We start from the raw sequence: 72089 nt of genomic DNA on the forward strand, positions 1-72089 counted from the left end.
ACTCAGAAAGAAAATGAGGACAATTTGCAAGACAATTATGTGTCACATTCAATAAAGAAGACATGGTGCCCACAATTAAGTACATCAAAAGTTAACTTTTCAAAAAATGGGTTGACAAAGGTGACAGGGACAAGACGAGAAAAAAGTTACTGACCTCGAGAGTCCATTCAAAGACAACAAGAACAAGATGGCAAGTCACTGTCGACAAATTCAAGAAACAAGCAAATGAACTTCGGATAATCCCTTTGATGGAGGATTTCAATAGAATTTCCGATTCAACAAAGGATGAAAGCCAGAGATGCAGTCATTCAACACTTTTTGGGAATCAGTACAAAAAAACAACTCAACATTTTCACGGTTCATCCAGAGAGGCCAGAGTGGTTCAAGAGGTTATTCAACCGGTGAAAGACGAAGGCAAATGACATGTTTTTGGATCAATGCCTCGAACATTTCCTACATTTTTGCATTTTGCATTTTGCATCTACATTTTATTTTTAAGCATTTTCATGAACATGAAATTTCTTCATGGAGGATTCGATGAAGTGGTTTTAACCACATGACACCACATGGAAGCAAGATTATAACATCAAAAAAAATTGAAATCAGTACAGTGGGAGCCCGATCAATTGGTTATATGACTAAGCTTGTCATGATGATCTGAGAAAAGAGTCCACATATCCTGAGGGCTACGATGTTGAAGCTGTTTGCAGTTGCCACATAGGATGCTCCAAATATTCCTATGAGAACTATAAGGCGTTGAAGCGCAAGATCTAAAACCTGATAGATTCAGGGGCATGGACAGCTGAAGAAGGGGGAATTGCATATACCATTTGCACCTAGAGGATTGTTTTGTTTGAACACGTCTGTGATCTTTTGCTTAATCTTTTAAACGATTGAATTTATGCTACTTTCTAAGGTGGAGCAATTGAACAAATTTTAATCTTTAGTTCTTCGAATATTAAATGAATTAAGGATTCTTTTAATTCTTCAAGAATTATAGATTTTTGACATATGGCAAGATTAGACCTTTCTTATTATGTCTCAAACCCCAAAATAAAATACCTTGGTTATTACCAAAAATATCAAAATTTTGACATTACCTCCCTTTGAAATTTTTGAACATTGCCTTTTATCTTTTTGATACACCCATACCATTCTTTGAGTCAAATAAAGTCACACCATTGTCTTTTTAGACTCAAAATTGACATTTTTACACCATTAAAACCCAAGGCATTGAGTTGTTCATTTGAACATGAGTATTTTTCTAACTTGAGGCATTTCGCAGATAGCCTGAACATTGAGACATATGGGGAGCAAAAAAAATCATTCGAAATAGTTCTATCACGCATTAACTACATTGTTTTCATGTGAATAAAATTAATCCTGAAAATCTATCCCCCTGGGATACCTCTTCTATGAAGACTTCCATGTATGAAATGATGAACGTCTTTCTTTCTTTATCCCTTCACAACAGGAGAAAAAATATATCCCTTGTGTCCTCTTTTGAGCCTACAATATTTTTTCTTCTGATTCAACCCTAACCAAGGATCACCCTCTACACTGGGGGGGCAATGTGGAAGAAATCTGCTCACATGAGTGAAGACATCAATCCAAAGGTGTACTAAATGTCAAGTGCGAAGATCCAATCAAGAACAAAAAAGAAAAGAAGTAAAAAAAAAACAAAAGAAAAAAAGAAATAACAAAAAGAAAAAAGAAAAAGGTACAAGAAACACATACAAAGATCCCCTAAAGACAAATGGCAAATCAAGCTTCAAATTATGAGATTGATCAAGCACAATCATTTACGAATCACTGAATCACTTCACTCGAAGATTATAGAAAATCAAGAGAAACACATATGAGCAGATTCAAATTGAGCAAGACAAGATTGAAGGCATCATAATGAATTGATCCTTGGTTCAATACCCTAAAACACTTGTTTGGGCCTATTTATCCTTTTCTTTCATAACCATGAACCCTGGCCTACGTTACGTGCCTTAAAAGTCCCTTCTAATCATACATTGATTTCTGAAAAGAAAAGAATATCTTCAGATTTCATCCCGCCCATCAGGATTAATCTTTGTTTGCAAAAAAAAAAACAGTGTAATTAATGTATGATAGAGAAAAATAACAAAGGGGGTTCAAGACGTAAATTAAGAATGACGTCTTGAAACCAAAGGAGGATTCAAGTTAAAAACCTGAAAAGGTGGCTCGAATACGAAAATTGGGCAGCTGAGGCGATCGCACAATCCGAGCATGACCATGAAAGTTGGAAGTCGGAGAACACTTCCAATAGAGGAGCATACAAGGTACCCCATCAAACCTTTGAGCATCAAATAAACAAAAAAATGCCAAACCTTTGACCAAACACAATAACCTGAGACTTTTAATCCTTTGATATCCAATGAACTCTAGTTTTATGATTCGTCTCAATTGTAAAACCATGAAAGGGGCAATATTTTTAAAACTTCTGATTAAACATTTTTCGAAACTCTTTTAATTGATATTTTCAGAACTTTGAAAATAAAAGAGAAATATTTTTTCAAACAAGACAATCTCTCTAGAGTGAATCTTGATAAATGACATGTGGAACAATATGGGCACTTTTAATGTTGGGGCATTTTTGGAGATTCAAAATTGAATATTAGGGCATCTCCGGGGATTCAAAATCCTGATGCGAATGATCAGATCTTCCGAAGGCTTTTCCTCCGCATGTAGGAACCAGCAGGCAAAAAATGAGATTCTGTCCAAGGAAAAAAACAAGAACTCATTCATTATGCATACATTTTAGAGCATCATATTTATCATTTTTTCACATACATAAGTTTTGCAGCTTTAGAGTCAAGTTTCAACTTTAAGGCGAAAGATACTTGATTCAAAAGAGTTTGTAAAAATCGATGGTGGTTGCTTAACTCAGCAGCAATAAGTCACACTTCAACCAACTTGACAGATTGAAAGATCGACATTCATCTTCAGATTCAACATTTCCAATATAAATTTTGTCTCGCTTGAGACAACCTCATTTAATACAGATGATTATCTCACTTGAGATTGCTTTTCTTAAAATAGACTTTGTCTCACTCGAAAGAAGGCATTTCATTTCACTCAAGATTGTTTTTAAAAAGAAGATTTTATCTCGCTTGAGATAGTTTCCCTTAAAACAAAATATTGTCTCCCTTGAGACAGTTTCTCTTGAAACATAAACATTGAAAACATTTCCCTTGAAACGAATTTTGTCTCTCTTGAGATAGTTTCCCTTGTAACAAAATTTTGTCTCCCTTGAGACAGTTTCTCTTGAAACATAAACATTGAAAACATTTCCCTTGAAATAAATTTTGTCTCTCTTGAGACAGTTTCTCTTGAAACAAATTTTGTCTCTCTTGAGACAGTTTCCCTTGAAACAAAATATTTGAATATGTTTTATTTGAAACAAATTTTGTCTCCCTTAAGACAATTTCTTTTGGAACTAAGTTTTGTCTCTCTTGAGACAGTTTCTCTTGAAACAAATTTCGTCTCTCTTGAGACAGTTTCCCTTGAAACAAAATCTTTGAATTTATTTCCCCTAAAACAAATTTTGTCTCCCTTTAGACAGTTTCTCTTGAAACACAAAATCTTTAAATTTATTTCCCTTAAAACAAAATTTTGTTTCCCTTGAGACCATTTTCATGAAACAACAGATATCTTTGAGATCGTTTCTCTTGAAATGAATTTTATCTCTTTCGAGACAACTTCTCTTGAAGCATCATCTGAACCGTTATACTCAGCTCAGACACATACTTGAGATGGTCGAGAAGCATTTATCAAATCAAAAATAGAATGTGCACATCAGATTTGAATATTTGAAGAATTCAAGATCAGGAATCAGAACTTGAAGATTCAAGAATCAAGATTCCAGATAGGCAACTAGAGATCGAAATTTCTCTTCAGAGCCCCAAGATAATATATGTTTATAACATCACATATATGCATAACTTTTTCAGGTTTTAGTTAGAGTCAATTTCAATTTCATGATGAAGGATATTGAACTCAAAGCGACACGACTGGCTCGAGAGTAGATTTCAACTTCACGACGAAGGATATCTAACTCGAAGCCAAACTTCACAATAAATGGGGGAATCCACAGTTTCAACTTCACGGCGAAGGGAATCGTGTCCACTCGTAACATACAATACTTGGATTTCAACTTCACGACGAAGGATATTCAAGTCAAAGCTCAACTTCACGACGAAGGGGCCATCCACGATTTCAATTCCACGACGAAAGATATCGTGCCACTCGAGACAACACAAGTTCAACTTCACAACGAAAGGACGGCTGGTTGTCAACAAACAATTTCCCAGTTTCAGAACCAATTTCAACTTCACAGCGAAGGATATTGGATTCGAGACAACACAAGTTCAACTTCACAATGAAGGGACGGTTGGTTGTCAACAAACAACTTCCCAATTTCAGAGCCAATTTCAACTTCACAGCGAAGGATATTGGACTCAAGACAGCACAAGCTCAACTTCACAGCGAAGGGGCGGCTGACTGTCAACAAACAACTTCTTAATTTTAGGGTCAATTTCAATTTCACAATGAAGGATATTAGACTCGAGATAGCACAAGCTCAACTTCACAGTGAAGGGGCGGCTGACTGTCAACAAACAATTTCCATAGCTAATTTCAACTTCACGATAGAGGATATTGGACTTGGAACAATACTACCTACTTGGATTTCAACTTCACGATGAAGGATATCCAATTACCAGGCTCAACTTCACGACGAAGGTGCCATTCACAGTTTCAACTTCACGACGAAGAGAATCGTGCACACAAGCAACATCCATCTCTAGATTGGATTTCAACTTCATGACGAAGGATATCCAACTCAAATAAGGGTTATCGGTCAACAAAGACCTTCGAGTTCGACTACGCTCGGCTCCAGGGAACATCATTTACAACATAGCTCAAGGCAAGAAGGGCTATCTGTCAATAAAATTATCGAGTTAGATTCTGTTCAGCTCGATAACACCTCAATCACACTATTGTCCGGTTGTAATCGAGGTTTTCAAGCCGAGAAGAAGATCTGGGTTAGACGTGTCTTAGTAGCAAGAAGCCTTTTTTCCATCAGCATAACTTAAGTCGAGAAAAGCTATCTGTCAGCGAAGACTTTTCGAGTTCATTTTCATTCAGCTCGAGAGTATATCAAGCACAATGTGGAGTCAAGGGATTACTTTCCAGTCGAATTTTTAGCCAAGGTCTTTAAACCGAGAAGAAGACCAAAGTGGACTACAACGAGAAGCCACATTCTGATTCAAATCATTTCAAGATGGACTCGACTTCGCGACGGAGGAGCCATTCGTAACTCAATTCGACAGGGAGATATTCTTCAACTCCACTGAATGAAAATTTGTGTCTTTTTATCTTTGTCCTATTTTTTGTTCCATGAAAAAGGACAAAGAGGGGCACCTGTAGACACCCATTTTCTTAAAAGATAGAACTAGCAAGAGTTCATCTCCTAAGAGAACTCTTCCACCACCATATCTTTTAAAGCAACAACCACAACAACAAACGTGCAACAACCAAGCAAGGAGTCTAGTTGCATTAGAATTCTATTGTTAATAGGATTCTAAAAATAGTTAGTTTTTTTTTCACTATAAATACATGTAATCCTCCCCATTTGTAACATGAGATTTACATACAAGATACAGAGGAAAGCACAAAAAAATAAAAAGGTAAATCTATTGTAAATGATTCGAAAAGGAAATAAAAGGTATAATCTTTTTTTACATTGATTCGTTTATTTCTCGCATGTGCATGTTATTTTTCTTGAGATTTGGTTTGAATAACCCAAAGCGTGGGTTACGCCGATGACCAAAAAGGGGTAGGGTTTTGAAATTTCGAACCTAGATCTACTCTCAAGGCATGTTCATTTTTTAAGTATTTAATATTTCCCCTAAGTCAATCTTAATCTTTAATTTACCTTGAAATTTACCCTTTAATTTTACTTTTATATTAATTTCGTTCCATATATATATATTTTTAATTATACTTTTTTATTTATTTACTATATTCCTTTTTTATTTATATTATATTTATTATATATATCATATATCATTATATATATAGATGTATTAATTTTTCTCCATTTACTATGTATATATATTTTTCTTAATATTATATTTTACACGTTTTTATATATATATTTTTCTTAATATTCTATTTTTGTTTTTATTTATTTATATATATTATATTTTTACTTTATTTTTTTTCTTAATATCATATATATCTTTATTTTTTATTTGTTTCACTTAGTATTATATATTTATTATTTTTATTTGTTTTAGTAAATACTACTTTATATGTACACGTTATTTTTATTCCTTTTTAATTTCTTTTACCTTTTTTATTTTTTTACTCCATTAATTTTTCCCTTTATATGTGTGTTTTTTTAACATTTTATTCATTTTGTTTATTTTTATTATTTTTTACGTGTTTTATTATTTTCCATTTTTATTGTTTTATTTATTATTCTCACGTTTGCACACTTGCTATCCTAATTTGATTTTATACTCCGCTACGAATCTAACGTTTTTATCTTTTAAGGGTATTCAAATCAATCAATTGTAAGTAATTTAAATCGGATCTGTTAAAGTTTAATTTAAATTTCAAATTTTTGCAACTAAGACAACCAGCAAATTAATTGGTACCGAAAGGGTGGTTCAAGGGTGCTAATCCTTCCTTGACCGTAACCGACTCTCGAACCCGACACATTTATGGTAAAAATGCAGATCAGGTAAGATGGTGTCTGACCCACCTAAATTCGTTTTAAAATGGTCGGTGGCGACTCCAATCCACATTTTCAAGTCGAATCCCAATTCCGGGGCCTAACCGAAAGACGGTTACGACACATGTAATTAATGAGGTTCGGTAGAAGATGGAGGCGATGAATTATCATGTGTGTTTCGACATCATCAATCTCTTCTCTGGTGAATGGCTCATCTTCCGAGAGCTTTAACACTAAGAGAGGCTTGAGACAGGGGTGCCCTTTATCTCCCTTTCTTTTTAATCTAGTAGGGGAGGCCCTAAGAAACATGTTCACAAAAGCAATTGCCAGTGGTGCGTTTAGTGGTGTTTCATTGGGCTTTTCAGACATTCGGATATCACACTTACAGTTTTCGGATGACCTAATATTTTTTTCGGATGACATCCTCAACTCATTAAAAGACATAAAGAGAATCTTAAGATTATTTGAAGTTGTATCAGGTCTAAAACTCAACATGACAAAATCCAAGTTGTATGGGTTCTGCATGGATAAGGGTACATTGGGAGAGTGGGTTGATCAAGTGAAGTGTGATTGGGATCATTTTCTGACTACTTATTTGGGGCTACCGCTAGAACAAAATAGGAACTCTTCGGAGATGTGGAAGCCTATGGTGGAGAAAGTTCGGTCGAGGCTTAAGGGATGAAAAGGGAAATTAGTCTCATTCAGAGGGCGTATCACCCTTATAAAATCTGTTTTATCTAACATGCCAATGTACTTTTTATCTCTTTTTTAGCTTCGGACATTAGTGGCCTCAGACTTGAATAAATAAATTGCAAATTTTTCGTGGGGTTCAAGTTCTGGGAGATCGATTCACTAGGTGAGATGGGAGTCAATTTGCAGCCCAAGATCATGCGGTGGTCTTGGTTTCTTTGACATGAAAGTAAGAAATCGATCCTTATTAAACAAGTGGATTTGGAGGTATGGAACTGAAACGAGCTGCCTATGGAGAAAATTTATTGATGACAAATACAGATACGACATTTTCCCCTTATTCTGGGGCTTAGACAATATAATAGAAAATCGTGGGTGTGGAAAAACATCACTTTACCTCTAAATTCAGTGGATGATAGTTACTCGAAAGATTTAAGGTGTGTTGTGGGAGATGGAAAGAAAATGGAGTTCTGGGAGGACTATTGGACAGACGTTCCATCTATGAAATTAGTTTTCCCTTGCATATTTGTTGTCACTATTAAAAAATCAGTAAAAGTATGTGAATTCGGCAGGAAAATAAATTGTTTATGGCACTGGGATATATCGACTAGGAGAACACTTTTTGACGGGGAACTAAACATTTGAGATGCGTTTTTAGAAACCTTCAATAATGCAATAAAGGGAGTGTGTGAGGTTGATCTATTGACATGAAACGATTCACCTCATGGTTTTTATAAGCCAAAAATCTACTGTGAAAACGTTGCATGTGAAAGAAAAATTAAAGATGTATGGAAGTTGGTATGGGTAAATTTGGTTTCACCCAAGATGGAGGCATTTGTTTCGAAAGCAGTTCTAAATAGAGTGCCAACATTACTAAATGTATCCAAGAGATGTGTCTCAAATTTAGAATCATGCCTTTGTGTGTTATGCCATGAACAACACGAATCCACATACCATTTGTTATACCAATGCAATTTTTCTTGGAGACTATGGCAGAAGTGTTGCTCAATATGGAAGGTAAAATTTATCTGCCCTGGAAATGTAAAGGGTTTTCTAGTGTCTTGGGACGAACAACCAATCAAACGACCATTTAAGCATGCTTGGAAGTTAGTTTTTCTTTGGGATTGTGTGGAGTATTTGGATTTTTAGGAATGGGGTTCTATTCAACAAGAAACCAGGCTGTGAGAACCATATATTTGAGATGTCGTGCTTAAGAATTGGTCACTAGAGTAATAGCAAATGGTCCAAATTGTTTCCATATGTGAATGGATTTTCAAGAGTTTTTTCAACTTTGAACTAAATTGGATTTAAAAGATTTTGTGGTAGCAATGAGTCTGGTGCATCATTCATATGTATTGTGCTTATGGCAAGGTGCATGTACTCACTGTTTGTGTTGATTGTAGGAAATTAAACTTGTACAACTAATGTGATTGTTGAGGATTCTATTGTGTGATGTACTGTTATAAGTCTAGTGTTTTGTGGATCGGGGTAAATCCATTTCGGAGTTTTCGTTGATGTTGCAAGGGAGTGATGTTGGCTTTATCTTAGCTCTCGTTTTGCCATGGTCTTCGATGCTTGTATTTCCTTGTGCTTGAATCTGGTGCAGCGTTCATTGGCCTTTGATGCTGATTGTTGTTGATTTTTGCCTTTGATGGTTGTTTCCTCCTTAGTGCTATCACTTTGGAGCTACTTTCTGCCGATGCCATGTTGGCTGCATTGTTTTGTGGGTGAAATCAAGGTTCAGATTTTGGTTTGCTGCATGCTGTGCCGGTGAGTGAGTGTGAATGGTTTTCGGTTCATTGTCATGGTTTGTTTTTGGGGTTTCGCCTCAAGTACAGTTTAATGAGGCTGGCCTATCTGATTGTATCTATGTAAACTATATGTGAATGGTGCAAACTTTTGACAACTCTTGGTGAACTCTTTTTTTTAACGTCAAGCTTTAGGGATGTTTTGTATTGTTGTTCATTTACATATAATGGAATACAAAAACTTTTTTTCAAAAAAAACGTGGTTTATCTTAATTTGTATTTATGTTATTGCATTCACATCGTGGAATTATTCCACATCCAAAATTACTGATATAAAATAGAAATTATGTAGTATGTGATTTAGATATTTGAAGATATAAGAAAAAAATTAAACGAGTATAATATTTATAACACTTAAGAAAATTTTAAACTTTATCTATTATTCAATCAATATTAGTTAACTATTTGAGAAACAAATGGGCACATTGTTAAATCAACTGATCAGATCCTAGATGCAATTTTCATGACACACCTATTATAGACTTGAGAACCTCCAGTAAAAATGTGACTAGTATAATATTTAGACTGTGAAGAATAAATTCAGATTAAGTTGTGACAGTTTCTTCCCAAACCATGAATAAGCTCAACGCAACACTACTTAGAAATATCGTAATCCAATAAGATCACATTCATAACACTTTCTTCCAAACCATATTAATCTTTTTGATGCATTATTCTATGATTTTATATAAACCTGATCAAAAAGTTTAAAGATAGATGTATAATTAAAATTAAATGATCTTGAAATCGAGTTCTGATTTTTCTCTTTGTTCTTTTTGCAATCGAGTTCCCGAAACTATAAATCATGTTTTGTGTCACTGCGAATGTGTCTGGAAGGTATGGCAACGCTGGTGTTCTGTGTGGAATATTAAATTTGTGTTTCCTTGCAAGGTCAAGGACTTGCTGCAGGTTTGGGTTACCCAGAAAATTAAATGGAAATTTCGTCATCTTTGGAAGCTCGGGATTTTCGGTCTGATCTGAAATATTTGGTTGTGTAGAAATAAAATCAGGTTTCAAGGAAGTTCTTTCACGACTGATCAGATGCTCTATTTAGTCATGGTTCAGATAGGTGTTTGGGCTAAGTCGATCTGGCCATCGTTGATTCAGAGCGTTCAAGATTTTGTATGTTGCCCTCAATCCCTAGTGATCGGAAGTTGTTGAGTCTGCTGAGATTAATTGTTCAGTTCGTAGTTGTCAATTCTCTTCTTTTATTATTTAATTTCTGTTATTTGGTGGTTCGTAGGAGTGCAGATCCTGTCTATCTGCTCCTTGCTCCAGCTTCCGGTTTCCAGTCGTTGTGGGAGTGGTTTCTCAATCTGAGTTTGGCTCTTGTTTGGGACAGAGTTGCGTTGCTGTTCGGGTATTGGTTTTCCTGTATGTTTTCCCTGTTAGTAGCTTATCGTGGTTTCTCATGATTTCTGATGCAACTGTTGGCGAGAGTTTCCCCATTGGTGGCTGCTATTCTTCTGCATGTTGCTTTGTATCCTGTAATCTTTGATTGGTTACTGTGTTAGCGTTACTGATCAAAGGTTAATTAGAAGAACGTAGCTGGGTGTGTTCTATGCATGGATGTGTATTGGTCATTTCTTGTAGTCCAATCTGGGGGCTGTGTGTAGCTAATTATTTGAATTTACTTTCGGACTGTATTAGTAGCGTGGTTTTCGGCTTGTGATTTGTTATAATAGGGCTCTTGTTTGTACCTTCTTTCCACCCCTAGGTTCACTATTTTTTCTCCACTTAGGTTTAGAGGGGATTTTTTAACGAGGTCTTAGGAGTGGTGTACTTTGAATCTTAATACAAAGTAACCATTTTTCAAAAAAGAAAAAGATTAAACGTGTGTAATATTTGTAATATTGAAGAGAATATTAAATTTTGGTTAATTTCATTTGAGAAATAAATGGGCACAATATTAAGTCAAATAATCATATCTTTGATGCAATTTTCGTGACACACCTATTCCATACTTGAGGACCTCTAATAGAAATGTGGGTAGCATAATATCTAAATTGTGAAGAATAAAATCAGATTAAGCCGTCGTGACAGTTTCTTCCCAATTCATGAATAAGTTCAACGCAACATTGCTTAGAAATATCATGATCAAATAAGATCTGATTCACAAAATTTTTCCCACATACGAAACTCATATTTTTGGTGCATTCTTCTATGGTCTTATAGAAATTTGATTCTGGATTTCGAGGGATTGTAAACTCTAATCCCGGTGTAATTACAATAGAAGTTATGGTCATCAGTGGGAGAAAAGCAATTAGAATGAATAACTTGTTGAGTTTAGCCATAGTGCCCTGGGGTTTGTTTGACAATTTGATACCAAAAGATATCGATTGACATAAAATTTTGATGTCCAAATTTGAGAATTCTTTATACTAGATTGTTTAATTTAATGATCCAACCAAACGTCTTTACATGTTCTTAATTGTTTTTATGGGTTTAGTAACTTCACAATTTATGACTATTCATTGACATTTGTTTTTTTTTTTTCTAAAGCTTTGGAGAAGCATCGATAATGAATTTGGAAGAACGAAAATGATTACCATGCGTGGAAAAAGATATACACTGCTCAGGAGGTTGAGGTATTTATTTAAGATGCTTGGTTTATGCAAAAGTTTATCTAATTTTGTTCATCTTATTCCAAAATGATATTTAATAATAATATTTTTAATTAAATATTAATATATAATATTATTTTTAATTTAAATTATAAATAAATTACAAAGCCAGATCAAACTTGATTAATTTACAAGGGTACCACAATAAAGGAAGTATTATTCAATATATAAATAAATAAAAGGTTGATACCAAAATAAAGGAAACAATAAGAAATATACATGAACAGATATGTTAATTCTGAAATTAAAATAAAAAGGACAATTTACAAGACATGCAAGAATAAATAAATAAGAAATATTTAATGTATAAATAAATGTATCATAAATATAAAGAAAAAATAACTTAAAATAAAAAAAAATTAGAATGTTAACCTAAAGAATGGAACAAAAATAAGTTAGAGTGAATTTATAAAAAATCCAAAAATAGATCAAATATAATTAATAATGAAAAATAAAAAAAATCAAATAAAGGAAAGTGGCGACAGTTAAAAAATGGAAAATTAAATAATATATATATTAAGAATAAACAAGAATCACAAATAGAAACTAAAGATAAATGGTAAATTAAATTAAAAATTAAAAAAATATGAAAGAAAAAAAAATATAAGGAATACATTCATAATTATCTCATTCCCATATGAATACGCACAGATCTTATAAGAATTAAGATCGGATCCTCGGGTCATTTAATCAAATACAAAATTTTAAGTAAAAAAATATTGATTCCTTTTATTTCTTTCAAATTTTGGATAAATAAAAGAAGATAAAAAAATAAAAACTTTTCATTCAAAATCCATCATCAAGTTTCATTGAGAAACTTTAATAAAGGCTTGATCTATAAAGATTAATTGAAAGTTTTTTCTTTATTCATTGGTTCTCTAATTCGATGGGATTTTCAACAAAAATAAGACTGAAATTAACCAAAACAAACATAAGGAAAAAATATTAAAAAAAATAAAATTTACCTAGAAATAAATGTTATCTTTTTTGCTATTGTTTCTTGAATTACAATACTTTTTGGTGGCTCTCTCTCTGTCTATTTTATCTCTTTTTTCCCTCTCCCTTTTTACATAATATGAGTGCATATTTATAGGACTCCAAAAAATCATAAAAACATAGTATCTTTTTATTAATGCTAGATACAAAAATTAAAGAAAATAAATCATATATTACCCTAAATAAATAAAGAAAATTCTAAAGTTTAATTTAATTACAAATAATCAATAAAATAATTGAAAATTCGTAATAAATTAAAATTTCCATATTAACCCGTATTCAATTTTCTGCACGCGTTGTGTTCGCTAAAATAAACATATCTTGAGTTCTCGATGTCCTATTGAGGCATTTTAAAATGCGTTAGAAACCTAACTAAAAGATGATCATGTTCAAAGAAGAATATTCACTTGGAAATGCCTAGATATTGTCTAATATTTTTTGGAAGTCGACTAATGCCTCATGCTTCAAAATCAGCTTAAATAAAAAATATTTGAGCCTTTAGAAAAAAGGTAGGTCTGACCAAAATTGGGTATTACAACTACCCCTCTTTGCTCATTTGTGTGTAACAGGAATAGAACAAAGAAAAAGATGACTAAGTTTGTCCAGTTGAGATGACTTATCTACTTTGTCATAATTTATCTACACTTGGTTGATTTTCTTCCTCGTATCTTCATGAAGGTCAAATTTGAAAAACTTGGTTGATCTACTTTCTCATCTCTTAGTGAAGGTCAAATCTTAAAAAAATTTGGTTGATCTGCTTTCTCATCTCTTAGTGAAGGTCAAATCTTAAAAAAAACTTGGATGATCTACTTTCACATCTCTTTGTGAAGGTCAAATCTAAAAAACTTATTTGATTTACTTCTTCATCTCTTCGTGAAGGTCAAATATGAAACATAACTTAGTTGATTTACTTCCTCATCATTTCATGAAGGTTGAATCTAAAAAAATTGGTTGATTTGCTTCCTCTTCTCTTCGTGAAGAACAAATCTAAAAAAGTTGGTTGATCTACTTTCTCATCTCTTCGTGAATGTCAAATCTTAAAAAAAATTTGGTTGATTTGTTTCCTCATCTCTTTTTAAATGTCAAATATAAAAAACTTGTTTGATTTACTTCCTCATCTCTTTGTGAAGGTCAAATATGAAAAAGTTGATTGATTTTCCTTCTCATCTTTTCACGAAGGTCAAATTTAAAAAAAAATGGTTGATATGTTTCATCATCTCTTTGTGAAGATCAAATCTATAAATTTCGTTGATTTACTTCCTCGTCTCTTTTTGAAAGCCAAATCTAATTTTTTGTTTTGATGATTTCCTTCGTCATCTCTTCGTGAGGATTAAATCTAGAAACCTTGATGATCTACTCCACCATCTCTTTGTGGAGATCAAGTGTGAGAACTTAGACGATTTTCTCCACCATGTCATTGTGGAGATCAGATTCGAAAACCTTGATAACCTGACTTCACCAAGTCTTCGTGGAGATCAAATTAGGATCAAATCTGGAAAACTGATGATTTGCTCCATCATCTTTTCATAGAGATTAAATTTGGAAATATGGTGATTATTTCCACTATGTTTTTCTTGAATGATGAATCTAGAAAGGTTGATGACTTGCTCAATCGTCTCTTCGTGGAGATCAAAACTGGAAAGATGGTGATTCAATCCATTGTATTTTTGTGAAAGATGAATTTGAGAAAGTTGTTGACTTGCTTCACTATCTCTCCACGAAGATAAAAAATGATGATTCACTTCATTGTCTCTTCATGAAGGATGAATTTGACTATTTTTGAACCCCTTTACTTTAGAAGTCTTGAAATATTCATTTGTTTATGCATGCTATCTGTCGACACCATTTTTTGTCCAGTCAGGGAAATACCGATATCGACTCGGGGGTTTTCTCTTTTGAAAAGAATTTCAAAATATGAGGAGTCGCCACCAATCATTTAAGGTGCGATTGGGACACCGTAAAAACTGGCTGATTTTAATAATTTTTTTTATCAAAATACTGAGTTTTAAGGTCTACAAAAATCTAGAAATCGAGTTCGGGAGTTAGTTACGTGTGGGGAAGGATTATCACCCCCACAAACGCCCAAAAATTGGTACCTAGTTGATTACCCTATGATTGAAATTGAAAATTTTGAGTTCGATATTTATTTAATTTGAAATTATTATAGATGCAAAGCTGAAAATGATATGCGTTTATTGAGACCGATAACATTTGCTCCCAAGCGTAAAATGCGGGAGATCAACTATTTTGCTAATAACCGAATATTACCTCGTTTTTAGAAAATCATGATGCGGTTTTCAAAAGGATGTTGACTTATTTTGGGAATCACTAGTAGTCACCCCCTAAGCATGATTGCGGGAGATATACTATGAATTCCCTAATAAGTGAACATTGCCTTAGGGTTAAAAATAAAATGTGATCAAACAAATTTTATTTATCATAATTAAACTAAAAGTAAATTAAGACTTTTTTTTAGCTTTAAGTGTCAAATTATGAAAGTTAAAGGACCTAAAAGCTCAAACCTAGAAGTGTAGGTTCTAATATTAACGCTATTTGATTTTTAAACCGATTATTGAATAACCGAGGTGGTATTGAGCATTTACATGATGGTCGAATCGGATTATTCCCTAAATTAGGGGGACTATATTAAAATCTATCTAAAAGTGGAGGATCTATTTAACCTATTTAATTATGCCAAAATTAAAATATTAATCGAAGTTCGAGGGACTAAGAAGGTCAAAGAACTAAAATACCTGGCTCTAAGAGACTAAAAGTTTAAGGACCTAAATTGATAATTTTTAAAGTTAGGGGGCTAATTTAAAACCTAATTATTATCTAAATTATTAAAATTAAAGCTTTTTAGAAAATATTAATTATTAATAAATTTTAAGAGTCGAGCAATCAATTTGAGTAATCGGGCATCTTATACGAAAACTCGACTCGAATTGCTCTCTAATTAAACTAGAGTATCACCCTAATTTCTAGATCCGATTCGAATGGTAATCTAATTTAAAACTAAATCTAAAAAAAATAAACTATGAAACAAAATAAATAATAATAAACTTAATTAAACTTATTAAAACAACAAATAATAAAAAATAGTAATAAAAATAAAATAAACATGCATAAGGACCAGATTGCATAAATTTGAAATTACTAAACTAAAAGAGAATAAATTATACATGCATTGGGGGCTAAATTAAAATAAATCAAAATTCAAATGCTAAATCGAAATAAAATAAAAAACAGATTAGGCACTAAAATACAAAAACACGCTTAAACTATAGGACCTAAAGGCTAAACCGACTGGTTAGTTGTATAAATAAGCTGCTCTCTAGCTGAGAGAGTTCAGCCTTTTCAATGATAATATACAGTTTTGGAATATTTCTAAATTCTCTTCTCTTCCTTATTATTTTGTGATAGTCATTATTTTATCTTAACATGGTATCATTCTCCAAGTCTTGGGTGCTTTTGTTCGCTGCTTTGTGTATGGAGGTTCGATGCTTCTCAACCGCTGTGATTGCCGATCGTGTCTTTAGTTGAAGAAGGTTGTAGATCTGGAGGTGTTGTAGATCTGTGGTTGAGGTGTTTCTTCTTCTTTTTCTTGTTGTGGCTGTTTCGTCTTGCTTGTTTGTTTGACTATGACTTCCTCGTTGGTTAGTTCGAATGTTCAACATATTCCTAAGCATGATATTGTGAAACTATCTGAGAGCACTTATATTTTGTGGAAAAATCAAGTAATGTTGATTATTGATGGATATGGTTTACTGAAATATATCTCTACTGATAATGTTGCTCCTAGTGAGTTTGTTTCAAATGAATCAGGGCAAGAGGAGGAGAATCCTACTTTTGTGTTTTATAGGCAACAAGATAAATTATTGGCATCTTGACTTTTAACCACTGTGAGGACATAAGTTCTTCTTCACCTCACTGGTCTCACGTCTATGCTCACCATTTGGAGTTCTATTTCACGTCTTTTTGGAGTTCGTTCTAGTGCAAAGGTCTCTGCTCTTAGGCATAACCTTCATTCTCAAAGGAAGGCTGGTTTAACTGTAAGCAAATACTTGGCAAAGGTTAAATCTATTTGTGATATGTTGAATGCTACAGGGAGTTTAGTAACTGAGCAGGAGCATGTTAGTGTTATTTTGGTTGTATTGTCTATGGAATTTGAGTCCATAATTGCTATTGCTTCTCGTGATGCACTATCGTTGGATGTTTTAACTGAAATGCTTTTTGATTGTGAAGCTCACCAGAAACCTTTTCTTTGTGAAGATGGTTCGGTTAGCATGGCAGTTCATTCTGGTGATAATGATCGTCGGGAGTTGAGTGAAAAAAACTATTGTTGGAGGTGTCTCGTCTCAATAACAGTCAACTCGGTCAAAAGTCAACAAGGTGATAATTTTCGAGGTAGAGGTCGTAGGCGTTATAATAGTTCCAATCGACCTCAGTGTCAACTGTGCGGAAAATTTGGCCATGTTGTTCAAAGTGCTATCACAGGTTTGATAAAGAGTACACTGGAGTGGCTGATTCTACTCCTCGAACTGACGAAGAATGGAAACGACTTGGTAATTCCTCTGGTGACAAGTAGCAGTCTGCAGCTAATGTACAAGCGTATACTCACTCGATGAGTCCTGGGTTTGCTCAATCTCCTGTATTTTTATACCATCCTGATGTTAACCCTGTTTTTCCTGGTGTACAGTCATTCAGCTCAGTGTCGTACTATTAGGGGTATCACTTTTCCACTCCTAAGGCGTCGTATCTGATGTCCGTCCTTCCAGTTGGTGCACCTTCTGTTGATTCATCTTTTGGTTCCGGTGTTAGGTAAAATCCTTTTGTTTATCCTTCTTCGGCAGCTTTTGTTTCTATGTTGCCTTCTGTAACTGCTTCACCCAAAGCTTCTGATGCTCTCTGGTATTTAGATACGGGAGCTGCACATCATGTTACCAATGACTTGTTTGTGTTTAATTTGGTGTTGTTTACACAGGTAACAATACCCTTCTTATGGGTAATGATGGAGTTAAGATCTCACATGTAGAGCAGTCTTGCCTTCCTAGTAGTTTAAAGCCTTTGTTGTTACAAAATATGCTTCATGCGCCCAATATAAAGAACTTGTTGTCAGTATCTCAATTCACTCGCGACAATAATGTTTTTGTAGAATTTCACCCGTTTGAATGTTTTGTGAAGGATATACAGACTCAAGAGATTCTGTTGAGAGGGAGGCTCACTGATGACGGGTTATATCAATTACTGTCGTACAATGAGGAGTCATCGAGTTGTCAGTTGAATAATGTGTCAAAGTCTTTAGGTGTGCTGGATTTGTGGCACAAACGTCTTGGTCATTCGTCTATTGCTGTTGTGAGAGCTGTAATGAAGTGGTGTAATGTTGGTTCTAGTGAAAATAAGTTGTCTCATGTTTGTACATGTTTGCAAAGCAAAGCTCATAAGTTGTTTTGTAAATCCTTAACTGAATACAAGGAACCATTTCATTTGATTGACTCTGATGTTTGGGGTCCAACACCAATTACTTCTCATGATGGTTCTTCGTATTATGTGCCTTTCATAGATGTTTATAATCGACATACTTGGATTTATCTTCTTAAGAGGAAATCTGAAGTTACGAAGTACTTTCTTAACTTTTATAAGATGGCTGAAGTCCAGTTTGGTTTCAAGATTAAAATTCTTCATACTGATGGAGGTGGTGAGTATCAAGCACTTAAAGGGTGGTTTCTTGCAAATGGTGTTCAACAAAGAATTTCCTGTCCGAGTACATCTGAGCAGAATGTAAAAGCGGAGAGGAAACATAGACATGTTGTTAAAATGGGGTTAGCGTTATAAGCCGAAATTTCGTTGTCGTTGAAATTTTGGAGCCATGCATTTGTTTCGACAGTGTATTTGATAAATCGTTTGCCGACTGAAATGTTAAGTGGCAATTCACCATTTGAAGTTCTTTATCAGCATGTTCCCGATTATTCTATGCTCAAGGTTTTCTGTTGTGCTTGTTTTTCTTTTTTGAGGCCTTTTAATCAGCACAAGTTGGATTTCAGATCAAAACGATGTGTTTTTCTCGGGTATAGTCCTTTACACAAAGGATATAAGTGTTTGGATGATAATGTAAGGATTTTTGTTTCAAGACATTATTTTTGAATATGAGACTTTTCCATATTCTGTTTGCAAAACTGAAGGCAAAGCTCATGATGATAGTCTTATCTCGTATAGTATGTTACCAGTAGTGAAGTTTTTTCCTTGATGATAGTCCTTGATTTGCGTGTTCCTAGTTCAACACGAGAGCTGGCTGCTGTGGATGATAATACATATTAATCAGCTAGTTTAACGGTACCTGCTACAACACGTGAAGTGAAGATTGCTGCTAGTGCGCGTGAGCTGCTGGTTCCAACTATTTTGGCGGTGCTTCCAACACGTGATTTGTCAGCTGCAGCTGATGCTAGTGATTTGGTGATTCTATCTATTTTGGATAGTAATTGTGATATGTTGACCGAGTCAAATTCTGGTGTTGCCACTCAGGCAGAGTCACGGGCTGTTATAGAGCAGTCTAATGTTCACCCCATGGTGACACGAAGCAAATTTGGTATTTGGAAGCCAAAAGTATTTCAAGTGGCTTCCTCGGATAAAGAACCGAGAACCATCAGAGAGGCTATGAAGAGTCCTCAATGGAGATCTATTACACAATCTGAATATGATATGTTGATGAAGAATAACACCTGGACGCTTGCTCCTCTTCCAAACAATAGAAATGCTGTAAATTGTAAGTCTTTTTAAAATAAACGAAACGCTGATGGTTCCATAGCAAGGTACAAGGCAAGACTTGTAGCCAAGGGATTTTTGCAACAACCAAGGGTTAATTATCATGAAGTCTTCAGTTATATTGTCAAGCCAGCAACAGTGCGTGTTATTCTTTCGCTTGCACTATCAAAGGGTGGATGTTGAGAAAGTTGATATAAACAACGCCTTTTTGAATGGTGTCTTAACTGAGGAGGTGTATATGACACAACCACCGGGTTATGAGCAAGGTGATGGCAGCTTAGTTTGTAAGCTAAACAAAGCGATTTATGGTTTGAAGCCGGGTCCCCGATCTTGGTTTGAGAGGCTTAAAGAATATCGGAGTGTCGTATGTGTTGCTGCTGATATAGTCTGGTTTGAATCTCTTCTTCGTGAGTTGCATGTTACTCATTATGGAAAACCTATTCTATGGTGTGATAATTTTAGTGCTATGGCGGTTTGTGCCAATCCGGTTCTTCACTCCAAGTTCAAGCATGTTGAGCTTGATTTATTTTTTGTTCAGGAGATGGTTATTGCCGACAAGATTTCGATTCAGGAGGTTTTTGCTTTTGAGCATGTTGCTAATATAATGACTAACTGTTGTCCTCTTCCATGTTTCTCAACAGGCTCGTTTATGAGATTTTAATGGTCCGAGGTGAATATAAAAATTAAGCCTCCAATAATAAGTATCGAAAAAATTAAATTTTAAGAGTAAGAAAAAATAAATAATTTTTTTTGTAAATTATTTTTTAGTACGTTTAATAAATTATCTAATAAATACATAGCTATCTCAGACATTTTTGGGACATTGAGCAAAACTAAAAGATAGACTCTTATAAAATGAAAATATATTCTAATACTTTGAATAATCAATTTAACATTACGTTAATAAATCGTATAAAAATGATTAAATTAGAGGCTTAAATTATAAAAGTAAAAAGTATATTTGAAAAAAATTAAGAACCCCAATTATAAATGTAAAAAATGATATTAAAAAAATAGGGGCATCAATTTTAAAGGTAAAAAGTGAGATTGAAAAAATTAGAGGCAAAAATTATATGAGTAAAAATGTGATTGAGAAAATTAGGGACCTCAATTATAAAGGTAAACAGTGAGATTGAAAAAAAAAATGAGCTTCATTATAAAGGTACAAGGTGGAATTGATAAACTTAGGATCATCAATTATAAATGTAAAAAAATGGGATTGAAAAAAAATTAAGGGCCTCTATTATAAAGATAAAAAGTATGATTACAAAAATTAAGAACCTCAATTATAAGGATACAAAAACAAAAAATAAAGAAAATTAAATGGTTAAATTATAAAATAAACAATATTATAAAAAAATTAGGAGCCCCATACAAAATGAGGGGCATGAACAGTTGCTCAAGGTTCACCCCTAATTGCAAAATAATAATAATAATAAGAAGAAGAAGAAGAAGAAATATAATTTTAATGAAAAGCAAAAAATAATTTAAAAAAATATCATATCAATATCGTTTTTGATTTTTTAATTATGGATAACCAACAAAATTAAAATGTATCGTTAAGTATAATTTAAAAAAATAATAATTATAAAACCAAAACAAAAATAAAAAAATAGATGGATGACTAAACAAATAATTTATTATTTTTTAATTATATATAAATTTTATAATTTTAAGGCCCGACAAGAGGGGGCCCTGGGCAAGTGCCCCTCTTGCCCGTGCTCAAATACGAGCCTATTTCTCAAACATAGGCAACGGTTGCTTGTTACTCAGGTTCACCATTTGAGTGCTAGTCCTTTCGAGTCGGGTGATGAGTACAAGGTATTATTTGTTTAAATATAACTCTTAAATATTTAACATTGAATGCTCACTCATGATATTCATAATGCTCAAATTCGAAACCTCAAGAAATAACAACAATTTATTTACCGCTAAATTCGTTTGATTAATGCAAACAAAACCCATACTTAGATTCACATCCAATGCAAACAATATATACAAATCCAAACCATCCCCTAAATAAAAAATAAACACCAATTGACCTTTCAAAATAATGCACAATAGGCATAGAGTATTATGAAGACAAAATATATATCGTTTACCAATGCTCCTTTAGTCTCAAAAGCTCTTATGTACCGAACTTCAAAATATTTAGTTTTTCGATGATAAACCCAATTTGTTATAACACAATATAAACACCATTTGACCTTTCAATGTATCTCGTTTACCAATTGATTATAATTCCATGATAAATCCAAACTTCAAAATATTTATCTTTTTGAATTTTTCTTTCTAAAAATATTTTTAAAAAATAGTTTCTTTTAAATCGATCCAGCTACCTAAAATTACCGAATCGAATTTTAGGATGTTACACAATTAAATGTTAGTCGTATGTGTGACTTGTTAATATGCATGTTCAGGGAAATTGTTCAAATATTCGGATTGGTCAAATATGCTAAAACTATTGGTAATGTTGATGATTTGGCTGAAGTCACAAACATGTATGAAAAATGACCTTAATTTGCCTAAATAGCCTAAATTGACTTTGGAATTCAATAATAAGTGACACTAATAACATAGTTGGACTCTTCACTAATTAAGAATGATTAAGTACTAAACAATTGTTGTGGAACATGTTTTTAATGTTGTAAACATGTTCATGTATGCTCATTAATTTTAGAGACAAATTAGGAGTTGGATTGTTATTTGTTAACTCAATTATACATGTTCTAAATGACTTTTGAGATTTTCCACACACAAAGAGAATCGAGTCCTTTGGGGAAAGATTTATCCTTTTCAGAAGGATTGGACCAATTCAATGGACATTGGAATGAAAAGGACTTTGCTTCGATGTATCAATCTCTTTATTGAAAGGATCAATCCTTCGAATTTTGATTGAAAAATGTTTAAAAATATATTTTAAAGCCTAAAAGTTTTATTTTTGACCTATGGTATTTACACTATGGATATTTTAACAAATTATTCCCTAAATTTTACAAATAAAATTGAGAGTGAATCATAACTTTGTTTAAGTTGGGCATTTTACAGTAGTCTTGTAATAAGTTTAACTTCATTATGAAACCTGAAATTTAGTATTTTAACTAGGGTAATTTGATTTAAATAATTATTTGCAAATAGGGATCGAATTTTTGAATGATTCTTGTATAAAGTATGTTTAGGGAGATGACATGTTTAGATTTAATAATTAAGCATGTTTCGTTGAAATGCATGAAATGACAATCCCCCCCCCCCCCATTTTATGTTTACTTGCCTGGTTTAGACTTAAAAGCATAACTTGGGTTTTCTTGTCCACTATTATGAATGTTTGCTTTTATACTTCCATTGTTGCATGAAACATAGTTAACAGTCAACAAACAAATAAGAAATATAAACACATGATTTAGGTTTGCTCTGTTCTAGGTCATTTTAATGACTAATGTAGCATCTGGTATTTTGGTCATATCGTCACGACCTATTATCGGTTTTACGTATAATTCACTCGCACGTTACCACTATTAACTATTCACTTGTTCTAGATGGAAAAGTAAATGGGAAATATCAGAAAGCATCAAAACGATATGGTTAACATTTGAGGTGTTTCTTGTCTATGTATGTTAATCAACAACGTGCGCGAAGAACTGCATATATTATGCAAGACGTACTGATCCTGGAAAAATGCTGAAAATTGAGACAAGTTTCATCAATGAATCTTTCAATGTATATTTAGAAGAGTTACTATTCATTACGAAAGCACCTAGTTTCTGTCCCAAACAATTGGTTCCGTATGATTATTGGTCTCTGAATTTGATGTGCAAACTTGTCAAGGCTGGCCCAAGAGTGAAGGTCTGTAGAATGCATGGCTTTGCGCGATCTCGATGCGGTCTCACAGATCATTCGAGGTTTCATCCCTCAATGCCTGAAGCATAGCTTGAGTTGATTTCTCTCTAAAGATTCAAATGATGTATATGAAAAGTTTAGCATCAGACGGGCTTATTGATCATCGAAACTATATCGAGGAATGCTTAGATCTAATGATCGTTTTTGTGCAGGCAAAGGGTCATGATTGTAGTGTCTTGAGTAAAGGACACAGCTCAACAGGAGCAACATGTATGCTTCCTTCCGGATGCAACACACTTATGCTTGACTGACTCAGAAGTTCATAAAGTGCTTCTACTGCAGATACACCCTGGAACACATAATTTGTTGGTAAAATAGACTGCTGCAAAACGAGGCGTTAGCACTGACTGGAAAATATTAAATAAAATAATAAATCAGAATGATAACCGTGTCATGGTAATCCACTGCCTTAGAAGCAAATTCGCCCCGATGTGTGTAATCGCTACAATGAACGAACAGCCCCCTGAGGTTAACACGGCTCTCCAAGAATTCGTACACCCGAAAACTGGAGTGAACTTGGTGGTATTGCTCTTCTCTCAACTCAAACAACACTCAAAAGAGAGAGTGTTTCAAAGCAAATGATTGCTTGGGATGTATTAAAGTGAATGAAATTGTCCTCTATTTATAGGCTAAATAGTGATGTCAAAATAGTCACTTCCAAATCACAATTTAATTCTATTAAACATAGAATTAAAATCCTTTAAAAGACTGTTACAAATTGAGCATTACCAACATTTCCCCACTAATGCGAAAGAATTCTTTCGTAAAGATGAGAGCAATGAAGTTAAAACATGAGAAGAGCAATAGCGAGATTAGTTGCTTAAGCACTAGTGAACGTATCTGGAACTAGTACATAGTGATGATGAGCAATCCTTCTCTTAGATAAGTGAAACTAGTCTGGAACTTTCTAAGATTGGGGTAAACTCATAACACACAACTAACCCCTTCATCCACCAAAGTTCTCGATGTGTCTACAAAGAATATATACAAAAGCGTATATATGTTTAACCCTCTTTCCTCAGGATTCTAATAAGTGTACTAGAAAAACAGCCCAACGTTTTTTATAGAAGGTGGCTAATCATTCTCACTTACGTAGATTATTTCATCAAGTTTATATCAACATAAGCCACTCAAACTGAGCTATGAAATAATTAAGAGCTTTTATAATAGCTCAACCTCACAAAGGGTATGGCGACTTTCTTCAAGTTCATTATTAATGAACCATCCAAACTCTGGATAAGAAGTCATTAAGAATAAATATTCAGCCTCATAATTCGGTGAATTCAATATGTCCTTCTCACTAGGAACTCCCATTCAATATGTCATTCTCATTAGGAACTCCCAAACTCTTGGGTTTGAATTCATTAAGAGTTTAATAAAACTCATCCTCTCAAGCGGTAAGTTCATCTAGTCCTTCGCGATTAGAACTACCCACTCAACTCTGGGTTATGAACTTATTAAGAATAGATATTCAGCCAAATTCGGTAAATTCATCAAGTCTTTCTCACTAAGACCACCCAAAGCCTGGGCTATGAATTTATTAAGAGCAATTAATCTCATCATGGGCATGCACATTATTTATCATAGGGATAGGCAGTAGGAATGTGCACTATGAGTCTTTCCATGGTTTCGTTTGACCACATGGAACTTAGATAACTAAGTTGGGTATCCACCATGAATTCCTCAACCAATGGGCTTTAGACACATCCCCCTCGACAAATCTAGGACCAAGGATCTGCTAGGTTCCTTTCCGACTTCACATACTCTAAAGAGAGCACTCCATTCTTTATTAATTGTCTAACTGATTCATGCCTTATGCGAATGTGTCTTGCCTTACCATTGTACACATATCACAGCTTGCGAATCACACAACAAAGAAATCAGAGGAGTCGGTTTTTACCACAACAGAATATCTGCTAACAAGCTTCTGAGCCACTCGGCTTCTTGCCCAGCTAGGTTAAGAGTTATAAACTATAACTCCATGGTAGAACAAGCAATACAAGTATGCTTTGATGATTTCCACGAGATTACTGCTCCACCTAAAGTAAAAACATACCCACTCGTAGAGCTTACCTCATCATTATCAGAAATCCAGTTGACATCACAATATCCTTCCAGTACCGCATGATAGCCAACAAACTCAAGTTTCCAATACAAAGTACCCTTAAGATACTTTAGTAAGCGTCTAAGAGCAATCCAGTGTTCACCACTCGGATTATGAGTATATCTACTTAGTCTAATCACAACATAAGCAATATCATGCCGAGTATAGTTCATTAAGAACATTAAGCTTCCGATTAATTTAGTATATTCTGTTTGGGAAACGCTACTTCCTTTGTTCTTAAAGATAATATGCTAGTTTCACAAGGGTTCGAACAGGGACGACATCAAAACTGTCAAATTTCTTTAACACTTTCTCAAGATAGTGTGCTTAACATAAAGAAAATCCCTTTCCAGTAATTTTGACTCCTAAGATTACATCAACTTCTCCCAGATCTGTCATCTCAAATTTAGTGGACAAGAAATTGTTTGTTTTGTTAATGGACTCAATGTTAGAACTGAAAATCAACATGTCATCAACATACAAAACTTATGATGACGTAATCAGTACCAAACATCCTCGAATACACACAAGCATCTGGACTATTCACAACAAAACTAAAACTAAGTATAGTTTTTTGAAATTTCTTGTACCATTGTTCCCATATAGATCTCCTCATCTAGATCTCCATTCAAAAATGCAGTCTTAACATCCATTTGATGTACTTGCAACTTATGAATAGAGGCTAGTGCAAATAATGCACGGATTGTTGAGATGTTCATAACGGGAGAGTAAGAATCAAAGTAGTCTAAAACAAACTTTTGAGTGAATCCTTTGACAACTAGCCTTGCCTTTTACCACTGGATCAAACCATCTGGTCTCATTTTCTTCCGGAAGATTCATTTTCTACAGATTGTTTTAAATCCTCTCGGCAAGTCAACTAATCCCAAGTATGATTAGACATTATCGATTCTAGTTCATCATTAAGAGCGCGATTTTCTAGAAACTAGCATCGATAGATCTTATAGCTTTTTTAGGATCCTCATATAATATTTAAGCTATATGACCAGAAAGAAAGTCTAAATCATTTATCTCATAAATAAAGGAAGTAATAAAATTTGGTCCAAATAGCCTTTTACTTCTTCTAGGCTCGAAATCAATTTCTTGAGAAGACCTAGCAGAAATACTAGAAGAAGTAGATATAATATTTTCTATTTGAGTTTATGCATTTAATCTACATTTTAAGACATCCCCCACATTTCTAACATTTTAGGATATCCATAAGTGTCTTGTAAAACGTGTAAACAAATACTCAATCATACTAGAGTAAATTTGTTATGAGTTTTAGCCATAAAACTATATTTTAACAAACTCAAGTTTTGTTTACACATAATTATATTCTCAAAGTTTTGAGAAGTTACAAATCATTAAGATTAAAATGCATAAATCAATATGAAATTCTTTATGACTTTTCCTCATTCAAAATGAATTTCGATTTTTTCCTAACATCAGGAAAAATGATCTCAAGTTTAAAACAAGAGATTTTAGCACAACTGAAATAGATAATCTCTTTTCTTTCCTCTACTTAGGAAAACCACTTAAAGAGATTTAATAGCTACAACACACTTTTAGTAGCAATAGATTCTATCATATACTCATTCATGATATTCAACATATTAGCCTTAAAGATATCATCATATATTTTATTTACTATGACTAAATTTGGTATTCCACTAAACCAAATTAATCTCTACTATTTTAACTTATGCACTAAGTTTTAAGAGTTTTTATCTTGTCATAGTATTGGAATAGTGAGCATAGTAATGAACAATGCACCAGGTAGGTTTCTATGAAAGAGAGGTGGTGCACTAGGCACGCTTAAGTACCAAGTCTTCATAGAACCAATCCTAGACATGCACTTTCATACTCATCACACTACTTTCCAATAAATCTTTTGTGAATTTTCTCTTTCTTTAAATAAGATCTCTTTAAATAATTATGCTTGATACTTTTACTCACAATAGTATCTTATTAAGCATATAAATTTTGGGCTCAAACTACTGCCTTAGCCTTAGTAGTACTACCTTAGTCTTTAATAGCGATTTTATCTCATTTTATAGTATCCACTGAGTTTTAAAGACTATCTTAAAGGCTCATGCAATCTAATTCATGTATTTAAAAGGCATGAATTAACAGGCAACAAGTCTAAACAATCTGACCACACAGGTAGAATCACAATTCCAAATAGACTTGTTCATTCTCACCATGCATGCAACTTCATTCTTTGCATCATCATCTTCATGATTCTCCAAAATTACAACCATCTTGTTGTCTTTATAAATTTCTCAAAAGAAATTATTAGTATGATAAAATTTATTTTCAACTTAATATTCAGAAACTGAATAATCTTACCCCACATGAAAATAAATAGTTAATCTTTTCCACATATTAACCAATCATACATGCATTATCTCACAAAAATGTTAATCAACATTATAATCATGTCACTTCTTGATTATAGCATATAAGTTTCAAAATTGAACATTTACTAAACACCAACATTTATATAGCTATTAACAAACATATATATAGTTATTTAATAAACTATTCAACCTCCTATTGAAACTTAAAAACCATTTAAATATAATGATTATAATTAACATTCATGCTTAAGATTTAAAAAAAAAACATGACACTACAACACTAAAGGTGTAAACATGAGTTTCATGTAAAAATTAATGCAAAGCTTTATTGCATTTAAATTGATTAACCTTAATGCACATTAAAGGTTTCTTTCACCATGCATATAACAAATGGGCATTTCAATAACAATTCAAAATTTATTATAAAAATAATAATAAATTAACCAATTTCAACATTCTCGTGAACCAAGACCCAAACGAGAACGAGTGAAACCACCATCGGCTAATACTTCAATCTGTATATTACTTTGTAAATAAACACCATTAAAGCTATAATTTGCACAAATAATGGCCAATTAAAATTATTCAACGTTTCAATTCAAATTTATTTACAAAGTAATATAAATCCAATATTTAAAGCTATAATAAATGCATAGAATTGTTTCAACCCAAATGTATTAGTAAATAAAGATGTTACTCACCTTTAACTCATGTAACAACACCTTTCTACATGCTCCTTTTAATATAACAACATAATGAGTTACAAAAATCACATTAGTTAAACCGTTATAGCATATTAATAAATATATAAATTCTCATTATGCTAACGGTAGTTATAACTCATATCATTATAGCATCTAAAGCATCTTAGCATTGAAAGCATCTTTTTTCCCAAATACCTATTTTACTATATTCTAAACTATAGCAATAAAACATAGATATATATTCAAAAATGTTTTAAACGTTTAAACAACCATGAATTCTAAAAATCATTTCTCCTTGATTATGATGTTACAAAAATTAATCAAACATCTTTAAAGGATTTTCATTTAAGAAAAATTTAAAGTCATTTATAACTTTAATCTCCAACACATTCAAAGGTAAAACGTTTGACATTTAAACGCTAATTATTACCTCTCTTTTTTATTACAAACCTTTCTAATCAAATGTAATAATATAAATTAAAACAATTTAATATACCATCCAATGGCTTTATCACATAGCTTTATCACAAATGCCTTTTTATTCACCTTTAAAACCAATGTTAAATTTTTTTAATAGATAACGTTCACCTGATTTTAGACCTCATGCATAAAGGCATTTAACAAAACATTAAAAACAGTTGTTAAAATGATGTGTCTAACGTGCAGAATTTGATTTAAACTAAAATATTCTGCTTTTAAACATTTCTAACGTATGATCATCTTATAAACAGGAACCGTTCCGAAAAATGTTTTAGATTAACACACTTATTCAAAAGTGTGTTTTAATATTACCTCAATATTAGTAACAGGAACAATTTGAGTTTCTTACCGATAATTTTCAGTGATCATAGAATCCATCTTTCTTCACAACACAAACAATAGTAATTATTGTCGTATTTAGCAGCAGTAAGAATTTACTTCTAAATTGTTTGTAAAATAGACTGCTGCAAAACGAGACGTTAGCACTGACTGGAAAATATTAAATAAAATAATCAATCAGAATGATAACCGTGTCGTAGTAATCCACTGCCTTAGAAGCAAATTCGCCCCGATGTGTGTAATCGCTACAATGAACGAACAACCCCCTGAGGTTAACACGGCTCTCCAAGAATTCGTACACCCGAAAACTGGAGTGAACTTGGTGGTATTGCTCTTCTCTCAACTCAAACAACACTCAAAAGAGAGAGTGTTTCAAAGCAAATGATTACTTGGGATGTATCAAAGTGAATGAAATTGTCCTCTATTTATAGGCTAAATAGTGAGGGCAAAATAGTCACTTCCAAATCACAATTTAATTATATTAAACATAGAATTAAAATCCTTTAAAAGACTGTTACAAATTGAGCATTACCAACATAATTCACATCTAACATTGCTTAAATTTGCTGTCCAATTATCAAATCAAATGGATACTTGAAAATATAAGACATCTGATACTAAAACAATGTAGCAAGTTTATGCAAATTTCTACCAAGTTTACCTGAATCATTCCTTTTCCGGTAATGCTATCGCCCATATCCCGGCTTAATTCTCATTTGGCTAACATTTGGCCATACCATGCATTACGACCTTTTAACAAAGTTACGTAAGTGTCAGCCAGCAAAGGGCCTACCAGTTTCTTCGGTTCTTCGGCCAACAAATGAGTAATAAAAATCATTTCAGATGTACAATGTACAAAATATACTGCCGCTACCATTCCTAACAAAATCGAACTCAAAGTCATTTCATTGCTCATATCATTTGAAGTTTGCATGATCAGATTAGGACCTTGCGGAATTACTCTGGGTTTTCGGATTGTTCATCTTTACAGATCAAGCAATAAGGCACTCACCAGCTCCAATGGCATAGCCATTCTTCAAGCCACCCATAACTTCATGAGTTACAAGGTCACTGTTGTCCCACACAATGAAATTGGGCTGCCTTAGAAATTTAGCTAGGGGTTTCCGCCACTTTTCGGCTCCACATATTCGAGCATTAGTATATTCCTTGTTGTAGATCTCGGACGCAATATTCGGTCCACCAAGATAGAGTATGTTCTCCATAGGCACTCCAGCTGAAAGTCAAATAAGAAAAAATCATTTTGAGATTTCGTTTCTTGCAAGCAAAGAAATGACGACGTAAGGGGAAGTGATGTTACTTGCTCGATTAATCATTTGTGTTGGAGTAACGATACGGGGAACAGGGTTCAGTGCAGCCTCTATGCCCTTCGACAAAGAGATGATGATGGGCACGGTGATTCTTTCCTTCCAATAATTGAGGATCTCTTCGAACACCTCACGTGTTTCGGTCGATGGCAAGCCATTTACCACTATATCTGCATCCCAAACGGCTTCCTGCAGATTGGTCACGACCTTCAAAGGGCAAAGTGGTGTATCGATCATGTTCAAGCAAAATCCATCTTTCAGAATCTCGTCAGTGAAAAGCGTTCGATCGCCTGGTCTTGCCTCAACATACTTCAAATAGGCACAATGCCGGATCAACCTCCTCAACACATCTTCCCTTGAATTGATCACTTCAAATAGATGTTCTGCTGTGGCTCTAGCAACGGCCTTTCCTGGCCTTCTCCATATCCTGATTTGGACCTTTTCACGGAACTGACCATAGGTATCTTGCAACAGAGCTGCAAAAACACTTCCCCAAGCACCTGCTCCCACACCGACGATCCTCAACAGATTGCCATCAGTCTTGCCAACAAGGCACCAAAGCTCGTCTAGTTTCTCTTCCAAACCATTACAATTGTATAGCGATCCATTCGAGCATAAACTCCGGTGCAACGTGTCAGTAGTCCCTACCATCTTCCTTAAAGATAACAAAGAAAGCTTGATGATCAAAAGTTAAAAGGAAAAGGGAAATCAGAAGGGAAAAAAACCCAAAATTTCTCAAATTCCAGAGATCTTGAAATTTACCAAGTGCCCCAATGTTTTATATGGCATTTCATCAAAAAGAAGAAATTTTTATTGGTGGATTATTTCACCAAAACTAACTTTGATCACTCTCCATCTAGATTTTCAAGCCAACATATTCTAGAGAATTGTCTTGTACAGAACAGGACAAAGAAAATGCAGACAAGGTAAAGAATTTGGAGTTAATTGAAGCCTGCTAAGAAAAATGATCTTCGAGTGTCAACTTGGAGAATTATATTACTTGGGACTCTTTTTAGTTCGATGATATATACAGATAATGATATTAATTATATTAGAGTTTGACTCGAATTCAAAATGTAATAAATTAATTAATATATAAATATTGGGAAAGTAGGAAACCCAGTTTGATTAAAAGTAGAAAACTTTATTAAAACATATTTCTACTTTATTTAGTTTTCCTTTGTAATTAACTATATATCTATATAAATAAATACTTAAGGGTCAGGGTTAGATATCAAGTTTTTTCTTTCACCAAAATCTTCTTGTATTTTCTTCCTTGATATTAGTAAAATTCTTCTCATCTGTCTGTGGTTTTTCTCTTTTAGGTTTTCCACGTTAATCCTGGTGTTCTTTGTTTTTCCTTTTCGATCGTGTTTATTTGTTTGTCAATAATCATCATTCTGATATTATAACAAACTGGTATCAGAGCTTCGGGTTCAAGATTATGTCAACAATGAATGATATTCCGTTGTTGGATCGAAACATTAGGTTCTCGCTATGGCAGGTAAAGATTCGAGATGTTCTTGCACAGTTAGATCTCGATGATGCAATAGAAGGAATTGATGAGAAGCCAGAAACACAATGGACGACTGAGGAAAAGCATAACGATCGTAAAGCTCTTTCTTATATTCATTTACACTTATCAAATCAAATTTTGTAGGATGTGTTGAAAGAAAAAAAGTGCATCTTTATGGACAAAATTGAAGTAACTTTGCATGCAAAAATCATTGATCAACAAGTTGTACCTAAAGCATCGTCTTTATTCACTTATGTTGGCAGAAAGTTTGTCTCTTGAAGAGCACCTGATCGCATTCAAGGAAAATGTCTATGATCTAGAGACTTTAGAAGTGAAGTATGATCAAGAAGGCTTAGGACTGATCCTACTATGTTCCCTTCCTTCTCCCTACTCACCTTTCAGAGACACAATATTGTACAGTCTCGAAACTTTCACTCTTGAAGAGATGTACAATGGCTTGCACTCGTTCGACAAGATGAAACATATTGCATCTAGTTTCGAGCCCCAAACAAAGGGTCTTGTGGTGCATGGGCCGACTAAATCTGACTGTGGAAGAAAAGACGAGCATTCTTCTAGCAGTAAAGGAAGGGGCTGATCAAAATCTTCCAACCGGGGTAAAACTTGTCACTTTTGTAAAAAGAAATATCATATTAAAACAGAGTGTTACAAGTTGCACAATAAGATAAAGAGAGAGGCTGAATAATAGTCCGCAAAGAAATATAGTGTTGCGTATGTTGCAGAAGATGTTGAATGCGAACTCCTAGTGGTTTCTGATGATAATGCGAAGGCGAGCGAGGAGTGGATCCTTGATTCTGGGTGTACCTATCACATGTGTTCTAACCATGATTGGTTTGTAACCTATGAAACTGTGTCAGCAGATATTATATTGATGGGTAATAATGCATCTTGTAAGATTACAGGAATTGGCAGTGTCAAAGTCAAGATGCATGATGTAATTGTTAGAACCCTAAGTGATATTCGTCACATTCCAGATTTGAAGCGTAACCTGATCTCGCTAAGTACTCTTGACACAAAAAGGTATAAGTACTCTACTGAATGTGGATTTTTGAATTTTAGCCAGGGTTCACTTATTGTGATGAAGGCAGAGAAAAAGAATGGAATGTTGTACGTTCTCCAAGGGTTAATGATTATTGGTGATGTTGCTATTGCATCACTACACTATCAGATGAAGATATAACTAAGCTTTCGCATATGCGCCTAGGGTACATGAGCGAACTTGGCATGTCAGAGTTGAGTAGAAGAGGTCTCATTGATGGTCAAGGAATTTACAAGCTCAGATTTTGCGAACACTGAGTATTTGGCAAACAGAGGAGAGTGCGTGTAACACCCCCAACCCGTACCCGGATACGAGTCTGAGGTGTTACATTGACTTCTCAAAACATTTACTTTTATAGAATACCCAAGATTCAGTTTGATATTTCTAATAAAACCATTTACTTTCGATAATATAAAACATATGGTTTTACAAAACTGATCAGAGCGTATCTAATACAAATCTTTTAACTACATGCCAACTAGATTCTATATAACAAAATACATGTTATTCATTTAGGTTCTAATATGATCTTCGGTAAGGAGAAACTAACATGTCTTGCTCCTCTTAGCTTCTCTTCCTTCTTTCCTAAACCTACGTGTGAAACACTCACACGCTAAGTCATAGACTTAGTGAGACATATAAATACATATGTAAATTATCAAATGCATGTACATGTCATGTAATACAATGTCATACTTGTATACATACTTTTTCATGTAACAATTACATACACACATGCATGTCATCATTTATATTTTCTCATACTCTTATATGATTATCCTTTCTATCTCTTATCTCTTGTTCATATAATCTCTTATTTTCATATTCTATATCTTATAACATGTTCTTATATCATCATATGAGTCATTGATATTCATTCATATATATACATTAACATATATTAATGTACATCACATGACAAATGCCATAACCCATAACACACATTCTTTCCTGTAACATATACACACATTCACATATATCATCATATAAAACATGTAATACATTTCTCATTACAACTCACATTTTATTATTATCTTTTTGGTTAGCCCATGCACACTATTGAGAACTTAAGGTATGTGAGTACATAGAGGTTGTGCACTATACTGTCACCACAACTCGTATAATTCCACTAGGGGCGCATAGAATTTGTCCCGAATGACCATTTAGATGTCCCGAAGGACCACTATGTCCCAAAGAACTGCGGAGACCCTCGACTCTTGGCATGTCAACTATACCTATAGCTCTCATAACACATGACATGGGCATTATCTTTTACCTCATTACACATTCACATATTCATATCACATAGTTCTTTCACATAGCTCTTTATCACATTTCATATGATCACATAGTCACGTAGTTTACTTTCACGTAGTATTTTCCTTGAAATTCACATTATTCATCCTTTTCATACATGGTCACATCACATAGTTCTTTATCCCATTTCATATAGTTCACATATACCTTTTTTTTATATGCATATAACATATTATTTCTTATCTTTTAACTTATATTACATATGCATGTAATCTTATGACTTATTATCAATGTCTCATAGATCACTATCATACAACACATATCTCATAACATGTAATGCAAAAAGGCATATTCACCTAGATCACAAACATAGAGAAACAATTACATCTAAACATATGCATATACTCGAATTTCTCTAAACATCATATCACTACCTGCTTATATCTGGGTACTCATATTACCTAATATCAGAATTAGACTTCTCGCAAGTTATAATTCCTTAACATAACTACACTTCATATCATGTACTCACACCAATAACACTACCAAGCTCTTTCTCTTTCTTGCGTATCTTACTCTGACGACCTATCCGAACTTTGCTTTCGATCGATGTCTACACAATCATGTATTAATACTTATCAGTATCCAATTAATATACTATAATCTATCAATTCTTAGACTAAAAGAAAGATTTATTCCATTTCCCATTGAAGTACATCGGTACATTCTACAGTGTATCGATGCATACCTTAACAGGTGCATCGATGCACTACTCATGCATCAGTACACAATTTACATTCGATGTTTCCATTTTAATGGGTGTATCGATGCACTCCTTGTACATCGATGCACTCATTGCATTCGATGTTTATTTCGTTGAGAGTGCATCGGTACCCATTGAATATGTATCGATGTACATATCCCAGAAATTACATTTTAGCACGAAAATCACTTCATTCTAACTCAATTATGTCATACTTCAACCCTTTTCATATCCTAAACTCAAACACACATACTTAAGCCCATTTGTACTCATTATCACATCTTAAATATCCAAATCATATCCTCTACATAGGCTTCAAGAATCATACTCAAATTTTATCGTGTTCTAAATCTAATTTTAACATTTCATATCTCTTAAATAAACTACTGACAAGTCAAATTCTTCATTACAACTTTAAAAACCTCTTTATATCAAAAGTTAATTTCTAAACCCATAATAGAATTTCTCTTCTTATTCTCTTTACTTGATGATTTAAGTTCATATAAGCTTTCCTTAAGCTTATATAACACTCAAATAATCAAAACCCACTTATAAATCCAAGAATTCAACACTAAAATCAAACTTACCTTTTTAACTTGAGCTATGGGAAGGAGAATAAGAGAGTAAGAATAAGGCTTCCGGAATTCTCCCAAACCCACGTGTTTAACCCTTATTTAGAGGGAAAAACATCCTTTAAGCATAAAAGACCAAAATACCCCTTTAATTTATACATTTATGCTATTTAATCCATTCTTAAAATTTCTTTACTTAAGTCCCTAAACTTTTAACTGATTTTTAAATTGACAAAACTTTCAAAATTCTCACTTTAGCCACTAGCCCTGTTTTTGGGATATTACAAATCTCTCCTCCTTTAAAAAAATTCATCCCCGAATTTTCACGGCACACACAATAAGAACATATCTTCTAATGTTCTTATATTGTTTTCTTAACTTAATATTCCATGTTTTCCGTTAATAAACTTAACTCTGTAAATCCATGTAATACCACTTATAATATAAACCCATACTCTAATCCTTATACCTCAATATCATAACTTAATTAATTTATATTCTTATTCTCTAATTACTTTACCACATAAACCAAATCTTTCCTCATTTCTTAATCCTTGTCTGTACCTCAATACATATAATCTTTTCATATTACCTTATGCACTTTTCTTATCCCTTTATTCTTTTATTCCTTCAAAAATCAAAATCTTCTTATCATATCTTTTCTTTAATGTTCATCTACTCTTTTTCTATCACTTATACTCGTCTCTAATTACCGATCTTCGTCATATCTTCGTAACTTTGATAAATAACTTCACTTATACAAAATCTCATGCTTAACCATATCTTATACTTGTATTTTCCTTCCTTAAATCCCTCTTTTCGACATACAAATATTTATCTCCTTACCTTCATAATATTTATCTGATCAAAATACACAACCATATTCAGATCCATATCATAATTGATTAAAACATATACTTTACTTAATCAACTAATCTTTCACATCATCTGACATACCGTCTTTACTTCTAATCATACTCATAATCCATTCCTCAATATAATCTTTATCATATCTGATTTTGTAAACTCTATCATTTTCATAATCATGATCTCCTTATAACATAACTAACTTGTATCTTCCATCCGTATTCACATATTCTTTTTATTTCCCTCATACTTATCCTTGATCATCAATCTTTATAACATTTTCATAACTCTGATAGTCAACACTCTTTGCACAAATCTTATTCTTTGTAAAATCCTTGTTCGAATCACAATACATAACCATTTACAAATTCTACGCCATACATTGTTAGCTTAACTTGACATCATCTTTAATCCTTTAACTCTAATACATTCATCATCACTTACCCTTGTCCGTCAGCAACAGTTCTTCTAATCATATACACTCTTATTCATACACGCTATGATTCCCCTGTTTCAAATTCGTAATCTCTGGCTTTATACATCTTATACGCTTGTCACTAATACACTTATTCTTGAACTCTTCTACCAATTCTCACTGCATCATTTGATATTTTAACGCTCTTATGGTGACACTTGTTCACCATATTCTATCTTATCCACTAAATAACAAAATAACTCCATATCACCTTTCCGATTCAAAACAGTGAAAACTTTCTGCCATTATTCAGATATGATTTCAACTTTCTGAAATCAACCTTTAATCTTATAAGACACTTTCTGAGGTTTCCGCTCTTCATCCTACCTGGTCAGGGAAGGTGAATTGCTATCACCATCAGATTTTTTTGGCTATCGATTCACTTCGACAATTTCTATAATCAATTTCTACTATACCATACAAATCTTATTCTATTAGCAAGACAACATACTCCTTACTCTATCAGATCAAGAAATTTTCACTTTGAGTTGGCATGTACACATTTTTAAACCTCATTTGACTTCAGTTTAAGCCTAGAATCAGCTAAACCTTAGCTCTGATACCATTAAATATAACACCTTCAACGCATACCCGACCCGAATACAAGTCTGAGGTGTTACATTGACTTCTCAAAACATTTACTTTTACAAAATACCCAAGATTCAGTTTGATATTTCTAATAAAACCATTTACTTTCTATGATATAAAACATATGGTTTTACAAAACTGACCAAAGCGTATCTAATACAAATCTTTTAACTACATGCCAACTAGATTTTATATAACAAAATACATGTTATTTATTCAGGTTCTGATCTGACCTTCGGTAAGGAGAAACTAACATGTCTTGTTCCTCTTAGCTTCTCTTCCTGCTTTCCTAAACCTACATGTGAAACACTCACACGCTAAGTCATAGACTTATTGATACATATAAATACATATGTAAATTATCAAATGCATGTGTATGTCATGTAATACAACGTCATACTTGTATACATACTTTATCATGTAACAATTACATACACACATGCATGTCATCATTTATATTTTCTCATACATTTATATGATTATCATTTCTATCTCTTATATCTTGTTCATATGATCTCTTATTTTCATATTTTATTTCTTATAACATGTTCTTACATCATCATATGAGTCATTGATATTCATTCATATATATACATTAACATATATTCATGTATATCACATAACAAATGCCATAACCCATAACATACATTCTTTCTTGTAACATATACACACATTCACATATATCATCATATAAAACATGTAACACATTTCTTATTACAACTCACATTTTATTATTATCTTTTTGGTTAGCCCATGCAAACTATTGAGAACTTAAGGTATGTGAGTACATAGAGGTTGTGCACTATGCTGTCACCACAGCTCGTATAATTCCCACTAGGGGCGCGTAGAATTTGTCCCGAAGGACCGCATAGACCCTCGACTCTTGGCATGCCAACTATACCTATAGCTCTCATAACACATGACATGGGCATTATCTTTTACCTCATTACACATTCAAATATTCATATCACATAGTTCTTTCACATAGCTCTTTATCACATCTCATATGATCACATAGTCACGTAGTTTACTTTCACGTAGCATTTTTCCATGAAATTCACATTATTCATCCTTTTCACACATGGTCACATCACATAGTTCTTTATCTCATTTTATATAGTTCACGTATACCTTTTTTCATATGCATATAACATATTATTTCTTATATTTTAACTTATATTACATATGCATGTAATCTTATGACTTATTATCAATATCTCATAGATCACTATCATACAACACATATCTCATAACATGTAATGAACCAAGGCATATTCACCTAGATCACAAACATAAAGAAGCAATTACATCTAAACATATGCATAGACTCGAATTTATCTAAACATCATATTACTACCTGCTTATATATGGGTACTCATATTACCTAATATCAGAATTAGACTTCTCGCAAGTCATAATTCCTTAACATAACTACACTTCATATCATGTACTCACCTGATCACCAATAACACTACCAAGTTCTTTCTCTTTCTTGCGTATCTTACTCTGACGACCTATCCGAACTTTACTTTCGATCGATGCCTACACAATCATGTATTAATACTTATCAGTATCCAATTGATATACTATAATCTATCAATTCTTAGACTGAAAGAAAGATTTATTATATTTCCCATTGAAGTGCATCGGTACATTCTACAGTGTATCGATGCATCCCTAAACAGGTGCATCGATGCACTACCCATGCATCGGTACACAATTTACATTCGATGTTTTCATTTTAATGGGTGTATCGATGCACTCCCTATGTCTTGATGCACTCATTGCATTCGATGTTTATTTCTTTGAGAGTGCATCGGTACCAATTGAATATGTATCGATGCACATAACCCAGAAATTACATTTTAGCACGAAAATCACTTCATTCTAACTCAATTATGCCATACTTCAACCCCTTTCATATCCTAAACGCAAACACACATACTTAAGCCCATTTGTATTCATTATCACATCTTAAATCTCCAAATCATATCCTCTACATAGGCTTCAAGAATCATACTCAAATTTCATCATGTTCTAAATCCAATTTTAACATTTCATATCTCTTAAATAAACTACTGACAAGTCAAATTCTTCATTACAACTTTAAAAACCTCTTTATATCAAAAGTTAATTTCTAAACCCATAATAGAATTTCTCTTCTTATTCTCTTTACTTGATGATTTAAGTTCATATAAGCTTTCCTTAAGCTTATATAACACTCAAATAATCAAAACCCACTTATAAATCCAAGAATTCAACACTAAAATCAAACATACCTTTTTAACTTGAGCTACGGGAAGGAGAAAAAGAGAGTAAGAAGAAGGCTTCCAGAATTCTCCCAAACCCACGTGTTTAACCCTTATTTAAAGGGAAAAATATCCTTTAAGCATAAAAGACCAAAATACCCCTTTAATTCATCCATTTATGCTATTTAATATATCCTTAAAATTTCCTTACTTAAGTCCTTGAACTTTTAACTGATTTCTAAATTGAGCACAAAACTTTTAAAATTCTCACTTTAGCCACTAGCCCTGATTTTGGGATATTACAGTGTGTTTACCAAAGGGATTCACAATACGAAAGGTACACTAGATTATGTTCATATTTATATATGGGGACCGTCTAGAGTATCCTTTCATGGAGGTGCAACCTACATGTTGACAATCATTGATGACTATTCTAGAAAAGTTTATTCATTCATCTTGAAGAAGAAAAATGATGTTATGGCCACATTCAATAATTACAAGACAATGATTGAGAAACAGACTTGAATGCAAGTTAAATGTCTTCATACTAATAATGGTTTAGAATTTTGTTAAGGAGAATTTAATGATTTATGCAAGAAAGAAGGGATTGTGAGACACTTAACAGGCTGCCAAACACCACAAAAAAACGGTGTTGCTGAACGGATGTATAGAATGATAATGAAAAGGGTTTGTTTCATGCTCTCTAATATTGGTCTACCGAAGTCATTTTAGGCTGAAACGGCTTCGCTAGCATGTTTTCTGATTAACATGTCTCCATTTTTGGCCATTGACAAAAAGACTCCGCAAAAGGTATGGTCTGGTAGGCTTGCAGATTATTTTGATTTGAAGATATTTGGTTATCCTTTGTATGCTCATGTAAACAATGGTAAATTAGAACCTATATCTATAAAGTGCATCTTAATAATATATAAATCGGGAGTAAAAGGCTATAAGTTATGGTGTCCCGAAACTAGAAAGATAGTTATTAGTAGAGATGTGATATTTGATGAATCTGCTATGTTGCGAGGATCACCCTTTAATGAAACTACCAAGAATTCAAAGGAATAAGAGATCGCATAGAAGAAGGTCGAGATTCAGTTTGAAGTAGGGTCTGCATCTGACATACTAGCAAAGAAAATAACTCATCTACAAAAATTTGATTCGTCATCGTCTGTTGCTCATAATAAACCTAGAAGAAAAATCAAGCAACCACAAAGGTACACAGATGCTGATCTAGTTGCGTATGTCCTAAGTGTTGCGGAAGACATTGATACGAACCAAGAGCCATCATCTTATTCAGAGGTTATTAACTGTAAAGACTTAGACAAGTGGATGATCGTAATGCAAGAGGAAATATAGTCACTTCACAAGAATAACACTTGGAATTTAGTAAAAGTTCCCAGCGAAAAGCGAGTCATTCAGTGTAAATGGGTGTACAAAAAGAATGAAGAAATTCCGGGAGTTGAATAACACAGATACAAGGTAAGGCTGGTTGCGAAAGGATTCAACCAAATCCCTGGTATTGACTTCAATAATGTGTTTTCTACGGTGGTAAAGCATAGTTAGATTAGAGCTTTGCTTGGGGTACTAGCTATGCGAGACCTTGAGCTTGAGAAGTTATATGTGAAAATGATATTCTTGCACGGTGAACTTGAAGAGGACATTTACATGCAACAACCAAAGGGTTTCATGGTCATAGGAAAGGAATACCATGTTTGTTTGTTGAAGAAATCTCTTTATGGACTTAAGCAGTCACCTAGACAATGGTATAAGAGGTTTGACACTCTTATGATTTCTCTTGGTTTTAAGGGAAGCAATTTTGACAGTTGTATTTTCTTAAAAAAGAATCGCAATACTCCGCCTATATACCTACTTCTTTATGTTGATGATATGTTGATAGTTGCGAACAATAAAGAAGAGATTAGACATGTGAAAACTCGGCTTAATAAGGAGTTTGAGATGAAAGATATTGGTCTTATGAAGAAGATACTCGAAATGGAGATTAGAAGAGATAGAAAAACAGGTAAATTGTACCTAAGTCAAAAGGGGTACATTGAAAAGGTTCTTCACATGTTCAATATGCAAAGTACGAAGCCTGTAAGTACTCCGCTGGCAACTCACTTTAGACTTTCATCAGACTGTTCACCAAAATCAGATGTGGAGGTAGAGTACATGTCAGGTGTTTCATATTCTAGTGCAATGGGATCTCTGATGTATACTATGGTTTGTACGCGTCTAGACTTAGTGTACGCAGTAAGTTCAGTGAGTAGATACATGGTGGATCCTGGTAAAGAACATTGGAAAGTTGTCCAATGGATTTTCAGGTATCTTCGCGGTACTAGTGAAGTTTGCTTGTAGTTCGGACAAACTAGAGATTGAGTAGTAGGGTTCGTAGATTCTGATTTTACGGGAGATATTAATAAGAGATCACTTACAGGTATAGGTGCACAAAAAATCCGAATATCCGATTTTGCGCAAAAAATATCTGAAACCGGATTTGGGAAAAACCGATTTTTTTTAAACCGAATCGGATATTTTAAAATCGGATAGTATAATCGGTTTGGGAAAAAATTGGACGATCGGATTTTTTACCCGATTAAAAACCGGTTTGAAAAAAACCGGATAAAAAACTGGTTTTTTATCCCGAAAAAATCCAGTCTGGGGTTTAAAAAATTGGATGACTGGATTAAAAACCGGTTTTTTTAAAAATTTTGGTTTTTTTCAAACCGAAACCGGTTACACCGGTTACATCATTTGGCCCTCCAAATCGGTTATGATCCGAACCGGTTTTTTTATAAACCGGTTTTTTGGCTTGGTGAAAAAACCGGATTGGTTTTTATCCGATCCGGATCGGATTTAAATCCGGCTATGTGCATCTCTACTTACAGGGTATAATTTTACAGTTTGGAGGATGCACCATAAGTTGGAAAAATACTCTACAAAACACAGTCGCCTTGTCAACTACTGAAGCCAAATACATGGCGATCACTGAAGTTTGTAAGGAAGCGATCTGGTTAAAAGGATTCTTTAGTGAACTTAGTGAAGACCTTCAGATCAGTACGGTGTTCTGTGACAGTCAGAGTGTTATATTCTTAACGAATGATCAAATGTTTCATGAGCGGACGAAACATATTGATATTCGCTATCACTTTGTGCGTGACGTAATTGCTCGAGGTGACATTGTTGTGAGCAAAATCAGCACTCATGACAATCTTGCAGACATGATGGCCAAATCGCTCCCTACAACCAAGTTTGAGCATTGCTTGGACTTGGTCGATGTCTATTACTGAAGATTGCCCCTTTGAGGGGAGTTGTGGAAGAGGTAGAGAACTTGTTCATTGAAATGAAGAATTGTTTTTGTTGAGTTTGGGTGTCACATCGAATTTGGGTGTTTTGTCTCGAAACCTTTGCACTTTCAGAATTCATGTCAAGGTGGAGATTTGTTAGAGTTTGACTCGAATTCAAAGTGACACAAATTAATTAATATATAAATATTGGGAAAGTAGGACAATTTGATTAAAAGTATAAAACTTTATTAAAGTAGATTTCTACTTTATTTAGTTTTCCTTTGTAATCAAATATTTATCCCTATAAATAGATACTAAGGGTCAGTGTTAGATATCAAGTTCTTTTCTTTCACTAAAATTCTCTTGTATTTTCTTCCTTCATATTAGTAAAATTCTTCTTCTCTGCCCATGGTTTTTCCTTTTGGGTTTTCCACGTAAATTCTAGTGTTCTTTGTTTTTCCTTTTCGATTGTGTTTATTTGTTTGCCGATAATCATCGTTCCGATATTATAACAAATTATTTAAACAACTTATATTATTGTTATTAAACATAAAGAATAATATATAAGGAAGGTTTTTCTTTTAAATATTATCATGTCCTTTATGTTTTCTCATTCTCAACCCTCAAATAATTTTAAAATTTCAATCGCTTCTTTCATAAAGAAGAAATGAAGAGGCAATGACATTGATGAATGTTGAATGTGCATTAAATAGAGGATATTGTAGGATGCCAACTTCCCCAACGCTCTCATTAATATTATATGATAGTTGCATGTTGCACATGGCAAGAGTTTACTTTTGAACTTGCTTGACCTAACAATTAGGTTACAAAAGGTCAGAAAGGGTAGTTGGGCAGAGAAAAAGGAGTAGAAAAGTTGGATGTTGTGCTGCACAAGAATGAAGAAAAGCTAGATTTTTGGTTTGTTGTTGTTGTGTTTTTTATAGATGCAGTTAGGTTCTCAGCATCTATTATCCTTGGCTGGCACGGTTAGTAGAGCAATTAGGGTTCTGTTAGACTACTTTCCACTGTTGGCTAGCATATCCTCCTTTGTATATATTGCAATGATCCTCTTTAGGAAATGTTGAAGAATCGGGCAAAGTAAACGAAAGAACACAATAATTTTAATGAGGTTCGACAATGTGCTTACGTCATCGGTGCCTAGGCGGCGCTAGAAATTTTATTCAATATCTCATAAGTTTAGGTTACATCTCTATTTATAATAGAAAACCCTAGTACATAATTACAAAATTAACCCTGTACTGTACCGCTCCATCCCATGTCCTCTTTACCGGTATATTTATGAGTCATACCTTACAAATCTCCACCTTGGCGAATATCATGTCCCTTAGAAAATATTCAATGTGGGTTGGGTTACCTTACTTCTTCAACAACTCGAAACATTCAATAAGTCTAAGCAATGCTTGAACTTGTATGTCGTAACTGGCTTGTTGAACATATCAGTGGCATTCTCATCAGTATGTACCTTCTGAAACAAAACCTCTCCAGATGCAACCAACTCTCTGATCTTGTGAAAACGTACATCAATATGCTTAGTTCTAGCACGATATACCTGATTCTTAGCCAAGTGAATAACACTTTGATTATCGCAAAGCAACTGAACTCCACCTTGCTGAACACCCAACTCATTCACTAAACCAGTGAGCCATAAAGCTTCTTTTACAGCTTCAGCCGCTGCCATGTATTCAACTTCAGTTGTAAATAGTGCCACAACATATTGAATAGTAGACTTCTAACAAATAGGTCCTCCACCAAGCGTAAAAACATACCCTATCGTAGATCTTCTATTATCCAAGTCACATGCATAGTCTGAATCCACATATCCTACAACCAAAGGATTATCCCTCTGACTACCAAAAATAATTCCATATCCCACAGTACCCTTTAAGTATCAAAAGATCCACTTGACTGTTTCCCAATGTTACTTACCAGGTTCAGACATGTACTTAAAAATTGACTAACAACATGAGCTAAATCAAGACGAGTACATATCATTGCATACATCAAGCAGCCAACAACATTAGAATATGGAACCTTCACCATATCTTCAGCTTCCTTATCTGTCTTAGGGCACTGTTCTGATGAGAGCTTAAAGTGGTTCTCCAATAGAGTGCTAACTGGTTTTGCGCTGCTCATCGCAAACCTTTCTAGCATTTTCTCAACAAAACCCCATTGAGATAACCATAGTTTCCTTGAGTCTCTGTCCCTGCAAATTTTCATTCCAAGAATTTTCTTTGCAGCACCTAAATCTTCCATATCAAATTCCTAACTCAATAAGGTTTTCAAACCGATAACATCAACCATGTTCTTGGCAGCAATCAACATATCATCAACATACAGTAACAGAAAAATAAAAGAACCATCATCAAGGCTCTTAACATAGATACAACAATCATACTCACATCGGTTATAGCCAGTCGTGATCATATAGGAGTCAAACCGTTTATACCACTGTATCGGAGACTGTTTTAACCAGTACAAAGATTTCTTCAATCTGCAAACTAAATGCTCGTTTCCAGGTTGAGTGAAACCTTCAGGCTGCCGCATGCAGATCTGCTCCTCTAAATCACCATGCAAAAAAGCTGTTTTAACATCCATCTGCTCTAAATGCAAATCCCAACTAGCCACCAATACAAGTACTGCTCGGATTGAAGTGTGCCTGACCACAGGAGAAAAAATTTCATCATAATCAACTTCTTTCTACTGTGAAAAACCCTTTTCTACCAAGCGAGCCTTGAACTTCTCCCCCTCTTTTTCTGTTACTGTTGGTTTCTTCTTATACACCCATTTGCAACCAATCAGCTTCTTACCCTTAGGAAGGGGAACTAACTCCCATGTACGATTGTGATTCAAAGACTCCATCTCCTCAACCATGGCAGTCATCCACTTGTCGTTTTCCTGACTAGTAACTGCATCATGAAAAGTAACCGGATCATCACTGTTAACAGTAAGTGCAAAAGAGACCAAGTCTTAAAAACCCAATCTGTTTGGAGGCTTTATATTCTTCCGTCTCACCCTGTCTCTGGCGAGACTATAATCCTGCAAATCATCCGTAGCGGAACCACCAGAAGTCGGTTGAGAAGTTTCTGTTTTCTCAACTGGAAACTGCTCGAAATTCATCACTGTCGTGCCTGTCTTCTACTGCAACATGGACTGTACATCAAAAACAGCATCTCTACTGATCACAATTTTCTTCGCAACTGGGTCCCAGAACTTGAATCCTTTGACACCTTTCTTGTAACCCAGAAAAATGCACTCCTTCAATTTTGCATCAAGTTTAGATCTCTCATCAACAGGTACATGCACATAAGCATGACAACAAAAAATCTGTAAGTGATCAAAACTAACTTCATGACCAGTCCATACCTCTTCTGCAACTTTCCCAACCAATGATGCCCTTGGCGATCTATTGATAAGATAACACGCCATGTTAACAGCCTCAGCCCAGAAGTGTTTGGGAAGCCCTGCATTTAACCGTTAACATCTGGCTCTTTCATTCAATGACATGTTCATCTGTTCCGCAACACCATTCTGTTGTGGTGTCTTGCGCATTATAAAATGCCTCTTAATCTCGTGCTCCTTACAGAAGTTTAGAAACTGTGTATCTGTGTAATCCATACCATTGTCAGACCGCAAACACTTGATTTTTCATCCTGTTTGGTTTTCTACCTCAGCTTTCCACTTCTTGAACTTCTCAAAAACGTCGGACTTCTGTTTCAAAAAATACACCCAAACTTTCCGTGAAAAATTATCAATGAAAGTAACATAATACCTAGATCCACCCAAAGACGATGTCGTGAAAGAATCCCTTCAGTTGTGTGCTTCGCAGTCTTAAAACGAACTTTAGTCTATTTACCAAGAACACAATACTTGAAAAAATCAAGCTTACAGCTTTTAACACCATACAACATATTTCTTTTATGTAATTCAGCCATACCACGTTCACTAAGATGAGCAAGACGCATATGCCACAGTTTGGTAGTATCATCACAGGACTCAACAGAATGAACTCCACCTACAACGGTACTCCTTAACAATCTGTAAATATTCCCTGCAGTCATCTTTCCTTTCATCACAGTCAAAGCTCCTTTAACAATCCGAATGGTTTCCCTGTCCTCATCAGCCTTAGGGATAAAACCATTCTTGTGCAAAGTGCCCAAAGAAATCAAATTCTTCTTCAAATCTGGGATATGTCGAACACCACTCAACGTCCGAACAGAGCCATCATACATCTTAATTCTGACTTCACCAATACCAACAATATTGCAACATCGATTATCACCCAAATAAACAAAACCATAATTAACCGACCTGTATGTCGAAAACCATTCCCTATTTGGCGTGATGTGATAAGAACATCCAGAATCAAGAATCCAAACATCCGTCAATTGAGTCGTTGAAATAGAGAGCATATCACCCTCACTGCAATCAGAATTGTCATCCTCGACCACATTCACAGACTTGGATGAATCATCACGCTTCTCATCAGTCTTCTTTTTCAACTTCGGACAGTCTCGCTTCATATGTTCCGCCTCCTTGCACTTGTAACAATGAATTGTCTTCTTATCCCTAGATTTGGATCTGGAATTCCGCTTGCCAGACCCTGCCTTCTCTGGCTTCCGTCCACGGTCTCGATTACCCTTGACATATAAGCTATCGGCTTGAGAGCTTTCCCCTACATTCTGCTTCTACTGGTTGTGAGCCAACAAGGCTGCAGTAATTTCCTCAACGTTGATAGTCTCTTTCCCATATGTAAGAGTAGTCACCATGTGTTCGTAAGAGGGAGGCAACAAACACAACATAATCATCGCTCTGTCTTCATCCTCAATTTTCACATTAAGCCGAGCCAAATCAGAAACGATTTGATTGAAGACATTCACGTGTTACGCCAAATCATGATCGTTCTGCATCTTCAGCCCATACAGCCGCTGCTTTAGATACAGTTTTGTCGTTAAGGATTTGGACATAAACAGACTTTCCAACTTCTTCCAAATTTCATCTGGAGACGACAGATGCATGACGTGATACATGACCTCGTCCGCCAAATATAATCGTATGGTTCCTGCCGCTCGCTGCTGCAATTCTTCCCAATCTTCCTCCTCCATCGACGTCGGCTTTGTAGGTCGCAAAGCCTTCAGGATCCCCTGCTGCGCCAACAGATCATTCACCCTCGTTTGCCATAATCCGAAGTTATCCTGACCATCGAATTTCACAACTTCGAATTTTACTCCTGACATCTGATACCAATTGTTGAAGAATCGGGCAAAGTAAACGAAAGAACACAAGAATTTTAACGAGTTTCGGCAATGTGCTTACGTCCTCAGTGCCTAGGCTGCGCTAGAAATTTTATTCAATATCTCATAGGTTTAGGTTACATCTCTATTTATAATAGAAAACCCTAGTACATAATTATAAAATTAACCATATACCGTACCACTCCATCTCATGTCCTCTTTACTGGTATATTTATGAGCCATACCTTACAGGAAATTACAGAGCTTTATCGATAAAATCTTGAAAGTTTGTATTCTTTTCCATATCTTCTTTCTTTCCCTATTGAATCTTCTTCGTTCCACACATCAAGACCTCCGAATAATTTTTCCATAAAAAAGGTTTTTCGCAGATGAATATCTCTGAACATGAGATAGAGGGGACTCGAGGTCTTATACATTCCTTGAGGAACAACAATCTCTGGATATAACTCTTGACAGACCCCACGTAACTCCTTAGGATCAAAATTAATTGACAAACAGATTACATTAGTTAAACCTATCTATCCTATCGAACAGTTATCATGATCCTATACTTAACACCAACACTAAATATTAGTATATAGAGCCACACGACATATAGAAAAGGGCGACTTCCTTTTTTGTGATCTTTACTTTAGTATTATTTTTCCTTCTTTATCATCTCCTTATCGCTAATATTTTTGGCTTACTACCAATTTATCATTAACTATGATTCTCTCCTCAAATTAGAATGATATAGCATCAACAGCCGATTAATCTAATTTTTTCGTACTCTCTTTGTATTTCATGTGGCCTGATAGCATTGAAAGGTGTACTCCATCTCAATGAACAAAACTGGTTCATTACACATAACAAAACAGAAAAGGGAGGAAGAAAAGATGAACATGTAAACAGTGTAATTGCTCCAATTGCACAACTTTTTAAAAACGAATCAAATTACAACATTAATCTTATTATTTTTCTTTTCATTCATTTTCATCTTTATTATTGAAAAGACGTTGGCAGGTGAAAACGTCCTCCTCCAGTGGATCTACTTTAAGTGTTTACCGTAAAATTTAAATTTTTATTGATTATATTTATCTTAAAAATTTATTTATATCTATTTCATAAAAAGTTTATGTTATTAATATATATATATATATATATTCACTCCCAAAAATATTTTTATACCCGTTAATGTCCTCCACAAGTTTGAATTCTATACTTCAGTCGTTGATGGATGCTGACAAATTCAATGTGACTATGACAGTTGCTGGTAAGTTTCAAATGTAAAAAATTTCCTCACGTTTGGTACATGTGACTATTTAGGTAATATCAATGATAAATATTGTTAACTTTAGTAATTAGAACAGAATTGGACATAATTCAGTAGATAATTTCAATTTTACATGACATAAAACTATTTTTTTACAATGTTTCAGATAAAATTTCGTAGATAATAAAGCGAAAGAAAAAAGAGAATACCTCAAATGAAGCGTTGATGAATTTATTTTTTCAATGAGAATGTTTATTGCAGTGTAATTAGGAAGTGTGAAAATACGTAACGTTTTTGTAAAGACGCACGGAAGACACAAATCTCTTCAATGTTATATACAACCTGTTAAATAGTGCAATCTAAAATCTTTTTACTTATACTAGAACAAACATCCTAATTAAAAATAAATAAATTCTTTCGTCATTTGAGGGGGTTTTTTTTTCACTGCATTATATATCTAAGAAATTCTGTCCAATATTCCCCTTCCATTTCCCTTGAAAAAGTGTGGGTAGGAAATATCCAATTCTGTAAAAATTACAATGACATGTCAGATTTATTTGTCTCTGTGTTGGCTTCTTCAGAAAACCCATATCGTTTAGTTTGCTAATTAATACCTGAGAATAAAAGAAATGACTTTACAGGTTTAATTGAAACTAATTGAATATTTTTCCAGTTTGTTTGGGAAAAACATCCCCCAATGTTTCTCATATTCAGGTTCTTTTTGGTTCTCATCAAACATGCCAAACAAGTAGGCTTCAATAGCTTTTCCGGGTTTCTTCGGAGTCCCCTGGCCCTGATTCACATGGCGAACCAAGTTTGTGTTATAAGTCCTTGCATTATCGACACTCGTGGCTTCTCCACCGCCCGATGGCCAACCAGTTTCCGAAACAACAATGTCCAAAGCTGCCCCGCCAGACTTCTCGGCAAAATCAACGAGATAATGCGTTGAAATTTTTTTTTTCACGAGATAGTGGGATCGCCAGATTAATTGCTCAGGTGGTGTCCTCTACAGTCCCGGGGGTAGGTCGCCATGCACGCCCAGCGACCTACCAGCACGCCCAACGACCTCCATGCACGCCCATGCACGCCCAACGACCTCCATGCACGCCCATGCACGCCAAAGGTCACCATGCAGTCCATGCTTGGACTGAACAATGTTGGTGGTTTAGACATGGCCCTGGGCGAGGTTGGAGTCTCTGCAGGGCAACGTGGCATGCGTCTGGGCGAGGTTGGAGTCTCTGCATGGCCGTGCATGCATGCAACGTGGGTAGGTCGCCAAGGGATCCCAACGACCTATGCCTTTGCCCCACTTTGCTGCCTCTGCGTCTCTGCTCCCATGCAGCGTGAAATCAGCTGCATTATTGCAGCAACATGGGCGTGAAATCAACTGCATTATTGCAGCACTTATTGTTGCATTATTGCAGCCCGTGAACGTGAATCGGTCACCTATAATTGAAGCAATACCGGTTGTTGTATTATATATTGGATGGATGGCAATTAAGAGAGAAAGAAAGGGAGAAAATAGCAAAGGAGAAGATAGCAGAGAAAAGAGGAGGAAGAAGAAAGGGAGAGCACAACATCGAGGTAAGTTTTTTTTTTTAATTATTTTAATTAGTTTATTATTTTAAATTATTAGTTTGTTAGTTTATGGTTTAAGTTAAAACAAAATTTTAGTTAATTATTTAATTTGTTTGTTTGATGGTTATATATTAAAAAAATAATTAATTAGTGTGTTAGTTAGTCTAATATTTAATTAGTTTGTAGTTAGTTAAATAGTTAAGTTATATTTTGGTTGTTGAATTTATATTATATAAAAAATTAGTTTATTAGTAGTTTAAGTTTTATTATAATAAAAAATAGTTTATTAGTTTAAGTTATATAAAAGAATAATTATTTAAATTAGTTTATTGTTATAAATTATTAGTTAATTAGTTTATTATTATAAATTAGGGTAAAACAAAAAATTAGTTAATTAGTTTGCTAGTTTAAGTAATATTATTGTTAGTTTAAGTTATATCATATATAAATAAAAAATTATGTAATTAGCATGTTTGATAGTTACATATTAATAAAAATATTTAGTTAGTTTGTTAGTCGTTAGTTATATATAAAAAATATGTAATTAGTTTGTGTTAGTTAAATAGTTAAGTTATATTTATTTGTTGAATTTATATTATATAAAAAAATTAGTTAATTAGTTTTTTAGTAGTAAATTATAATTAAAAATCATTTATTAGTTTAATTTATATTAAAGAATAGTTTATTAGTTAACGTTATATTAAAGAATAGTTTATTAGTTGTTTAAGGGAAAATTTACGTTTAATTTATATTTTAAAAAGTTTAGTTTGTTAGTTTATTAGTTTAATATATTATAAGTTATTATATTAAATTTTTTTTGTTGTGTTGTAAAATAGTTAGTTAGTTAGATTATATTAGTTACATTAAATGAATTTTTAAATATTGTTGTTTACTTTTGTACAGATTCATTCCAATGGCTGACCAAATTCCACTGCTAAGACTTGACAATGAACATATTTCAAGTCATTTGGGAATAATGGTGAATAAAATATTTGTTTAATGAATTATAATTAATAAATATTTGAATATTATTTTATGATTGTGATAAAATTTTTGAAATATTTAATTGCAGGAGGACGAGCAGCGAGTCCTTCGTCATCGGCTACATAAAGTGCCCAAGCCACATAGATTGATAGAAGAAAACTTGTAGGAGGCTGGATTTTGGTATGTAACATTTGTGCGAGATTACAAGTTGGTCCCAGGTTTGATCAGTGCCTTGATTGAGCGTTGGAGACCAGAAACGCACACGTTTCATTTGCCGTGTGGCGAATGTACCATAACTCTGGAGGATGTGGCATTGCAGCTCGGGGTCCAAACAAATGGGATGCCAGTGGTAATGTCACATGAGTTTAATAATGTGGCACAACTTTGTAGCTTGTTTCTTGGGAAAACGCCCGTACCACCAGAGTGTAAAGGGTGGCGTGTGAGGTTGTCATGGTTGAAGAATGAATTTCAGCTTCAACCAAATAGTACGGAGCACGAAATTATATATGCAACACGAGCATATATATTACAGTTGATTGGGGGTATTTTAATGCCGGATAAATCCGGTAGTTATGTTCACACTCAATATCTTCTTTTTTTAAGAAATTTTGAGAATAGTAGGCAATATAGCTGGGGATCGGCGATATTGGCGTTCTTGTATCGTGAGATGTGCAAGGCGTCATTAGTCGTGAATGATAATAATACAGCAGAAATCGGTGGATGTCTGCTGCTGCTACAGTCATGGGCTTGGCATAGACTTCCGTTTTTGACACCGATTAGTCAGACTGCGGTTGACTTTCCGCTTGCCGGAAGGTAATATGAATTCTCTATTTTAATATAAAATATTAATTATAAAATAAAAATGACCATATTTTTATATTGATTGATATACAGATGGAGGCATAAAATTGAAGGCACGGGGTTGGTGCACAACAACATTAAAGAGTTCAGGCTGAAGATCGACATTAAGGCAAAAAAGGAGGTATGTATAATCTGTTATTTTTAATTATTATTTAAATTAACTATATTATTTGATTTAAATAAATTTTATTGTTTTTGTAATTTTACAGTTTAATTGGAGACCATACATGAATGAAGAAATACTTGCGTTGATACCGCATGATATTTTAGATGGGTTTCAATATTGGTGTGCTGTTACACCATTGATCAATCTTGCGTTTGTTGAGATCCAATTTGGGGATAGAGTGTTGAGGCAATTCCACTTCCACCAACCTATTCCGCGGAGTCCATGGGATCATGACCTCCTCCAAATCTTAGATGGTCGTCGTCAGGTGAATTGGGTTGAGACGCATGACCAGCTGCACAGATTTGATGGTCGTCGTAAAGAAAATGTTAATTGGGTTGAGAATCATGCAATCTACATTAATGCTTGGAACAATAGGGCTTCATTCATGCCAACTCTTGACGACATTCAAGACGACGACTTTAATTTTGAGACTTCGGCTTACCTTGCTTATTTTTTGGATAATGGAAAGCCATTCTTAACAACAATTGTAGAGAGGCGACAATTTTTGAGGTTTAAGAAAAGATTTGGTAAAGCTGAATACTCTCTACCAAGTGGGAGTGGGAGTTCATCTCAACAACCTGAAGCGGAAATGACCGATGTGGATAATAGCGCACCACAACCGTTCGGCGATGCATACATACCAGAGTTTGTGCAGCCTGATGCATCCATCTACTCTCCCATGTTTTCGTCGACGTATGACTTTGAACACATGTCAGTTCAAATGCCCCCAACGAATGAGGAGGATGGGTACCATACTCCTGAGCAACCGCAACGGCCACAACGCATCAGACGTCCGCCCCAACATTATCATTCAACAACACCCCGACATCGGCAACAATTGTAAACTAGTTTGTTATTTGTTACAAATTTAATATTGACATTAGACTAGTTTTTTCAAACATTAACAAATTCGACATATTTATAATGATTTTTAGTATCAAATCATTATTATAATTTCATTACTAGTTATGTAACGAAAATATGGTTAATTGAACCAAACATTGTTCATTGTTCAAGTCGTAAATCATTACTATCAAATCATTACTAAATTATTAATATCAAATCATTAAATATTAATAATAAATTATTATTACTAATCATTACTATCAAATCATTAAATATTAATAATAAATTATTATTACTAATCATTACTATCAAATCATTAAAAATTAATAATAATTTCATTATTACTAATCATTACTAATCATTACTATCAAATCATTAAAAATTAATAATAATTTCATTATTACTAATCATTACTAAATCATTAATATCAAATCATTAAAAATTAATAATAATTTCATTATTACTAATCATTACTAAATTATTACTATCAAATCATTAAAAATTAATAATAATTTCATTATTACTAATCATTACTAAATCATTAAATATTAATAATAATTTCATTATTACTAATCATTACTAAATCATTAATATCAAATCATTAAAATTAATAATAATTTCATTATTACTAATCATTACTAAATCATTAATATCAAATCATTAAATATTAATAATAATTTCATTATTACTAATCATTACTATCAAATCATTAAAAATTAATAATAATTTCATTATTACTAATCATTACTAAATCATTACTATCAAATCATACATAATTAATAATAATTTCATTATTACTAATCATTACTATCAAATTACTATTAAATCATTAAATATTAATAATAATTTCATCATTACTAATCATTACTAAATCTTATAAATACATAGAAATTCATAGAAATACATATATCATTACTAAATCTTATAAATCCGCATCTCTTTATTTGACCTCTCTCTCTAGCATGGAAATCCATACTGGTATGAATACGAGTGGACTCAGGTCGACCCTTTGGACTTCTGCGAAGCATTGGATTTGGCAGCCATTCGTCATGATCTTTTCTGAGCCAATATGATTCATTTGGTATCTGTCTGAACTCATAGCTGTAGACATTTAATATCCTACGTAAGTGAAAGCACTCATCAACATAAGTGTATGCGCTTACACCAGCATACATACATGCTGCGACTGCATGAGCACATGGATATTTCCATGCCTGAAAATGACCACAATCACACCATTTATGTCGTAAATCAACTCTAAATGTTTGGTCTTCTCCTCCGACGTTACGGCGTATGCACGACACGACAAAAGTATGACCAACTCGGTCGAAATTATGAACAACCATTGATGTTGCCAATCGCTCATTTGCTTCCATTGATTCCACCACTGTAGGAGCCCAAGTTTTACATCTATTTATAAGACTCTCTATTTCTTTGCCTTTGTCCGACCAAACTTTAGCCAATCTAAAGTACGTCTCTTTCATCACACTCGCAATTGGGAGATGGCGTGTACCTTTTAGTACCGAATTAATGGCCTCAGCAAGGTTTTTGGTCATATGTCCGTATCTCCGACCTTCATCGTATGCTTGTGACCATTTTTCCCGCGGTATTTTTGAAGCCCACTTCCAAACACGCTGATCATCGTAAAATACCTTCAAATTCTCTAATCTCTTGTCAAAATTTGGTCGACGTAGTTCGTATCCTGTTTTATAATATACTGTGTTAAACCGTAATTAAAAAAACCATGTAAAAAATGCACAAATATTGAAAATAAAACTTACCCATGCTGACTATCTCGCTACGAATGTGTGCGTTATGAAATTGGTCGATACTATTCTTGCCAATATGACGGATACAATATGTCGGATATGCATACGGAGGTATCCAACGACTTCCTGGTCGTTCAATTGCCGCCAAAATACCCGTTCCTCTATCGGATATCAAGCAAACTCCATCTTCACGAACGACATATTGACGTAGATTGGTCAGAAAGAAATCCCAAGCCTCTGTTGTCTCTCCCTCAACAATGGCGAATGCAATTGGGAAGATATTTCGCTCACCATCTTGAGCAACTGCCATCAAAAGTACATGCCTATATTGACCATACAGCCACGTACCATCTACTTTGATCATACGTTTACAAAATGGAAATCCTTCAATACATGCCTTGAATGCCCAAAATAGTCTATGAAATATTTTCTTCCCTGGTAGAAGTTGACATTCTTCGTCATATGCGGGCATGGTTTGAGACTTCACTATGGTTCCTGGGATAAATCGCTTCATTGCTTGTAGCAAATGTGGTAGCTCATTGTACGATATATCCCAATCTCCATACGTCAGCTTCATTGCCTTCATCTTCGCATTCCACACCTTGCCATATTTTACTTGATATCCAAATTGGCTTCGAATAGATGCAGCTAACACTGAACAAGATATCCTTGGATCCTTTTCAACCATCGCCTTCACGTATTCACATATTACATCGGAGTCCAATAGTCGGTGGTCTTGTTCGATGAAGTTTCGCAAACACGTGTGCGGACCATTGTACCTCGTGATGACCCAAACATCGTGCCTTTGATTTTTTGACACTCTGATCTTCCACTTGCACTCTAGGCCATATTTTACACACTTCGCGTATAGGGTTTTCTGGTTGGACTCTATAACATGGATATCAACATGGCATTTTATGCAGTACTCTTTAATCGCCAGGGTAGCTTTATTTTTTCCTCTGAATTGTACCCCAACTGAAAATTCACCAGAATTATCGAATGATGCAGTCATTTGGTATGGAGGTAAATGTGGCATGTCTGGGAATTCAGGTGCCCTCATCGCATCATAGTCTATCTCGTACATGTGAGGAGTAGCTTCATACGGTTCCGGAACTTCATCAATTGCACCTCCACCAAAAATATTTTCGTCGCCGCCCAAAACGGGTTCTTTGGTTTCTTCATCTTCGCTTGAATCATCGTGAATTTCTCCCCATCGATTTTCAGCGTCAATATCAACAACCAATTCCGGTATGTTTCTCGTCTCACACTCTTCTGCTGCAGATGTCCCCCCGACTTCATTTACACTTTCCAATAGTGCCATAAAACTGTTCGGGAACCTGTATGTCGGCTCCTCAAACTGACTATATAAAGTCATTTCAGATGGATTTTGAGCCACACCTCTTGATGACCCAGGAACATCACATATGTTATGCACATCAACAAATAACTCAATAACTGCTATATTGGTTAACTCATGTAATCGAACCATGGTTCCAATATCATCATCTTCTTCAAGTGGAACTGCAGCATATTTGACTGGGTTGGGGCATATCATAAACCTATACCTCAAACCATCAACTGCAACTCGAATTTTTCTTTCTATCTTATGCTTCATTTCTATAAATGTGATGTCTTTTTTGAACATCATATTTATTGGTTTTTCAGACTGAAAAACTACTCCGATCTCATTTTCCATAATCTGACCATTATAATGGACAATCGTGAAAAAGTTGTTGCTCATTTCCTTTCCTTTCCTTTCCTTTATTGTTTCTTTCTTCGAATCAATATGTACGTGGAAAAATGTTGTGGAATAATGCTCTGTACGTGTAAAAAAATTATTTCTTTAAACAACAATAAATTAAAAAAATTAAATTTATATAATCTAATATATTATAATATACTTAAACTAATAAACTATTTCTTTATTATAATATAATTTAGTTAAAATAACAAACTAACAAACTAATTAAGCACTAATTAACTTTTTTAATATTTTAACTTAAACTTCAACAAACAACCTAATATACGTTTAAACACACTAACAAATTAATTAAATATTTTTTACATTTAATAACTTAAACTAAGAAACTAATTAACTAATTTTTTATATAATCTAATATATAACTTAAACTAACAAATTAATATAATATAACTTAAACTAACAAACTAATAATTTATACTAACAAACTAATTAACTAAATTTCTGTTTTATCCTAAACCCTAAACTAACAAACTAATTATTTCATAATTTCATATTAATAAACTAAATTAAACAATTAAAAATTACCTCACAAACGATGTTTGAGCCTTTATCTCCATTTCCTCTTCTTCTTCTTTTCCTTTCATTTCCTTTCTCTCGCCAAATTTTATTTCTTTCTTATGATTCTACCCTAAACCCCTCATATCCAATATATAATGATATTTCAACGGTTGGTAAGCTGCAATCAATTTGAGCTGTATAATTCACGTTGAAAGCTGTAAATTTTTCAACCGTTGAACGCTGCAATAATACAACACAGCTGATTTTATGTTGCACCAATACAGCTATGATAACAAGAGTGAACAGTCTCGAAGCTATGGCATGAGGGAGCAGCTATGGCTAGAAGCTAGGGCACGAAGCTATGACACTTTGCAGCTCAAATCATGCTGCAATAATACAGCTATTACAGCTGCATGCATGAGTCTCCTGAGCAGATGTAAGAGGAATCACGCAAGGAGCAGAAGGAATAGGTTCTCCTGAGCAGTTGCAAGTGGAGAGGATTGTATGGCTACCTATCCTGCATGGCCCAACGTTGTTCAGTCCAAGCATGGACTGCATGGTGACCTTTGGCGAGCTGGGCGTGCATGGAGGTCGTTGGGCGTGCATTGCATGGTGACCTTTGGCGAGCTGGGCGTGCATGGAGGTCGTTGGGCGTGCATGGAGGTCGTTGGGTGTGCATGGAGGTCGTTGGGCGTGCTCTGGGCATGCTGGTAGGTCGCTGGGCGTGCATGGCGACCTGGTAGGTCGCTGGGCGTACATGGCGACCTACCCCCGGGACTGTAGAGGACACCACCTGAGCAATTAATCTGGCGATCCCACTATCTCGTGAAAAAAAAAATTTCAACGCATTATCTCGTTGATTTTGCCAGACTTCTCCAAGGCAGAGTAAAAGGCGTCCATCATCGCGTCGAAAAGGTTCCGGTACTGCAGCGGACCGTCCGTCATTACTACGGATGGAGCTGTAAAGAGAGCATAGTCAGGAGGAACATCTCCAGGGTTTCCAACGTGGCTAAAGTATGTATAAGTGTTAACAAGTAATGGAGCTTGCTTGTCCCTCAAGAAACCTACGACAGGACCAAGAAGCTGCTGGTAATCGGGATGAAAACTGCCAGCCGATGGAGGGAAAGATGCTTGAAGAGCGGCGAAAAACGTGGCGGTAGAAACTTTGATCTGGTCCCCTAGACCTTGTCCATCTATCGCGTTACGAATGTTCTGCATCGCCGGGAAAAGGAATTGAGCGAACGAATCTGAAGGCCTTACTTCATTCCCAACGGCAATGTATCGAAAACTAACGGTGCTGTATCTCTTGACGTTGTCTTGAACCCATTGGTCTGCATTGGTTTGACTGGCAGCAACGTATCCAAGGTCCACATTCGGAACATATAACAGAAGCTTGATGTTGGAACCTCCGAGGGCTTGCAGAGCCTCTCGGTCGGGAGCATAGAGTCGCATTAGTCGGATGTTTTTTTTGTCGATAAAGGGCTATGACTTCTGCTTTCGGCGGTAAGTTTTGAGCCACCATTCCATAACAAACACCAACTTCGGCTCCTGCATTGGATTAAATTCTAGTTATGCTTAATATATAGATTCATAGAATACATTAACACAAAGAGAATGTAATGGAATGGAAGAGAAACCTGTGGTTTTGAAGATAGCCATTAGCAATCCAAAAAGCAGAAACATAGTTGAAGGCGTGATGCTTGAACACGATTTGGCGTTCTCCATTGCCATGGACGAAGAAAAAACAAGCTATAGCTACTTTTGAAGAACTGATGCGATGCTTGCCTCAAACACAAATTCTCACAACACTTTTTATAGGGAAATACAGCTCGGGATTGTTTGTTGGCTTCTCTCTTACTCCTTGGAAATTTATAGTACAGACGCAAAAACTCTTGGAATCATTCAAGGTAACTTGTTTTCTGAGAGTTTGATTGACCTAAGTTTATGTACGTGAAAAAGGCCAAGTCAAACTATTTTTCTATTTTCATTGAGCTATTTTGTACAAGTCAATTCCACACGCACTAGTTTGTTGGAGTATTTTAATGAAGAAATTAATAACATTTACTTTCATTAAGTTTTCATTAAAGTTTTTTTATATAATCATTTATTTATGATTAATTAATCGTTTAATTCGGATCAAGTACTATAGAGGCGAGGGTGATCCTCCCAACCTAATTTGTTCAATTCACAAACATCAAGATTCAAACTCTCGACTTTACTGAAGGAATCTAATATATCATTCCACTAGATCAACTGTCCGTTAGTTATCATTAAAATTCTTTTAATTGCTTTTAATTACCGTTAAATGTTTTTAATAGTTTTAAAAATTCTAATCATTCGAGTGAAAAAAAAACATCGTAATTGTTAAAACTTTTATCTTTTAGTTTGTGCATGTTAGCAAAGTTTACAATGTGAATTAATTTTTTTTACACCGATTATTATTATTGAAAATCGAACTAATATATATTATTTCTAAAAAGTGATCTGATTTATAACTTCATTCCTATTATTTAATTTTAACGATTAAAATTATGATAAATTGAGAGAAAAATTGATACTATAATTCTATATAAAAGAGTTATTATACAATATTTTCTAACACTAGTCCATGATAAACCCAACATATGTAAAATTAATATAAAGATATTTAAGTAATGGTTATGTTTTAGAAAGGAAAAAAACAACTAATTGTAGATGAAGTAATAAAAGTTGATGTAAATAACTTTTAATAGAGAAATTTTATAAATAAAACAATAATCAGATAGTCGACACTGTCTATCAGGCATTCCTGTTTTCCTGTATTCTTTAGAATTCAAAGATTAGATTTAGTATGAGGATAAGATTGAAGCATATTTGAATATAAGTTAAAAGATTTTTACTATATCAGCAGCCAATGGACCCATTAAACGGGAAAGGTGGGCGGAACTCTTCCTAGTTCGCTGAAACTAACCAGTCGCGGACATACTACTTCAATACACCAACTAATGCTTGAATTTAAAGTATTTTTTAATGCTTAGATTTAAAAAAAAAATTAATGTTGTTAATTGTATGATATTTTTATCCTCACTATTCATATTAGGTATTTTTTTCTCATCTCAAGCAAAATATTTCATTTGAAACATTCTCCTATTTTTGCTTTTATAATTTTTTCTAAGTTTTGTTTTGAGTTTTGATAAAAGAGTAGTACCGTCAAAGTTCGCTCCATTTATCAGGTGTTTGAATTCTTAAAGAGACCGTGTTAATCTTATGAGACGTTCATCCTATATATCGATTACACACATCGGGGTGAAGTCACTTCTAAGACATTAGTTTACAACGAAACGATAACTTGTTCCCACATATTATTACTTATTAAAATTACTCGTGTCAGTACTAACGTCTCGTCTTGCAACAGTCTATTTTCTAACACTAATTAAGTAAGAGTTTAGTAAAGTTAGGCACAAATCTACATTAATCTATAAAAGTTATGGTGATTAAGTGATTGAATTTTTAATTTTTAAACATTAAATTTATTGAATTATTTTGAACTAGAATCAAATTGATAGAAATTATAGTTTCAAAAATTAAAATTATTGGTGGGTGTCAAATCCAACAAATAATAATACTTGCTTTTAGAAATATAAATTTGTAGTAGTAATAAGCAAGGTCGAATCCACAGAGATTGGGTAGACTTATTTTAATGAAAAGTAAATCAACCAAAAATTTAGAGAGATTAATATTAAGGAAATATCCAACTAAAGGTATAATTTCAGAATTGGTTCAGAGAATTGATCATAGATGCAATGATAAAATCTTCTACTTTTCACTAAATTAGTTATGGTTATTGAGAAGCTCTAACAACCTGTCTCTCCTTAGTTTCTCGATAATCAAGAGAAGCTCTTTGATTATTTCCCTAGTTAATGAACAACCCTAGACAAGCTCTTAAGATTTAATCCACCAACAACATTAATCACTAGAGGGACCACCAATTCTAGCCAACAAATACGCAAGCTCAATTCATTTAGACTAGGTTATATACCTTCATAACATAATCATAATCAACCATGTTACTTTACCACTAATATTAGAACATTTAAACAATTACTCATTTAAAGTTCTAAATGGCAATTTATCAACCTGATAATTGAACAACGGATCCTTTGCACAATCAATCAAGACAATAATTCTTAATAAAAACAGAAGATATATAAATAGTAAAGAAGTAAAAGAACAATGAAAATTATTTAGATCTCACAATCCTTGAAGAACCAAAACTTCAATTATCCTTCAGTTGGAACAAAAGTATTTAGCTACTCATAATTGAAAGATAACTAAAAGAAAATAAAGATGAAAACTGATGTAAAACTTGATGTAAAAACTAATGAAAGCCCTAGCTCCCCTTTTATAAGGATTTTCCTATTATAGATAAGGAAGTTTCCCTTAAAGAAAATCCCACAAAAATAGGAGTTTTAAATGCCCTCATCTTTTTCTAAAGATAAGAATAAATCAAAAGAGTCTTCCAGTCGTCATTAAACTCTTTTTCCTTTGTAAATTTATAGCCCTAATTTAGGGTTACACGGACTAGTAAGGCACGCCCACGCCTTAACTGAAGACTTCTTCTGCGGTAGTTCATGATGAATAAGTCGTGCCAACGCCTTAAGCGAAAACCTCTTCTGGTCTTGCCAACTTCTTGAATTCCGATTTTTCCTCCTTAATTTGGGGATTTTGTGAAGATCATGCTAATCATTAGATTTTGAACTTGTTTTATCCAAATCTTCAACCTAATCCATAAAATATGAAATATAATCAAAATCCATGATTTAAGCAATTTTAGTTATTCAAATATGAGGAAAATATCATAGAATATATGTCTAATATGCATCTTATCAAATTCCCCCACACTTAAACCAATGCTTGTCCTCAAGCATACAATAGTTCAAATTCATAACTCTTCTCAACATCAATCCTTCTTCTTCCTTTGCTCATCCTTCCACAATCAAAATTGTCATGCCTTAAAGAATCAAATCTAAACACAAGTAAGGAACGAGTAATTCGTAGAAGAAATTCTCATAAACCAAAACACATGAATAATCACTCCATAAATCTTTTCGAAATCAAAATGCAGTGGGATCTAATACCCTCACATTGGATTCACTCAATACGCTCGAAGTGTTTAAGGGTGTCAACAAACTCTCAAGCCAAAACATAGAAAATTTTTACCATAGGCTTGCTAACCTATCACATCCCCACCACTAGTCAATGAATTGAATGCATAAAAACCTAAGGGTCTTAAACAGGGTGTAATGGGGCTTAGGTGAGGTTTTGTAGGAAAGGAATTTGAGTTGTTTTATCGAATGAGTCATACGAACTTATCCACATGGAACTCAATCTTCAAATGTTCTCTTCAAGCCATATAACCCCTTTTTTTCATTGCACAATCTCTCTTTCTTCATTTCCTTTGCACAATTTTTTTCTTTTTCTTTTCTTTTCTTTTCTTTTGTTTTTTTCAAATGAAAGAGATTGTAACTCGAATTAATTTATTCCAACATCTTCTGCTCTTCTCAAGATGATTTGAATTCTCATATGAAAAGCTCATACAATCCTCCAATTCAAGGTTCAAAAGAGGGGAAATTAACAAAAAGGATTTGATATTTGCTTGTACCATGGTTAATTTCAAACAAAAAGGCTCAGGCTCAAAATTGGCTTTCTAAGGATGATAATTAAGGTAGGCTCTTTACGAAAGCTAAAAGTGGTTTCACCTAAATGCCCTTATCGTTCTTGATGTATCCAATTCTAAAATGTGGTCTTTGACATGTATAACAATCAAGTTCTAGAAAAATTAACTATGTATGGCAATCACTCAATCAAGAAATGAGGCATGCTGAAAATGAGTGCTCATTGGCCCAAAAACTCACAAAAAGGGTAAACATGTATTAACTCCCACACATTTTTCATTCAATCAGTCATCAAGAGTAATCAACCAGTGTGTAGTAAATAAGAATTCAACTACTCAAGCTAATTCCCTATTATGCTTCAACTTAATTCGATAATTCACAACAATCCAAATCATGTAAGAACAAACATCGAAAGAATCTGGAATTTCGAAGAGAAAAATCACAAACAAGAACTAAAGCATACTTGTTTTTTTTTCAAAAAACAATTTGAAACAAAATTATGTTCAAAGCAAAACCATGTATGAAAACTCTCCCCCACACTTAATACATACATTGTCCTCAATGTATCAAAAGTAAATGCTCAAAAACCATAAAATAATAAGAGTAGGAAAACTCCCCTGAAAATATTGAGCATCAACCACGATATCTATCACGAGATGGGAGTGAAGGCGTTGTGCGTTGGCTGAGTTGATTCTCGGACTGAGCGGAGATGTGGGTCGGGTGGAGTGGAGAGGACGGCTGGTGGCGCGCATTCTTCTGAAGGAGCATAAAAAATAAAGAAACGATGAGGCACATTTATATTTGAATCTTGTTTCCTGAACCAAAAGTGGTGTTGAGTTTAGACGTGGGCACGTCTTATACAAAAACATCTTCTGGATAGTGAGAGACTTTAGGAATAATTTTGCTTTTGTAAGGTGTGCCCACGGGTTACAAAAATTCATCTTCTGACCTAAAGAGGAAAACAAGATAAATTGTACTCCAAAAAATCAAGGAAAAACAAAATAAAAAGAACGAAAATAGAAATTAAAATAAAAAGAAAAATTGGGTTGCCTCCCAATAGCGTCTTTCTTTAACGTCTTTGGCTAGACGTTGTAGCTTCTCAATCATCCTAAGTTGGGTACTCCAAAATGGTTTGACCAACGGTATGCACCAGAGAACCTTCATAAAAAGGTTTGAAACGATGATCATCGACCTTAAATATTTGACATGTATCCAAACTTTGTATTTCATCAATAGAGAAATTTTTTCTCCATCCAATGGCTTCCTTGTACTCTCTAAGCATTCGAATCAACTTTTCTTCTTCTAAGTGAGAGAGTTTATTGGGAATGATCACCGGAATAGTTTCCCCTCCTCCTAAATATACATGCTTCAGATGATTTGGTAAAGGCTTCGTTTCCAATTTTGGTGCCTACACAAGAGAAGGAAGAAGCTTAGTGTGAGAAAGAGGTGACTCAATATAAGATACATTATACCTCATGAGTTTGAGTGATTCTAGTTCTTGGATTGCATCTTGCAAATCAAGATCCATCACAGACTTTTTCATGATTCCCTGCAATCCTTCAGAAGTGAAATTCACGTTGAGTGTATCTTTCAACTTGTCATCTTCATTTTGATCAAAAGTTTCCTGTGCTAGAGGGTCAATAACATCCATGACAAAAATAGAGGACACATCACTAGGACATCTCATGGTATCATAAATATTGAATTTAATAATTTCACCACCAAATTCCATGGTAAGTGTACCATCATTTACATCAATTTTTGTCCTAGCTGTTTTCAAAAATGGTCTTTCTAACAAAATTGATGTTGATTTAGAATAATCATCTTTTTGCATATCAAGCACATAAAAATCTGCAGGAAAAACCAATTCATTAACTTGCACCAAAACATCCTCTAAAGCTCCCTCAGGATATACATTATATCTATCAGCAATTTGAAAAATCACTCATGTTTCTTTCAAATGACCAACATTCAGAGATGAGTAAATAGAAATAGGCATGATATTTATTGAGGCTCCTAGATCTAACATTGCTCTCTCAATCCTAACATTACCGAGTTTACAAGGGATAGTAAACATACCTGGATCTTTACACTTGGGGGGTAGTTTTTTCTGGAGGACAGCTGAAACATTCTCCCCCATACTTACCTTTTCATTACCCTTGAGCTTTCTCTTGTTGGTGCATAATTCTTTAAGAACTTTAGAATATCGAGGTACTTGTTTAATTGCATCTAGTAAAGGAATATTTACCTCGATCTTGCGAAATATCTCAAGAATTTCTTTCTCTTCTACTTCTTTCTTGGACTTAGCGAATCTAGAGGGAAAAGGAGGATCTATGGCAAATTCTTTCGGTTTTTTGCTTTTGAGTCCTTTAGGTTGGTCATTCTGAGTCTGAGGAGCAATAACTTCCTTTTCAGTTTCTTTCTCTAAGGCTCTCACATGTGCCAATGGACTAGGTTCCTTCAACTCCTTTCCAATTCTTAACGTGATTGCACTAACATTTTGCTTTGAATTAACAATAGTTTGTGAAGGTAACTTACCTTGGGATTCCAACTGACTCACGGAGGATGCCAATTGACTCACTTGATTCTCTAAATTTTGCATGCTCGTTCTTGTCTCTTGCTGAAATTGTTGTGTATTAGTTGCAAGTGATTTTACAATTTCTTCTAGGGACATACATGGCTTTGAAGAAGACTGCTCAGGTGGAAAACGTTGAAATTGCGATGGTCTTGGTCCATAGCTAAGGTTAGGATGATCCCTTCATCCTGGATTATAGGTATTTAAGTAAGGATCATATTTCCTTTGTGGAGAATCGGGAAACCTTCCAACTGCATTGGCGTACTCATGAAAATCATCTTGAAGTGTAGGGCACATGTCAGTTGGGTGACCAATCGCAGCACATATCCCACAAGCTTTCACTTGCTGCGTTTTTCCTATAACTAGTTGTTGAACAAGGGAGGTGAGATGCGATAATTGATGTTCAATGGAGGAAGAACCTACCTCATTCACCCTTATTGAAGATGTATCTTGCCTAAAGCCAAATTGTTGTGAATTGGCGGCCATGATGGAGATCAATTCCCTAGCATCGTGAGGAGTTTTATTCATTATGTAACCTCCACTGGCTGCATCCATCATCTTCCTCTCCATCGATAGTAGTCCTTCATAGAAATATTGGATGAGAAGTTGCTCAGAAATCCCATGTTGAAGGCAGCTGGCACACAGTCGTTTGAATCGTTCCCAATACTCGTGAAGGGTCTCAGTATCTTTTTGTTTTATTCCACATATCTCCCTTCGAATGCCAGCGGCTCTTGAAGCAGGAAAAAAATTATCAAGAAACAACCTCACCATATCGGCCCAAGTAGTCACAGAACCAGGGGGTAATAGAAGAACCAATCTTTAGCTCTATCGGCTAGCGAGAACAGAAAAGCGCGCAGTTTTACCTGCTCTTCGGTCACTCCTTGCGGTCTCATACTTGAACATACCACATGAAATTCCTTCAAATGCTTTTGAGGATCTTCATTCTCAAGTCCATGAAAAGTAGGCAACAAATGAATCAAACCAGATTTTAATTCAAAAGCTACCTCCAAAGTTGGGTAGTCAATGCAGAGCGGTTGTTGATTCACATTTGGTGCAGCCAATTCTCTTAAAGTTCTTTCTTCGTTGGCCATTGTTCCTTCTATTTCAGAATCGCTGGATGAATCAACCAAGTTGACTACAGATTCCGATTCAGGGGATGAAGAATAAGAAGCTTGTTTGTTGCGCAAGTTAGTTTCTTTTCTTAACCTGCGAGCGGTCTTCTCGATTTCAGGATCGAATTGGAGTTCACCTGCACGAGAAGAACGGGGCATCAAAATAAATCTAAATGACACCAATCCCCGGCAACGGCGCCAAAAATTTGGTGGGTGTCGAATCCAACAAATAATAATACTTGCTTTTAGAAATATAAATTTGTAGTAGTGATAAGCAAGGTTGAATCCACAGGGATTGGGTAGACTTATTTTAATGAAAAGTAAAGCAAATAAAAGGGGTTTTAGAATTGAGAAAAAAATTAAAAAGAAAAAGCATTTAAAATCAACCAAAAATTTAGAGAGATTAATATTAAGGAAATATCCAACTAAAGGTATAATTTCATAATTGGTTCAGAGAATTGATCATAGATGCAATGATAAAATCTTCTACTTTTCACTAAATTGGTTATGGTTATTGAGAAGCTCTAACAACCTGTCTCTCCTTAGTTTCTCGATAATCAAGAGAAGCTCTTTGATTATTTCCCTAGTTAATGAACAACCCTAGACAAGCTCTTAAGATTTAATCCACCAACAGCATTAATCACTAGAGGGACCACCAATTCTAGCCAACAAATACGCAAGCTCGATTCATTTAGACTAGGTTATATACCTTCATAACATAATCATAATCAACCATGTTACTTTACCACTAATATTAGAACATTTAAACAATTACGGATTTAAAGTTCTAAATGGCAATTTATCAACCTGATAATTGAACAACGGATCCTTTGCACAATCAATCAAGACAATAATTCTTAATAAAAACAGAAGATATATAAATAGTAAAGAAGTAAAAGAACAATGAAAATTATTTAGATCTCACAATCCTTGAAGAACCAAAACTTCAATTATCCTTCAGTTGGAACAAAAGTATTTAGCTACTCATAATTGAAAGAAAACTAAAAGAAAATAAAGATAAAAACTGATGTAAAACTTGATGTAAAAACTAATGAAAGCCCTAGCTCCCCTTTTATAAGGATTTTCCTATTATAGATAAGGAAGTTTCCCTTAAAGAAAATCCCACAAAAATAGGAGTTTTAAATGCCCTCATCTTTTTCTAAAGATAAGAATAAATTAAAAGAGTCTTCCAACCGTCATTAAACTCTTTTTCCTTTGTAAATTCGTAGCCCTAATTTAGGGTTACACGGACTAGTAAGGCGCGCCCACGCCTTAACTGAAGACTTCTTCCGCGATAGTTCAGGATGAATAAGTCGTGCCCACGCCTTATACGAAAACCTCTTCTGGTCTTGCCAACTTCTTGAATTCCGATTTTTCCTCCTTAATTTGGGGATTTTGTGAAGATCATGCTAATCATTAGATTTTGAACTTATTTTATCCAAATCTTCAACCTAATCCACAAAATACGAAATATAATCAAAATCCATGATTTAAGCAATTTTAGTTATTCAAATATGAGGAAAATATCATAGAATATATGTCTAATATACATCTTATCAATTATTATATATCATGTAAATTAACTATCTTGTTTAATTAATGATCTTATGACTTGTTTTGTAACAACATTTTAATTGAATGATTAAATTATAGATTTTATAAAGAAACAAATATGAACATTTATAACTTGACTAACAATTCACTCACTGATAGATAGTTTATTTAGTTATTATTTTACCTTTAAATTGATCCTTAGTTGTTAGTTTTTCTGGTTGATTCGTTCGTTTTGATTCACTTTCTGTACATGACACTAGATTCTGGAAATTACACTAAAATGACATAATTCTTCAATTTTTTTATTTTCGGAATAAAGACTGGATTAGTGGGCATGACTCTGGGCATGACACATCTGACGTGACGTTGAATCAGCACCTTCTTGAAAGTCCAGTCATCGCTTCTAGAAGGACAAATTGATCTTCCGCGTTTTTGAAATTCGAATTCAAGTTAATCTCATGTTTTTAGAATTTTAGTTTAAATATTTTAATAATTATCTTTAGGAATTATCTCTTATTTTTAGGAATTATATTTTCTTTGTTTTTAAGATTTTTGAATGCTATAAATATCCTTTCAGGATAAGCCTAAAACACATTCTGAATTCATCCTTCTTCTTCTTTTGGAATTTTATAAAAGTTTTCTTTCTCTTTTTCAAAGTTTTTATTTATTTATTTATTATTATTTTTTTTAAAGATGCTAAGTATGATTGTTATACTTAGCTAATTTCTCCATAAGCATATAGTTAAAGCGATTACTCAATTCCTATTGTGAGGATTAAAAATCACTTAAAATACATTCGGGTTATTTTCTCAATTTTCTAGAGAAATATGATAGGTAATCGACCTATCCTTTAAAATCAAAACGCTTTTAAATCAAAAAGAGCTCGTTGATTTGGATATTGTTGTGGTTTAAAGTTGGGAGGAAGAATCGGCTGGTAGTAAGTTTGACTTCCTGTGAACACACTTAGAGGAGGTCCGCTAAGGGAAATTGAGATCGGGTTCAATTCTCATTGAGACAACATAGTCCGAGTCGGGTTTTTCCAAAGCTTTTAAAACTAAGTTGGTGCTGACGACGATAGTCATAGTTAGTCCACATAAGAACTGGAATTCAAAGATAGCTTTTGGATTTTCAGTTTACAATAGAGAAAAACTAGTTACAGGGGTTGAGCCTTGTAGACTGTAACCGACAAATATCCAAAGTAAAAATCTATTCCAATGATCAGATAGGATTGAGGCAAAACTGAAACCTGATATTGTTTTTACAATAAGTTTTATTATCTCAATTTATTTTAGATTTATTTATTTATTCATTTACTTTATCTTTATCACCAATTTTTTTAAACAATTTAAATTTCTTTTTTCTCTCATCCCTATCTTATCTTCCCTTTTATCCAAATCCCTATCCTTTTTTATCTTTATCCAGATCTAAAAACAAAAAGTATATAATTTCATAAACTCCAAAGCTCCTGTGAACCGACCCTGCTTCTCTTTACTACTCTTTCCTTTTATTTATTTATTTTTGAGAAGAAAAAATTATTTGACAGTAATACGACGCCTGTCACTGACCTAGTAATTATTTTACCCATTTTAAGTTAAGCTTAAATTACTTTAGAAGCCATTATATCATGAGTAAGTTTATAATTGAGTTATTAAATTTTAAAAAGTCACAATCAGATAACTCTATTTATCGATCATAACAACCATTTTATTTTATCATTATATGATTAATGGAGATAAGTTGTTTAGTTATATTTGAGTGACCTAATAGTTGCAATGATAAACAAAATAATTTTATTGTTACAATTGATAAATGTAATTATATGGTTGTAACTTAAAAGTTAATGTCCACTGACACTTAACAACAAAGTGATTTAATTGTTAAAATCAATAAATAGAAGACCTAACCATAACTGTTTGAAATATGATGACTTAATTATAAACTTATTCATAATCATTGTCCCATGGTACAATTTACCCTTAATTTTATTACTATAATATGAAATCTCATTGATATATATTTATTTAAAGTTAGTGTCATCATTTTAATCTCACTATCACCTATCTAATTGTCCTTACTAATCAAAGGTCAAATTATTACTGTGTATAGACAGAGCTAAACTCTCAACGGACAAGATTGAGTTCGGAGACCAAATTAAGTTCTATGCAAAACCACGGTTGCTTTATAAAATCATTAATAAATTATAGGGTAAACTATATATTTAGTCATTAATCTATTCTAGTGGTTTCATTTTGATCATCCAACTATTAATTTTTTCAAAATCATACCTAACATTATGTTTTAGTTTCATTTTGGTCACCCACCATTAAAAGATTAACAGAATTACTGACGTGGTATTTTTTTCTAATTTTGACATATCATTATCTGATGGTGACACATCATCATTATTTTTAATGATAGGTTATCAAAATAAAACCAAAACATAATATTTGATATGATTTGAAAAAAATAATTAAATGACCAACATGAAATACAAGAATAGTTAGGTGAATAAATAGCTAGATTACCCGAAATTATAAATCTCCTTCAAGATCGGTAACCGAAATTAACTTTAGATGTATACACTTGATTATTCAATGATTATCCCCTACTTAACTATTTATAAATTTGCATGTGTTGTTTACTGCAAAAATAAACAAAGTGGTGCTATTTTGCATTTGTTGCTTCTGGGGGCGGATGCTTCCGATGTCTTTGTTGT

At 33.9% G+C, this 72089-nt stretch overlaps 2 protein-coding genes and 1 pseudogene across 2 annotated transcripts; 1 reads left to right on the forward strand and 2 right to left on the reverse strand.

Moving 5' to 3' along the window:
• Positions 1 to 7076: 7076 nt before the first annotated feature.
• On the forward strand, positions 7077 to 10765 carry LOC120216489. The gene is made up of 2 exons (XM_039213899.1): positions 7077 to 7427; positions 10511 to 10765. Exons 1-2 carry the CDS (start codon positions 7077 to 7079, stop codon positions 10763 to 10765), a joined length of 606 nt encoding a protein of 201 aa, XP_039069830.1.
• Positions 10766 to 23334: 12569 nt separating this feature from the next.
• On the reverse strand, positions 23335 to 31554 carry LOC120216823 (annotated as a pseudogene).
• Positions 31555 to 50653: 19099 nt separating this feature from the next.
• On the reverse strand, positions 50654 to 60216 carry LOC120216667 (glucan endo-1,3-beta-glucosidase, basic isoform-like). Its single transcript, XM_039214021.1, has 3 exons — positions 60116 to 60216; positions 59350 to 60026; positions 50654 to 50931 (listed from the first exon to the last, which is right to left on the reverse strand). Exons 2-3 carry the CDS (start codon positions 59928 to 59930, stop codon positions 50658 to 50660), a joined length of 855 nt encoding a protein of 284 aa, XP_039069952.1. The 5' UTR covers positions 59931 to 60026; positions 60116 to 60216; the 3' UTR covers positions 50654 to 50657.
• Between the last annotated feature and the right edge of the window lie 11873 nt (positions 60217 to 72089).

This window comes from Hibiscus syriacus, unplaced genomic scaffold, assembly GCF_006381635.1.
Source record: "Hibiscus syriacus cultivar Baekdansim isolate YM2019G1 unplaced genomic scaffold, ASM638163v2 tig00000765_pilon, whole genome shotgun sequence".
NCBI classification, from domain to species: domain Eukaryota; kingdom Viridiplantae; phylum Streptophyta; class Magnoliopsida; order Malvales; family Malvaceae; genus Hibiscus; species Hibiscus syriacus.

Excerpts from the sequence above, each read along its gene's own strand:
- LOC120216489 (XM_039213899.1), top strand. The coding sequence starts at position 7,077 with ATGTTCACAAAAGCAATTGCCAGTGGTGCGTTTAGTGGTGTTTCATTG. Across the intron at positions 7,428-10,510 it reads GGAAGCCTATGGTGGAGAAA|GAGTGCAGATCCTGTCTATC; the intron begins GTTCGGTCGAGG and ends GGTGGTTCGTAG.
- LOC120216667 (XM_039214021.1), bottom strand. The coding sequence starts at position 59,930 with ATGCGACTCTATGCTCCCGACCGAGAGGCTCTGCAAGCCCTCGGAGGT. Across the intron at positions 50,932-59,349 it reads TTTTACTCTGCCTTGGAGAA|GTCTGGCGGGGCAGCTTTGG; the intron begins GTCTGGCAAAAT and ends TTTTGCCGAGAA.